The following is a 52,175-nucleotide window of genomic DNA, read 5'->3' on the forward strand; positions in this document are numbered from 1 at the left end:
GAAAAAGAGAAAGAAAGAGAGAGAAAGACTGGAGGAAGATCGAGAGAAAAGAGACAGAAGGAGAAAGAAAGCAAGAAAGAGAAAGAGAGAAAGAGTGGAGGAAGAGAGAGAAAAGAGACGGAGAAAGAGAGACAAAGAAAGAAAGAGAGAGAGAGAAAGAGTGGAGGAAGAGAGAGAGATCAGACCTTCCCAATGAATATTTATGATCTCGGCCGCACTGATTTCTCGCCACATTTTTTGCGGTTTTGCGGACGGGGCTTGGTGACCCACACTCATATACATAAGCACTTTTGTAAATTTGCACAAGCTTTCAACTGCCTCTAAGTGGAAAGGAATACATTTTGGAGACCATTAAAACGGAAAGTGTTTAGATGTGGCAAAATGTAAAAGAAGTATATTAAGGGAGATTTAGGGACCAGACTGTGCGTTCACACTGAGGGCCCCATGCTGGAAAATAGCGTTGTTGCTCTTTGAAGCAGAGTGGTAATGAGGCTCCATTGAAAGCCAATGAAGCCGGCTTTGGCAGCTTTTGAAAGCGGGATCGGTAAGCCCCCCGCACTTGCCCGGCCCTGTGTGCTGTGAGGAAAGAAGAAGGACAATAGACAGTATCAGGGATTATATGGGATGCTTTTTCCAGTGCGTTAAGCCCTAGTTGTCACCAAAACCAATCCTGTGCTTTCCTGAAAACACCAAAGTGGGTCAAAATGCAATAGTAAAGTGGATCCTTAAACTTTTGTGTTGCCATAAGGAATTCAAGAATGAGTTAAAGTTGCACTATGTAACTTTAATGGATGGTCTACCACCTGATTGTGTCAAGTTAGTTAGTCAAGTTAGGAGTTATTATATTATATTATTTTGTGCAATAGTAACAAAAATGCAACATATACTAAATAGTCAAAGCAAAGCATCTCCATGGAAACAAGCAGGTGGCGGACCCTCCATCAGAAATGTTACATAGCACACCTTTAATTTGTCCTGAGTCCTGACACGGTTTAGTCCAGATTTACTCCCAGAATCAAAACGTGGTCAAAATGCAGTTTATCAAAGTGATCCAACTTGAAATTCACATTTGATCAGTTGTCCAAAATATTATCCAGTTGAAAATTTAGATAAATGAATAGAATTATTATTATTATTATTATTATTATTATTATTAGGGGTTTTTTGTATATTTTTTTTATTATTTGTATTTTTGTTTTTTGTATTTTTTTTTTTGTATTATATATTTTTTTAAGACCATAATTTGAAAGCGATATAAATATGCCATTTTTATTACCCCATCGAAATCAACTGATGGACAGGCATCTTTAGAGAAATAAGCGTTGAATAAAACCAAAACATTTATCTAACATATGAAACAGGCTTGTACCAGTTGGACTATTTTGATTGCAACACTATCAGTCTGGCACAGTAGCTCTCTGGACCTCAACTTTGAACACCTCTTTTTTCCTTCTTCCTGTCTGAGGGTTCATCAGTTATCGTCTGGTGAGGAGCGCTGCCAAAACAAGCTCTACCAGAGGTTTTGTCAACAGCAGCTGAGGTGGGAGAAGTCTTTTAGCTCCACTGTCCACTCTTAATCTGGGCCTGAGGTCACTTGTCCCGCGCAGTCTCCAAAAGTACAAAAGGACAGAAAGCGCTGGAGTGTGTCTGAAAACAGAACAGAGTGCCACTGCTGAGGATTAGAGCAGGGAGACTGTTACAAAAACACAGACTGAGAGGGCTGCGGACAAAAGTTGGGTTTAATTAATGTTTTAATTAACTCTGAGGTATTGGTTCCATTGTACTTTGTTTTTAAAAGTTCTGTAATTTGTAACATAATATAAATGACAGCAGTGATCAACCCGTTTGGTATTTACACATGTAGTAGTAAAAATTATAACCATAGAACTATGCTAGTAATTGCATTTGGGGCAGCCTTTGTTTGTAAAACAAAAAAAATAAAATAAAAAAAATCATTTGGGTGAGTATGAAACTGTTTCAACTTTCTGTTACATGCAACATTTTGAGGACTTTTTGCAGATATACCTTTCATTAAATGACTCAAAATGATGTCTTCCTGCTTACAGTAGGTCTGAAGTAAATATTTATCTATTAAATGGATACTGCACTCAATACTTTTACAAACGCCACTGCAGTTTTTCCCGTCATACAGTCTCACCACACCAGCTCATTTCTCACTGTTGACTGGTCGGGTTTCTGTATATTTTCTGTCTCTTGTCTGGGACCCATTCAACATATTTTCCATGACAATTTATCTTGATCAAAACCCAACTGCATAACACCCAAAAATGCTGGCCTTGGTGTGGTGCTGTCACCCAGACTGAGAGCGATGACGGTCACCCACTTCCACAAAACTCTTTCATCATTTTGTATTCTGAGGTTAAACACCACCGTTAGAAGCCATATTGTGTGTAAAAATGATAGTAAGTCCTATGGGCTCTATACAGTGGGACATATGTGATCACTGTTCCCTCCAAGCTGCGCGCGTGCGCAATTGCGCACTGCTGCCACGGTCTCCGCGCACAGAAAATCTGCGCTGCGCACAAAAACCGGAACCGGAATTGAAAATGAAATAAACACACAAAATGCATTCTGCGCTATTTTTCAATGTGAGTCAGTGAGTGTGACCGGGGACGAGCTGCTCCAGACAATTATGTGATTCACACACGTATTTGTTATCAACGTCATTGACAGACTCCTCATGGGCCGCTCCCAGAGTTTCAGCCGATGTGGAGTGAAGACTCGCTAATGATGCTAATGATGCTAATGATGCTAATGATGCTAATGATGCTAATGATGCTAATGATGCTAATGATGCTAAGTGTTTATCCCCTTAACGTTCCGACGGCCCGCCCTCAGGCGCACTGTTTTGTAGCAGTTTTGCGTTTTAAACATGACGAAACGGACAAAACAAAGGACGTACGTGACCGAGGACACTGTGGATGTTTGTACAAGTTAAACTAGAGGCATCTCGGACCCGGAGCGGTTCGTGGAACCGAGTGAAGATCTCATGGTGGACTCAGGAGCAGAGGACCTGATGTGCTGATGGACTGGATGCTGTTCCTGATCGGTAAGCGTGGTTTATTCTGCTATTGACTTGACTGCTATATTTATTTTGACCCATACCACTTGTTTTGACTATATTTTATATATAAATACACATTATATATTGTGTTTTGATATGATATGTAAATATACAGTAATAGAGCAGCTGTGCAGATACAGATTCCTCTCAGTGTGTGTTGGTCATTGATACTGTCACTTGTTTATGAGTTGTAAAAATCAAATGATCGTGTCATATACTGAAAAAGAGTTAACAGACTGTCTCCCAGACACAGTAGGACAATCTCACTCAGTCACAGCAAAAGCTTCACACAATGACTTATACTCATAATACAAGTCAGAGCTTTATAATAAAAATGTTAAGTGTGTTTTCAACATTGGAGTTTACAGTTGGGTTGGTTTGGTTGGAAGCTCATGTTTTGCCATAGTTAAAATTAAATATTTATACTTCCAATAGCATTAACATACTACACAGGTCATGAGCAAGATTTTTGTCATTTTCATTGTATAAGTGGCTAAAGCACTTAATTAAAAGTCTTATAACAGAAATGTAAATGCGGTAATTTGATTCTTTTAATAAACCATTTAACTTGGATGGATGTGATGCAGCATGACCACAGTGCACACGTCTGATGTCGCTCACAGTGGCCCATGGGACGCTCAGGGAGTTTGTGTGTTTGCTCAGACTCGTGAAAAATTAGAGGGAACATTGTATGTGATACATTTGTGGCCGTACCTGGTTGTCAGTACCTAATCTTGTCATGTGTTGGGATCTAGGCAAGACCAGGCCTGGTTAGTACTTTTCCAGGTGCCACAGTGGAGTGGCACTTGTTCTAGAGAAGAGTGTTGTTGTGTCCTTAGGCAAGACACATCACCCTTATTGCCTAGTATGGATGTGTTGTGTGTGAGTGTTGGTGGTAGTCAGAGATGCCAATGGCACAGCTTACCAGCCTTGCTTCCATAAGTTTACTCCAAGGCAGGTGCGACTATAATAATACCAAGGAATTTCATCTGTTTAGTCACAAAACTAGTTGAAATTGTGCCTCATAGTGAGATATTCATGTTGGATAATGACTCAGAAAGACACGATTCATTAGCTAATAATTTATTTTATAGATTAAAAAGTCAGTGGTTTGTTGCCTTAAAGGGAAAATGTACAAGGAAGACATCAGTGTAACAAGATCAGTGCTGTAGGTGCACTGCTATTTCAATGAATAATGTAATGCAAAGTCGTGGTTAAAACGATTGGCCACTGTCACAATTTAATCCCAACAGGAAGTATAATCTGCAAACAAGCAAAAAAATTACATTCGGTCTGAATACTTGAAGCACATCTTCAGGCTGATCACAAAAGCATATGTTCCTGTTTCCACATCCATGTAACACAGTCTGCTTTTACATCCCAACATCAAGTGGTACAAATATGTATTTACAACTACAGACATGGTGGTATGAGGGAATTCTTCATCTACACAGTGAACACTGTCGTCTGAGAGGGGAACTTCATAAGTGAGTCTTTTGTTTCTGTGGATAGCTTCATTAAACACACACACACCTGTATGCCTCGTAAAATTTGGTATGGAGGGAAGCAAAGAGTTCCACAGCCGAGCTGTGCAGCTTGTTAACGTAAAACAACAGGATGACGCTCCCTATGTGGCGAACTAAACAGCTTTCACAAACATCTGTCTCGCTCTTATCTCTCTGCAGCGTTGAGGGTGGGAAACAGGACTACAGCTCAGATTTACAGGGATGTCACACTTCCTCTATGATGTTGTGACGAGCAAACAGGCTGGGCATGCACATAACTGGACCATAGCTAATCATGATCAGCCTCACTCTCACATAACAGAGCCAGGAGGCTGTGGCTGCTGCAGATGCACCTGTCTGTCACAGCACATATGAGCTACAGTCTGGTGAAATCCTGCTAAAGGAAAGGAGCTGTGGAGAGAGGAGCGCTCCAGACGGACATTCTATGAGTTGGGCCTCTAGTTCTACTCTATGTGTCAGTCCAAGCCCAGGTCATCAGCTTCAGATCAGGCCTGACATACAGCTGAATATCAAATCTGACTAAAAGTGAACTGAAGGTCTGACTGAAGTAAGTAGAAGGAGCAGGTCATATCACTGTGAGTATGGGCTGAGGTTTTTTCATTAAATGGATCAGAATACAAATCAGCATCTGCACCGTCAGTTGGACATGATTATATTATGTGAGAGCTGAGTCATAAGTCTTCTATAGAAGAGATGAATAAAGTAAATCATGCCCTCTCAAACCAAAGGCTTGAGGTCAAGTCAATAATGAAGTCTTAATGATGATGACTAAGTCATAGAGACCAGAGCTCTCCATCTTTGTTCCTCAAACACATCATATGGTTCATTATGGTTGTTGAATTATTGAAAATATGCAGATTAACAGCTCAGAGTAGCTTTATATAATTGTCATTAGTTAGCATGGAGCTAATCGCTTAAGACTCCTGTTTGAGTGAGCTCTTCACAGTTTCACATACATTCAGATAAATGCTATAGTGCAGTACAGTAAACATGAGCTGTCACAAGCTGTCACTTGTCTTAGACACTGGACACAGAGTGTGGGTAAGACACAGGGCGCAGTCCCAGGAAACATGTCAGCATGCTCACTGCTGCACTGGCATGACATGCTTCTGTTTATCTTCCACTCTCTTTAAATCTATTATAATATGCTTTACAACATGAAGTAACAGCAGTGGGCAGATAAAAGCCTGCTCTCTGTGGTTTGGGTTGCTCCTGGTTCACATAGCTCTGAATGAAATTGAATTGAAATGTGACTATGCCTCTTTGGCAGTGGATGACAGGGACAGTTCAGGGAGGCATAAGGGGAGATGACTTGGGAGGTTTTCCTTTGGATCTGAATGTTCAGATTGGGTTAACTGTTCTATGCACAATGCATGGTTTTGATGGACCAGCACAAACCACAAACATGCAAACATAACAAAGTTCATGAGGAATGAAATCGGATACTCTCATGTCATAATACAATCAGTGAGCACTAAAAGTTTCCAGCCTCATTCATTTTGTCAAAGTACACTAGAGACAAACATGCTTGTTTATCCCACTTTGTTTTCTCTTTGACTGCATGAAAAGGAACTCTCGTTTCAATCTCTTCTTTTGGCAAACAAATGTCCGCCAGTCACTAAACACACAGAATCCATATATTTAAAGAGAGACTACAGTGGCCACACACATTTGAGGCCACACTGCCCTTTAAGCACAAAGTCTCCTGGAATATTGGCTATTGTTCTGAGAATCCAGCCGTTTGTCCACAATGCTTTTCCTTCCAAAAGTCATGATGGTTGTTCATGATTCTGATAGCTGCTTCAGAGACACTGTGGGCTCTTACACAGATACACAGAGACAGTATAATCCAGGTGGTAGGACTAAGGTTTGTGCTGTCGAATGAAAGCCTTTGGTTCCTCCCGGCAAAAGACTACTGCAATGATCAGTTGGAGTTTCCTTTGAAATGGCCCCAGCAGCAGCCTGACTTCAGAGCAGAGTGCACAGAGTGGATAGAGGGAGGGCACAGGGTCAGTGGGTCTGCCAACAGTAGACTTGTGCTGTCGTCGTGAAGGGAATGGACTTTGTGTCGACACTTCATACCCTTTTTAATGGTCCCTTTTTAAGGCAAACCAACGCAAACCAAAACACATGGACAATACAATAACAAACATGAACATAAAAATAGCATAATAATTATACAATATACACAGGTGAGGTCCTTAGAAAAAATCGGTACATGCAGTCTGTAGTGTGCAGTGTTCCAGTGACAGGCCAGGGCTCAGGGCTGTCCTGCCAGGGTTCACATGGGGAGAGGTTTTCCCATCATGCTTTGCCACACTTCCCTTTCTTCTCTTTGCGTTGGAACTTCCTCAGACGCCGCGCCCAAACGTCCCTCCACTGGATCACCAAGCTGTTCTTATCCGCCACCAGGCCTACGCGCTCCGCTCCCGTCACCTGGTTGGTCGATCCGCTGCCAGGCCCCGCCCCTGGACCGACTCCTGCCGTGACCCCGCCCTCGCTGCCGCCCATAACCAGGAAGCGCTTGCCTATCTGGATCTTGGGGCATTTGCAGGCCAGGTCCTTCATGTTCACCCACAGCACATTGTCCCCGCGTTTTAGGGGCTCCCCACGGCTCTTGTACACCGACACGATGTTGACCGAAAACTTGGCCCAGTCTCCCACCGTGTCCATGTCCAGAACATTCACCTGCACCGCTGTGGACAAGCGAACAACATCCAGTTAGTATTAAACCTTTCATTCAAACATGGATTACATTTGATTTCAGATGCATGAAATAATCCAATTTGAAATGATTCTGAATTTGATCACATTTGTCACAATTGTGTAATGTTAAAATATTCAAATGTGTTCTTCAAAGTCCGAACTCGTCTCCAAACCACATGCTTTTACTAACAGAGGATTGACTTTGGACCTCTTGATTAAAAAGACCCACTGACCCAACAATGACAATTAGAAATGACTGAATCTTGATTTTGATTCAAATTATTTTAGTTGCACAGCCCTAAATGACAAGATGCAGCCCTGTCGAGTATCTGCTAAACGTTGCCTTACCATAATCCTTTTTACAATATTTCTTCATGTTGATTTTCAGGTTTCCCTTGACAGGTTTGCAGTAGGATTCACAGTCTGTAAGAGAAGACAGGGGGACGTAAACATACAGAAGGATAATGCACAGGTGTAATGTGGACCACAGCTGTACTCTGGTCCTGTAGCCTGTAAAGGGAGCTGGGGTGACACAACACTGTAAACTCTTTTATACTGTGAAAATCCCGCTGTGCAAAATGTTACTGTAAATGTGTAGCTGTTCTTATGGTGCCTATAGGACCAAACTTGCTACCAGAGGGAACCATGTTTTCTCGATTCATACCACATGCCCTATCTGTGGAATTCATTACCTCCTATTAAGCTCAGAAAAATCAAATGTCTTGGCACTTTTAAAAATGTTTTTTTTTCATACAAGCATTTGGGTAAACTTTGATCATATTTTAAGTGTTTCATTGTGTGGTTGTTGCTGTTTACTTCCTTGTTTTATTGCGGGGGTCTGTATTTGACTTACACTGTGAAGCACTTCGTAACAGATGTTTATAAAAGTACTAGACAAAATAAATGAAGTATTATCTCACAAAAAGGTAAAGATTAGGGTTTACAGTAATTGAAATTATGTTGAATTGCAGTTGAGAGATCAGGTCAGTGCCTTGGTGAGGGTCTACAATCACTATTCAACTTTTCTAACGCTTTAAAAAAAATAAAACACATACATCCCACAGATATTAAACAGAAAACAGCCACTAAACTATAAATAAAAAAGCTTCATTTTATAACTTTTCTGGCGGAGGACATTTTCCTTTGTTCATATTATCTAATACCGAACACTGAAGTTTGGTCCTGCACAAGTTTATTCCCACAGAAGGCACAGCTGGGAGGCCATGAGGCATACCAGAGGAGCACAAGTGTAGGGCCTGACATGTTTTGGGAGATTTTGAGAAAAGACAGAGCGTGGTGGAGCAGCTCATGCTTGGATGGATGTGAATAGGGCTTGGCTGCCAGCGTGAAGATCCAGACCACACACTGCACAGTTGACCTTCTCCCACCATTTGTCCTCAGAACTGCCAGGGAAGGTGCTACAACCGCTCAACCGTATCACCCAAAATACATGTGATATTTTCAAATGAACTGGCTCTGAACGGGAGTTGTCACGGTACTGTAATTGCAAGTTTGATTTTTTAATTGTGCTTTTTCAAAGATTAACAAACACAAAAGAACACACAATCTGCGGTTTTCTACAAAAATTAGCAGAATATACATTGGAGCGAGCTTTGTAAATAATCAATTTTGACCATCACTTCTCAAATTGACCAGCTTTCAATCTCAAATAATAGGTCAGTTTTCCATCACATACATTTCCTCTGTTATGTCCAACAATTGTTTCAGTCTCAAAGGGTCATTCTTCAACCAATTCCTTGTTAAAAATTTCAGCATCACTTTAAACAAATAGAAGTCCTCAGTTTCAATGTTGTTTTCAAGCAACAAGCTTCAGTACACAACACATGGGTCATTAGGAATGTCATAGCCAAATGCCTCTTCCATTACTGTTGCAATATTTACCCAAAAGATCTAATTGTAATACACTTCCAAAACAAATGAGAATGATTGGTCTCCAGCACCGTTTAGGAGTTTTCAATTGCTTATTTCTGATGTGATGAAATACCTCATCAGGTTTTTCCAATCAAATTCTCTCCATTGTGTTGGGCAGGTGGAAGTACACTGTGAGAGACATACAAAGTGCCAATCATCCTGTGACATTTCTGTTAACATTTTGGAAGCATTTATACAATTTAGTTACAATTGTGGAAGGTAGTTGTCTATGAGCTCCTTTCTATTAATTCACTGCCCTCCTGTGTAAAATGATTCCTAATTTTTGTATTATAAAAGTCTTAATTAGAAAGACCTAAACAAGAGTCAGAGTTAAAGACTTTTCCATCTGTTGGCTGTAATTCCCTTGTCAACAAATTTTATAAATGTACTATCCAACTGACCACCTCTCCCATTTGAGTTTATATTTCTGTCTGATTGAGTCTATAGGGCCATAGCAGACTGAGAGGACTTAAGTCTTTGAAATATTTATTTTGTATCCAGATTTTTCTTCAAAATGTTTTAGATATGAGCCAAAGGCTCAATAAACAAAAATAGGGTGGGACTTAAGCAACAACCCTGACTAGCTCCTCTAAATAGCTCAAAACTATCTGTCTATTACTGTTTATTTAGATTCTGGCCACTGGCTCGTGGTACAAAGGCTGTATACACTCAACAATGGTATTATTACAACCCATTCTTTTCAAAACAGCAAAGAGGAATTTCCAGGAGACTATCAAAAACCTTTTCAGCGTTTAAGGTTACTAAGGCTGTTGGAATATTTTGTTTATTCATTATGTGTGATGTGCACTATATGTTGTCATGTGTTTGATGCACCTTTATAAATCCTGTCTGTTCTTCATCTGTCAGATCTGAAAGAAAGAGCTTCAATTGTTTAGTGATTATAAAGATAATAGTTAGTAGTCAGTGTTTAAAATGGAGATAGGATGGTAGGACTCTCAGAAGTCCTTTTTTTCTTTTTTTAGTTTGACTCATATAATGGGCTCTTTTCAAGATGACAGAATTTTTGTATGTTTAAATGTCCAACTGAAAGAATCCAACAATAAAGGCGCTAGGTCTTTGAAAACCTTGTAACATTCATTAGGATAACCATAACTCCCTGGACTTTTATTGTTTTTGATCTCTTAATCACCTGATTCAGTTCTTCTTAGTAATTGGTTTAATTAAGGACTCATTTTGAATGGTTCCTATGGAGAGAAGGTCCAAATTAGCCAAATAATCTTATATTTATTTTTCTTTTACCAGTCCTGACTAGCCATATAGGGTTTTTTAAATTATTTTGTAAAATATTTTGGTTCATAATTTATTTTCTTATTTACTGGATTTCTAATCTTATTAACTGCACTCCATATTTGCAGTGTTTTTAAACATTTTGCTAACATTTTAGTAGCTTTGGAGCCAAATTGATAAAATCTTTGTTTTGTAAATCTTTGTTCTTTTCAATCTCCTTAGTTGCCAGATCAGTTTTTGGCTAAATCTTTTATACATTCTGCCAAGTTATCACTTGAATCTGTATGCTGTTGTGTTAAATTCCTCTGTTGTTGCTCTAATTAAGATCGTACTAGCCTTTTCATTTTGTTGATATGGGCTGTCCTTGATAATAAGTTCCCTCGCATGACTGTTTTGATAGTATCCCAGAGAATTGTTAGTTCTATCTGTTCATCTTTATTATTAGCAATACAGTCTTGTATTTCTGCTTTAATTTCTTGCACAACTTCACCATTATGGAGAATACCAATATTCATTTTTCAGTTTTCTTGATTTGATTATGCAGGTGAATAGTTAAGTGTATGGCGCTGTGATCAGACACATCCACTATTCCTATTTCACAGACTATTACCTTAAGCCTGTCAGTAGTATTCATCAGAAAAAATCAAGCACTGAGGGAACCTTATGAGCTGCTGAGAAATGTGTATAATCCTTCTCCAGAGAATGCAGTTCTCTCTGCACATCACAAAGGCCAGTCTCCTTCATGAGCAAATAAAGAGCTTTTGATTTATTGTTATCGCTTCTTTTAAAACTTGTTGTGACTTTAGTATAATTTAAAAATTTTCCAGTTGTCTCCTCAAATCAGAATTCCCTCACTTAAACTGGCAATTTTATCAAATAACAATGGAAAGATTTTTTTACCCTCTGGAGGTACTTGTATATTGATTAAGGAGACCACAGTATTATCGATCCTGCCTTTTACAATCACATATCTGCCCTATTTATCGCAATCCTCTTCCAACATGTCAAAATTTACCATATTTGCTATTCGCTCCTCTTCTACTATTTTTATATGAACTAAAAAATGGGTTTGTGTTGCCAAACTTTTAGAATTTTCCGTGCGTTTGACATGAGTTTCTTGTATAAATATATCCAGTGCTTTATCTCTCTTCAGTTTCGTTAACAAACTGCTCCTCTTAATTGTCAGTGGATTTAAATGGTCTGGGTAACCACACCATTTATATCCTTTGACACAATTTTCAGTCATTCTGCTGTGTATATAATGGCAGCAGACGCCACAGATGAACAAGAACTATGAACGTTATATTGAACAAACAAAAAATATACAGTAAAAGACCCCGCTGTCAGCCTGGGGTAATGACCTCTGTGTAGCAAAGGCCCTCTACAAGGTTTGGAAACTGGTGAAGCTGTTTCCATTCTACGTCTTCACACCGTCTTCAGCTGCCGCTCCTCCTATCCAATGAATTGAAGAAGCCATTATACTGTATGTGTTAAACTAAGAGGACGAGGAAAACAACAGCGGTTATTTGCCTGCAGTTCTTTGAAACACCCTCAGTCTTTCCTTAGCCCTCTGTGCAGTAGACAAGCACTCCTCTGCCATTCCAAGAACATTAAGAGCCAAGTCACTGTGTCTTCTTCAATACTGTCACCACCACCTATATCTCCAATTCTGCAACTCGAGTCCCACGTCATAAGTGCTGCCATAAACACCAACGCCGTACTGACAATAGATCCACACACTCTTGGACGGTGTTTGGAAGCATACGCCTCTCTCCTTCAGTGCTTTTTTACTCACTTGATACTTGTGTTTTGAACGATCTCTGTTACATAAGAGAAGTCAGAAGTCCTGCGAATGTGATTTTGTTACCAACGCAAAATCTTGACACTCATTTTAATAACATTCATAAGATACATTGAGATACTAGTCCTATCTATAGTACGAGATATAAAAAAAAAAAAAAGTTTCCATAGCAATAATAATTCAAATAAAAAAAGAAAATCACTGAATATCGATTGAAAGTTTGGATACACTTTTTCATTCAGTTGTCTTCTTTATTTCCATGACAGTAGATTCTCAATTATGGCATCAACTATAATTGACACATTTGGAATATAGCAAACAAAAAATAAACTCAAAATAACTCAAAACTTGTTCAAGATTAAGCAAAATGAAACAAATAAAAATAGCCACCCTTTGCTTTGAACCCTGGTTTGCACTTTTGACATTTCTTGACCCTGATGCAACACATCTGCGAAGTGAAAATCATTTCAGGAGATTTCATCAAGAAGCTCACTGAGAAAAGGCCAATGGTTTACAGCGCTGTCCACAAAGCAAAAGGTGGATACTGGGAGGATTTGAATATAAATATAAAAAAATATTTAGTTGAGTTATTTTAACTTTTTTTTCCTTTACTACATAATTGTATGTATCTTGTTGTGTATATTTGATGCCTTCTGTATGCATATAAAATGTACAAAGTAGTAAACATAAAGAAAACAAACATTAAATGAAATGGTGTGTCCAGACTTTTGACTGGTATGAGTATATTTTGAATGAATAATAGTCTTAAAGTCTCTTAGAATTGATATAAATGCTGAAATTGTTCTTCTAAACAGGTGGTGTTCATTACCATCTCCATATTAAAATCTTCATAATTGTATACAATATAACGCTATTACATTTCCTGGTATGTTCCACATATGGTACAAACTTATCTGGCATTTATTCATTCAATTACAGGCTTTTTTTTTTTTGCCAAAAAATACTTTGGCTGGAGATTGATAAGTTTGGTGCCATTCTGTGGAACATGCCAGGCGTCAGTATCTCCATGAAGAAGATAAGTACCCTCCACACAGTGTGATTACACTACTTCTGACAAAAAACAAGACTGCTCATAGTACTGATACCATCCTGCTACAACTTTATAACAAAAGTTATATGTCAAATATATCAGCACTAAAATGTTGGCATTGCCCTTTTCATGGTTCCAGCTTTTAGACGTTGACTTTAGCCATAAAGAAAAGTATGATATTCAAGCCTCTGTTTTGGAGTACAAGGGGCACATGCATGTAATTATTTGTCATTGTTTGCCTTTTAGAGTTCATGAAATATTTATTCTGCCATGCCAACATTAAGACTGTAGATTCTCTGTGATCACGAAAGATGTTTTGCATGAAGTGGAACAAAATGTCATGAACCATTCAAAACAGATGAAAGGCGTGTCCTGTCAGCTTTATAATTGAAATCACTGGACTCTGAGATGCTTATTACGAGAGCTGCACTGAAACAAGATACAAAGATAACTGCACTTCATGAAACATTCAATTTTACATGCAATTAGTTTAATTACCTTTGAGGACCCTGGGTTAAAGGTGCACTATGTAACTTTTCTGATAGAAGGAATGCGTCTTGCTCGTCTCTGTGGAGATGTTACTGCTTTGATTAGAAAGTTCCACAGTATAGAACTGTTAAGTGTGATGTCATTTCTGGGTCCAACATAGGCAGACTTGAGGCAAAAAACAAAAAAAAAAAACAAATTCAGAAATCAGCTGTGAAGTGACATCAACACTTAACAATTCTGCGGTGTTAAACTCATCCATCCCCAAGGAGACAAGTTACAAGTCAAATCTGCAATTAGCAATTAAAAAACCTTTAATAAAAACATACTACAAAGATAAGTTTAATACGTTGAAAAGTTACCTAGTGCACCTTTAGAATAAGAGAAAAATGATGGATGAAGAGCTTGAGCAGAGACACCAGACATTGTCACAGCTGGACTCTGGGGGCACTCAACTCAAAAACCACATGCGCTAACTCCCCCTGCATCTCCAGAAGCAGAATCCAAATAAAATGAGCACGAAATATCTCAATTAGGAAAAACTTGCCATGGGAGAGAGAAATCAAAGGTTCAAGGTTCGCATGAGAGCAGTTGGAGCAATGGGAGGACGGAACAGGGAATCGGGGAGCCCATAAAAATGTCCAGGAGGCTTGGCTATATATCAGAGAACTGGAAATTTTATAGGAACAAAAGGAGGAGAGAGACACAAAGAGGGAAAAGATGGCTTCCAACATGGATGATACGTTGTGTAGGTGTTGACGACTCTGGAGAAATGCGTGTGATGGGTTAATGGAAGCACGTCATTCACAAACCTCAATCACATGATCCAATATTCAACCCACAGAGATCTGTCATGGTTTTGTCTGTAAAACATTATCTTGGCATGCAAAAATGGTAAAGTATATATAGCATAAGTATACGCAGTAAAAGTAGTGGGACCAAATAATGTGTCTATAGTCAGTGATGGAAAGAGAAAAGTGACATGGGTAAAATGTTCTCAGTGTGTACAAATAAGCAAATTGTACATAGGTGATATATGCTTATGGATATAGAAAATAGCAGAGGCAGAAGTGAGACAACTGTGCTTTGGGATGATTGGGATTGGGACTCATCAACTGCACAGATTTTTTATGTAACAAAGGTCAATTATATGGCTGGAATTATACTCAAATACATAAGTATGTTTAAAAGTCTACTCCAAAATGTTCAGTCACCCATAAAATCTACTCAATCACCATAACGTGAGTATTAATTAGTTACTTTCTTCTGCTGTCGCTAGTGTTGTTGGCTGTTTGAAAAATATCAGACAGGGACAGTGTGGACAGTTCCCATGAGGAGTCCCTTTCTGCCAGTTGACCCAGAAGATAGTTGCACCCAAAACAGCCTTTACACCCATTCAGTGCGTGGCGACAAGGACAGATTGCACCCACCGCCCCTTCCACAAAAGCCCGGGATGTGACAGAGGGAGATGGGGCACTGCTCCGGTGTGACTGGTGTAAAGCCTGAGGTGAATGTGCGATCAGTTACTGCTTTAGTAAGACTTTCCCAGGAAGGCAGCACACAAGTGAGATAGGTTCTCTGGGCCAAATAAGACTCAGGTTTGTGTAGATGCAAGCCAACTCCGAGTAAGGATGTGTGTTTTGTGTGTTTTTCAGTGCAATAAAAACATCCAAAAAGTGTTCTGTTTTTTTTTTGTTTTTGGGCAAAAAGTGATGATGGGGCTATAATTTTAGCCTTTTCTTATTTCACTTATTCTCTAAGGTTGATTTTAGATTACAGGTTTTCAAGTAATATATGCACATGCATTTCAGCTTAAGCTAGCATATGGTCCATTTAACCTTCACACTGTGAAGACCACTGACAACATCTTTTAAAACCTTCCAAATCTATGTCCTTTGAATATGTATAACAGTGCCGAATGAGAAATAAAAGGATGTAATTGAGCAGAGTCTGAAAAGTCAAAAGCAGTCACACGCCAGCGCTCCTTTCACGCCTCACAGCCCTCTCTCTCGCTAAATCTCCACAAGCTCAAGTGTAACTAATTACCCAAGCCTCGGCCTATCTGCTGGCCTTGGCATTAAGCTGCACATACACTCACTCCAGGCTCCAGTAAGTCAGGCTAAGAAACTGTGCCAAGGATAAAGGAATTCACGACAATGGAAAAGGTCTGTGATCATTCAGACCCGCCCTGTATTAATATTTATAATGCACCTTAAAGAAATAAGAGAATATGTTTTTGTTCTCTTAAGTGAGCAGTGGTGAATGGGTGAGGTACAAACCTGCTGGCTCCTCGGTGCTGCTCACGGCTGTTGTTGGGTTGACCACGGGGATTTCTGAAACACAAATGGACAGATAGCAAGGCTTTAGAATCACCTTTAGTGGACACTCTTTTATAATGGTAGAAAAAAAGGAAAAAAAATATCTTGACTCCCGCCTTGACTCCCCTACATTTTTATATCATACACATCCAAACTATAATAGTAATAGTTCAATATTTTAAGCTTCAATATAACTGTCCTTGTTATTGTGTTCCCTGGAATATTCCACAGAATGACATTAAACTTGAATTTATTAATGCAATTGCTTAATAACTAAAATATTAACTCTCATGTCCACAGATATGACTAGTAACTTTGCCTGGCTTTTCTCCCTTGATATGTTTAATGCAAACTATGAAATATTCCATAAAATAAATAACATTTTCATGAAAATAAGTTGGTAGCAGGCTCTCTACCAGAAAAGTTAGAGGGAGTACCTTTAAAATGCACATTTTAGGTGTAAGCAATTTATATTAAGAAAAAAATAGAATTATTACATTTCTGTATGGTGATCAGTAAATTCAAACATTTGTCACACATCATCATTGGTGCAAAGTAGCTGACAATACATTTCATTATGCTATGCCGCACTAATTAGGCTCCCCCCTTACACCGTTGTGTAATCTCCATGTTGTATGCATGTGCACATGGACAGATGGTGCTGAGGGAGTTGTTGGGGATGATCTTGACAGTTGTAGCCTCCCTTGTGATGCCCGCTGGCTACACTAAAAAGTGATGCAGAGTGGATCTCCTCCAGGACTTCTGCTAATTCATGACTTTCCAATACAAATGCTAATGCTACCGATGGCTTCAAACTCCTAGCATAAACAGATTTAGGAATCCTGGCTTAGCATCCATCTGAGGATCTGATTGGATTTGGGAGTTCAGGGCTTGTACCTCTGCAGCGGAGACTAAGGGGTGAAGTTGTTGGCGAGATTTTGACAGTTTGCTATCAGCATGTTGTCTTTGAATTCATAGACACCCAACCAAGATAAACAAACATGAACACTTTGCTTTTGTGGCAGTACAGCTGCCCAATCTCCTCTCATCTGCGTGCCCAAGACAGAAGAGCATGGATCATTCAAATTAGCGCTGTAGCCATCATACTAATTGGCTGCTTAATAGCTTTGTCTTCCTCAGCTGTCTCAATGGGAGGTGAGGCACACACATCTCATTACCATTACTGTTCCGTGCGGTCACTTGGTTTTCAGTGTCACTCAAACACATTCACAGCTCCTGTAGCCCGTGCCAGCCTGCCATCTGCTCTGAATCTACAGTCTGCACCAACACGGCACCACAGGGCAGGGTGTTACTGCTGGAGACTGTTATTTGCCCACTTTGAGGTTTATTTGGCATATTAGCACAATGAGCTAATATTGCCTGACAAGCTAGTGAGGGTTACTTTTAAAACAAAGTACTAGCATACAGTTTGCTTACTACATAACTAGATAAACACAGCAATCTGTCAATTAAAAGAATAAAACACTAGCACGTACTAATGTTAATAATAGTTTCAGTATCTCATATCCATATACATGTATCTTAGATGCCCATTAAAATTCATGATATTATACACAGCTGTGGCAGTGATTAGAATGACAATATGTCTAGTATCTTTCATTGAATACCACCATTGTACTGTTTTTACTTTTTGCTAAAGCATTATTATTCATTTTAGCACGGTAAATTACACATAGAGGAGGGTACTGAAGGGTCATTAGGCGTGGTTAATTGGAGTTTTTGATCGGTAGACATGGTGGCCTCTCTTAATTTGAATTTTTGAATGAAAACAATATTAATGCTAAAAAACTCCACCCTTTAATATTGAGAATGGGGGAACTGTACCTTATTGTATTGTCTGTCTATCCACTATAGTTTTTACATATGGTAAACGGTCACCTTTTTGTATAGCGCTTTTTCACACACACATACACCAGTGTACACAGAGACTGGGTGCAAAGTGGGTTAAGTGTCTTGTCCAAGGACACAAGAAAAGCATTCATTTGTGTTAGCTGGAATCACACCGCCAACCTGTGGGTCAGTGGATCTGACCACTCATCCAATGATGTTTATGTAGAGAGTGGGATTCGAACAGCCACATTTCAGCTCAGTGGATCTAACAAACTACCAATCTACTATGGCCCATACATGTACTGTCGCCCATACAGATATATACAGTATACATATTTGTACAGATTTTGTACTAATAGATGTCTTTACTCACTGATGCAAGGTGCCACGGGCGAGCGACTCTGCTGGTACCCTTTGGCACAGCGGTTGCAGGTGATGCCGGTCACTCCGTCCTTACAGGGGCACTGGCCGGTGGTCTGGTTACACGTCTTCCCCGCTGCTCCAACCGGGTGGCAGTCACATGCTGGAGGGCAAAGAGAGAGCATACATTTGATTGTTAGTCATGAAGAGCGGTTGAGGCAGTTAGTGTGTGGGAGCTGGAATTACACAGTATCAGTAGTACGGTGTCAATGCATGCTTAGTGTAATGTAGTGTAATCAGGTAATGACTGGCCTCTACTTGTTCCTTAGCTCATAACTGCTGTGTGGAGTCTGCTGACACATGCTCCGCTATTTCATCACTTCCCGAAATAAAAGTTTAGTAGATGCCACACAAACGCCAACAGCAACAAGAAATACTCCGGTCACACTGCTGCGCCAAGACGTTTGAGTTTTTACTGGTTGGAGGCAATTTATTTAAAAGTGTTGGTCTTAACCCCTTAGAGAGAGATCTTAACTTGACATTCAAATCTTTATTGCAAACGACAACAGTGTAGTTAGACATTACGGACCTTCTAGAAAATGAATATGTGTTCCCAATTTTTTCATTTTAAGAAAAAAAAGTGATGGCAGATTTTGAGTGATTGTGCTGTTATTCGATAGCTGTAATTGTCCATGTCTATCAAGAAAAAAACATGAACAAAATTACACTTTAGGGGGGAAAAACCCAGTAACTTGACAGACTTCTCCAGAGCATGCCAGAGTATAGCAGCTGCTAACACACCATAGCGCCGAATGTGTTTATTAGCCCCAACATATCAGAGGAACACAGGCTGAATGCTATACCACCTGTTGACCATGCAAAAGGTCAAAGGTCAAATGGCTGAAAGTGACCCTGTCTGATGGTGTCTAAAAGGATTAACTTGGGCTCAGAACTTTGGTGTTTTTTTCCGGCGACAGGTCCACAGGTGTCCGGAGAGCTGCGGTGCGTTTGATGCTCTACGTAAATCTGACGCTCCGACATAGACAGGGTCAGTGCGCTTTGATGGGACTTGACTGAGATGTTCCAGATGAGATTGTTGAGACAAATGTATGTACTTTAAAGCAGTGCTATATAAGTATGTTAAAATATATAGTATTTCCGTTGAACCATAACTTTCCTCAAGCTGAGTCTTTGATAGTCTACATTACATTGGACCAAGTCATTTAACTCCTGCTAATGTTTTTCTGTAAGTCTATAAGGGATCAAAGTTATGGAATATAATACAAAAATACACCACATAGATACAGCTATCAATATGACAAATACATGTATTTAGATCCTGATATTATCTCAAGTTAACAAAAAAATAAATAAATAAAAAAGTATATACATATTATCATTGCGAGATAGGTCCAACGAGTCCTAGCATCCATCAAATTCAGTCAAACTCACTTGCTAATGGTTGTCTGTAAGTCCATAAGGTTTCAAAGTTACAGAATATAAAAATATATTACATATACATCAATATGACAAAAATGTACGTAGTTAAATCCTGATATTATTTAAGTAAACATCAGTAATACAACAGATCTACTTGAAAATAAAGTATTTTTTTTAGCATTGCAGGATAGGACCAAAAATCCATGCAATGTAGTCAACCTCCAACTGTGTCGGTTTTATCTACATTACACTGGACTGTGTCACTGAACTCCTGCTAATGTTTTTCTGTAAGTCAATAAGAGTTCAAAGTGGCTGAACATAATGCCAAAAATAGACCACAAATATGCAACTATTAAAATAACAAAAATCTAATTAAATTCTGTTATCATGGAATAACAAAAAACAACAACAACAATATAAGTATAGTAAAAAAGAAAAAAAAAAAGACATGATAGATCCCATACGTCCACGAGAGCTAGCGTCATATACAGTCAAACTCCAGCTGTGTTGGTACTATCTACATTACACTGAACAGGGTTATTTCATACTCTCTCAAATCCACTGTAAGTATATAAAGGTTGAAAGTTGCAGTAATAAGTACCACAGTGGGCACAGACGATATCACCTTCAGTATTGCGTCTTTCTCTTCCTGCTGTTCTCCAGATGCAGTGGCAGCCATGTTAGAGCATTCCTGGGATTTGTCCAGTTAAACGTGCTAATGAAATCCAGCTGATTACGGCTCAAATCCACTTCTAACGGCAGACGAATAAACCGCTTATATCATTATCTCACTTTGCCTTAGCACATGAAGTCATTCAGTAAGTCAACGTAAACACACGAGGACAGATGTGTAGCCGTCTGCGAGATGGTGTGTCTAATGACAAAAGACACGTAGGATAAACTTATTGAGTATCGGCGCTGAGCTGATCTGTCAGGGCACTCAGTGTAAACAAGATGGAGGCCATGTTGGATGTTCTCACTTCCCCTTTAAACAATGGCAGACTTTAAACATGGGAGTTTACAGAGGACGTCCAGAGCTCCGTAAACAACAGGCACCTCCACCCACACCTCCGCTCAATCTGTTTGTCTGAACTTTTACGGCCAGGGGCTTGGGCCAGTTAAGAAGCAGTAAAAACGTCCTCAGATGTTGATGACTTTTCAAGCCAGAGCGGCTGCAGACGTGACAGAGGCCTGATGGGATTTGTAGTCCTTTGACAGGTCCAATTTAACTGATTAGACTTGCTATGCTAAATGTCCATATGGCTGGTTGAAAACAAACGCCTGATGTCTATTACAAAATTGAAATTTCAGTGACTGTACAACGACGATAAACAAGGAAATTAAAAAGAGATGCAACAGGATCTGGGTTAGGCCATGGAATTGGTACTAGTGTCTGTTTCATGTCAAAGTTTGAACATTTATTTATCCAGTGCAGTTCTATATTTGTAGGGGAAAATACAGTTTCATCATATCATTCCATGGAGACAAACAAGTCAATTTACTGGCCTGATCTGTGAAGTGGCATGCCCGTGCAGCTAGAATGAATGTTAAATATGTTACTTGCAATACCGGGAGAGTCAAAGCAATAACATCTTGACGAAGACTCCACCAGAAAAGTTACACTGTGCCTCTTTAACCTATAAAATGTCCACTGCTACTATCAAGTGTGGTTCTTTCAGCCTTTACTGGAAACAAACTCGGAATACAATCCACTTAATACACACAGGTATATGCTTTAACAGTTGAGGGACCAAGGCTGCTCTAACAACGTCTTATTACACAGCCATTACTTACGTAGATACTGTAAAACGACTCCTATAATATCTGTTCGAATTCCCACATCTTCAATTAGCTCGAGCCTTTTCCTCCCTTTGATAACAGATCCTAGCTTGAGCGTCACGTCTCATGTTATTCCGCTGAACGTGACTGAGGAGCAGACCTAGCCTTGGGAGCGTTGTGTTATTTTAGACAGCCAGTCCACCCAGCATGGTTTACATTGGCTTCTGTTGCCTCATTTTTGTGCTTTATATCAGCTCTCCCTCGGGTCAACAGATACCAGCTGTATGAAAATCGCCTTAAAAACACCATTTTGAAGGCTCGTATAGTGTAGCCACATTTTGATGGCCTGGGATGGTTGGTTTTACAGAGCATTTTAGTACTTGTGACAGTGTAAAGGCTTTAAAGGGGAGGTTGCTGTCTTGTACAAAGTGAAGTTGGCCGGGCGTCGGAACATGTGGGAGGTATGGGAGACAGTGGAGTGCTTTGGAGGTGAGTGTACAAGTTCTTTCTCCACACAGCAAGTCTGATTGGAACCAGAAGCTTGCACTGAAGCTTGCCTGGCTTACCCCCCTCGCCCCCTCCCTCCCCGCACGGATCTGTGCTATGGAAACACCTGTATTTTATTGTCCGTTTCAGACGTCACACCGCACTCGCCCCTTTGGCCACGCCGACCTCTGACCCCCGTCCTCACCTCCAGATGAAACGCAGAGCCTGGCAAATCAGGGTTTAGAGGAGCGTAGACAACAGAGGAGGAAGGAGTCTGGAGGGAGGCCTGCTACGTATAAACACTTATGATAGAAAGTAGGAGCGGAGGGCCAAGGAAACAGGCCTGCGCTTATCTGGACTTACTCTAGTACCAGCATGAGCAAAGTATGAGCAAAAAATGATGAATTAATCAAGTTTAAATTGCGCTTCTGATATGTGTTCACTGCTTTTACGTTCTTGAGCAAATGACATCACCTACCACTCTTTTTTTTGTTTTTTTTTCCCCATTTTTTCGTTTTTTCCCCATTCAAAAGACCAGACCAACATCAATTTCTATGGCAACGGCCCTAATTTTTCATCATTGTGACACCTATGGATATGTTGTTAGTGGTCAGAGTCCAAAGGCATAGTACGGTCGCCATGTCTTTGTCAAATCACTGCAGGACACCTATGGATTTATCAATTCAACCTGTAAGTCAAGACTTTTAGAAGCTTAGAATAAACAGTTTAAGTTGTTATTAAAGACCAGGAACAGGTATCCGAACCCAAGCTTATATATTTCTTAACCACGGTAGTCTTCTCATACATACAAATTTATATTCAACAAGACCAGAAATGACTAAGTAAGCATTAAATAATAAATAGGACCTGTGTTAGATTGTAAAAGGCTGAACACATAAGGAGCTCAGCCATACCTCCATGACAGTTGTAGAATTACACTGATCCATCATAAGTCCAGCAGTAGTACCCGGCGATTCATAACTTCCAATTCCGCCTCTGCAGTGATAAAGCATTCACCAGGCTTTGATATGGACAGACTGTAAAACTAAAATCATCTCGGCTCCAGGTATTACAGGAAATGAACTGTACGGGAATACTTTGGCGTCAGGAAAAACAGACTTCTCCATCAGGGACTGCGCAGCGATGACTTCAGATCGGAAAAATGTGACCAAGTGGAGGTGATTAATGTCTCCGTGTTACAGTGGGACCGAGCCGGGCCACTGCACTGGGCTATCACGCTATGTTGAATCTGTGGAGTTTGGTTTCAGCATGTGGAGGTGACAGAACAGAATGTGGCCACGAGGTACTAGAGGAATCACACAAATGCTGATGTATTTGGGTCGGTTGTCTTCATATTGTTTCAGGAAATGATTAAATTGCGCTTAGAATGATGAAAAATTAGGATGTTTGCCAAAGCGGTTAACAATTTAAAACAACTTATATCATTTCTACATAGATACAGTGAGTACATGGTGACATTTTATTATATTAACCTTCCATAGATGTGTATTTTCAGAGCTTGATTATCAGTTCTCTAGCTGTTTCTCAGAAATGCCGTGATTACTGTATTAGTGGGGTTAGAACATCTCAATCTGGACGTGTTTGAAATTCGTATAAACACTTTTTGCTGCTTATTGCCAAGAGAAAAGTCCAGTTGAGCTTCAAGTAATAATCCATGACATTTTCACATAAATAAATATTCATGAAGCCAGCAGATTTACGATGTGTGTGTGGGATTAGTTCTGCGTTGTTCAGACCGTACATTTGTCAAAGTCTTTAACATGCAGGACTCCATCACACATAAAAAGATAAGACGATGTTTACAATATGCCACAAAAAAAAAAACCAAAAAACTAATCGCAATAGTTTTCCTCATAGTTATCGACTTCAGTAAAACACAAAACAAACAAATTAATAATACTGATAATAATAATGGCTTTCAATATACATTTTGTTAACGCTAACCCTAATTCTAAACACGACCAAGGCTTAATAATTGTAGTTTTAAACAACAATGTCTGAACACTGCTCCAAACCACATGCTCTCACTGATAGAAGATTGTCTGTGTGAATAACTACGTGTAAAATGTTACATAGTGCAGGCTTAAGTGTGAGTACCTTTGCATGCTCTCCGGTGGGTGATGGGTCGGGCCATGTCTCTGTAGTACCCCTCTTTGCAGTAGTGACAGTGTCGCCCTGCCGTGTTGTGGCGACAGTTCATACATACTCCTCCGCTCTTTCTTCCTGATAACTTGTACAGCTCCATGTTGAATCGGCAGCGGCGGGCGTGCAGGTTGCAGTTACAAGCTACAAAAACACAACAGAAAGAGAAAAGGTAAGCTTATAATGAGAACCGGTTCACTAAACATACACAACACTGCAAGGAATAAAAGGAAATAAAAGGAAATTGTGTAAAGATATAGATTTAAACTTGAAAGTGGAAGAGTTTGGGGGTAAAAACTCATTCCATTCTAAGCAAAGCCTTCAACGACCTGAGTCTGTACCACCTGTTTGTCTCCATGGAGATGTAATTCCTTTGCGTATAATGTTCAACAGTGTAGCATTAAGCATCTCCATGGAGACAAGTCGGTAACAACACCAGGCCAAGCTCAATGTCATTTTTCCGTCAATAAAAGCATAAAACATAAATGCAAAACAAGTAAGTTTAATGCCATACTGTGGAACACTCTAGGCAAAGCAATAACAAGCAGTCCTCTACCAGAAAAGTTACAACGTGCACCTTTAATCCAGCTGTAACTGCCAAATGTTTAACTTTTAATAACACACTTTGAATTCGGGAATAAACAGATGAAGGAATAAATAAATAAATATGCTGATTTATCTCTCGTTCGCAACACGCTCTGGTTCAACTATATACAAGGCATGTATATTTAGAGATTTGCGAGGTGGAGTAAAACGTGCTGGTGCTTCTTGGCTGCTATTTCAGATCTCATCAATCAAAGGCCATATTTGCAGAACTCATTTTCCCCATCTCAGGTCTAATGAATTCAGCCTCTCTCAGTCCACTGGTTATTAATCACTGGAAACGCAAGTCTCATCCATCACTTGCATGCAAAGGCCCCTATAAGCTCTATTAAAGGCAAAAGTCATTCCGATAAAGAAATGGCCCCGATCAAGGCGTTTGCTAAATGAGCCGAGGCAGAATGTATGACATGTATCTCTCTATGACCTCTCCAAGTTCTCCATTTTAATACTATTTTCAGAGAGTTTCAGTGGTCTCATGTGAAGCGCTCGTTGGATAGACTAATGAGAAACCTGCCCATGTTGTTTGTGTACTCCAGCTTGATCCACACACTCTGCTGGCAAATCAAAGTCAGACTCCGGACCTGAAGATTTGGCCATGGCTTCAAAGGCCACTGCAGAAGAGCTTAGTTCCAGTTCAAAGATGGCCGCACATAGTTTAGTGAGCAGTAAACAGCGGCAGGGCTGTCTAACCCTGTGTGTCAACAGCTCAGGCCAAAGAGGAGCACACATCAGGAGGCAGCACAGGATATTCATGAACATACACACTGAAGGAAAGAGGCTGCCATCACACATGGGGGGCTTGGATCTGACTTTAAACGTCATGATACTTTACTACTCTGAAATGTATCTTTGCAGTACGCTTACTTTAAAAAAAAACATATTCATTTAGGAGTAGAAAAGACACACAAAACATCAAGAGCCTAATAAGAGGTAAAATATTGTAGAATCTATTGTATGTGCTTAGATTTATGTTTCCATATTACCCAAGTATTGTATAGTAGTTAAAACACTGTATTACTAGTATCAATTACAAGTTATTGTAAAGTTATTCATACATACACGCATCAGCACATAGGCAAGCAGATTGGTCAATTTAGTCAATAACTATTAATAACACCACTTTTTATACAAACTACATTGCAAAGTAGTACATTTATTTTTACTGACATTAAATACATACATACTGAGTCATTCTGGAGTCAAATTAGAGAAGCCCAGACCTACATAATGTATTAATATTTGTATATATTGGACTGTGTTTAACATGCCGCTTGTACAAATAGGGATTTTGTGTCTTAACAGATTTGTCCAACTCCTACACTTTATTTATGCAGCCAAGTCTTCAGTCCTATTGTATCTATGTGATTACATTATACATCTAGAAATCATGTACTACACAGATACATTCATGAAGACATCCTAACAATGACTCGTCAAGCACTGGTCAGGCAGATGCCCTGGTCAGACAGATGCACTGGTCAGACGGATGCACTGGTCAGACAGATGCCCTGGTCAGACAGATGCACTGGTCAGACAGCGGCAAGTTAAACACAGGCCTGTGTTCACATTCACCTCTCACAGATGCAAATCAAAATCATGTCTTTCCTGAACAAACATCCCATATTTCACTGAAGCGGGGTAGGTCCAGAACAACCACATGTTCCTCCACCCCATGTCTTATCATCCCATTATTCCACTGACGCTGTCGCTTCATAAACAGACAGGCTCCTCTCCGGCCACTGTCACTCCACTGCTCTGTCCAGATCTTCCAATTCACACAAACTTGCCCTGCTCACTGTTAAATATCTGTATTACTAACTAACATCTAATCACTAACGTGAAGCTAAAAGCGAGTTATTAGTCACTTGTGTTGAAAGTTGACACTGCTGCTCTTGTCTCCTGCTGCACATGCACATTTACTACAATCAGATGTCTGATTCCTCTATGGGTGTATCATGGGGTTTATTCTGCGGTGTTTGAGCCTGTTGTATGCATGCACAAGCCTCTAAGGGATTATTTGGATATATTTGGAAACTATTTAATTAAACTTGTGACACCAGCTGATTTTATTGGACAATATGAGAGGTCTGTTGGCCTTGTCTCTACATCTTGACCAGGCACTGAAATTTTGCTCTGCAGCTTAAACTGGCACATTCACAGAAATGTTTATTAATGTGCACAGTCCCTGTTTAAATAAGTACATAAATAAACAAACAGCTACTTCTTTTGGCTCTACTTAGTTCAGTAAGTTCACAGCACAACAGCTTTTGAATATTACATAATTTAAGGTAAAAGTGGAGACCTCTGTGTCACGTGGTCACTTATGCACCAATATGGCACCTGAAATCAAAACAATAATAATGCTCCTTCTCATATGCACCTGATCAGAGAAGACATGCATCCTATCGAACACAGGACTATGAAGAAACAGTTCCACGCTCCCAGGTCCAGGGCTGGAAAAAGAACACGTTCCCAAACTGGCTCCCAATTCCATCTGGTTTAGCAGTGGAATTCTACAGCTAATAAAAATACAAATTTGGATTGAGCCAATTCCTTTTGATGATGGACATATTTGGATGTATATCTATGCCAAACTGTATTGTACTGCAATCTTTACAAGCAAAAACGCTTCACAGAAATATTCCATGAGAAACTGAAAAGAAAAAAAAACTTGATAAAGAAAAACACTTGATAAGCAATTAAACATTCTGGAGCACAAATACATTTTTCATCAGATTTTATACCAGTGTCTCCCAAACAGCCATACGGGAATCATTTACCCGGTGGTACTATATTTGAGTATTAAAATGTTCTTTGTAGTACATTTTGCATGCTTAAAGGTGCACTGTGCAACTCTTTTCAGTGGGAAGTCCACCGCCTTTTGCCTGGGATCCAGAATACAGACTTCTTCAATACTCTACAAAGGTGTGAGTCTGGTCCCTGGTGAAATATTACAGGCAAAGCAATGACAAGCAGCTGGTGACCTTCCACCAAAAAGTCACATAGTCGAGATGGGCTCAAGACCAGAGGTAACAGAGCCTTTTCTGTGGCAGCGCCCAGACAGATCCTCTCAGCCTTTAACTCAGTTTAAGACTCGTCTGAAAACCCACCACTTCTCCCTGGGATTTAATACTAGCTAAACAGGATGTCTTGGTATTTTATTGTTCCAATGTATCGTGTTATACTGTATCTATATTCATTTCTTTTTGTAGATTTTTATGTGAAGCACTTTCATCAGCTGAAGTAGTTTTATAGCAGACTTATTCTGCAAAATCAACTTTTCAGAACTTTAAATTCATGCTATAGTTGTTTCCCTCAACATTTACTCAATGTTGTATTGCTGTTGTATCATTACCCAAAGTTGTGTTTGGGATGATTTGTGCATGTTTGAGCAGTTTTTAATCGCTTATATTCAAGACGCCATACTGCTGAACAATCTGTGTTTTCACCGCCACTGACCAGTGGGTCTCCACTGCTCTGGATTTACTTTATTTTCCAATTTTATTTTCTTAGTTGGTGATGTGCATAAGATTTGGAGGTGTTGCGTATTTATTTTGGTACAAATGAAAAAAAATCCACAGTTTGTTAGCATGATCCACAGCTATCCATCAGAGGTGCCAACAGCTGCACGCCTCTTTGTTGTGATAGTGTTCACAGTGACGTCAGCTCCCATTGGGCACTGCAGTATTCTAACATAGAAGTCAGCGGACTTGTTTCTTTTATTAAGTCATTTTAGATCAATATTGTGATTTAAAATGTCCAAATTATAACATAAAGTTCCACGGGTGTCATAGATTATAACTACAGAGCAGTAGTTATAATCTATTGTATTGTGTATTGTAGTCAATACAGGTTATACTTCTACTGCTTCTGCCACCACATGAAAAAATACATTTCCAAACTGTATTGAGAAAGTACATATTAATACAAACTATACTGCATAAATGTCTACAGTTTACTCCATGTCTTAATATAACCCAAACTGTGTCTGTGCCTGAGGCTGCCTGCCCCTTTGCCCACCATGACAAACGTCTCACTCGGGTCTGTACTACCACAGCTGGGAGTACTTGTGTCCATTAACACCTCCAGCTCCACATGAAAGCCCTGCATCTCCTCCAGTCACTCGCACTGCAACAGGATCAGCCAACAAAGTCCCCGCTCCCAAACGGTGTGTTCAAGTGTGGAGAATGTCAAGGAAATCCCGCCGCCCTCCGCTGAGCGCTTTAACATGTGTAACAGCAGTCCGTGGATTTAACAACAGCCAGGCCTTTCGTGAAGGGAAAAAAAGAATTAATGTTTGGCATGAGCAGATTTGGATGTGAGATCTGAGGAGAGGAGTGAAAAGGAGGAGGAGGACAAATTTGGAAAAGGAAAATCAAATGTCTCTAAGTAGGTGTTTTGTGTTTTACCTGCTCATGCCACATCTGCAGTTAGGATCATGTGAGAGGCAGCTGCCCAAGGAGTGATCCTGGAATGTTTATGGGTTTGTTTTGAAGTGTGCACCAGCCACTGCAGCCATGACATCCACTTTAACTATTAGCCAAATTAGCATCAACTAAATAAGACTTTAAGGATCCCGTTTAGACACTTTGGGTATTTTTAGTAGTAGCAGTTGTAGTAGTAACAGTATTATTAGTAGCAGTAGTAGTATTTAAACCCTTTTAAATTCTCAAACTGCAGCATAAGGTGAAGTATCAGAGGTTGTACGGCAGTAGCTGTTAAACTGAAAGTAGATTTTTCGTAGTAAAAATAACAAAAGAAACTTAATGGTAAAATGTGTACCTTTTCTGGTGGAACATCAGCCACCTGCTTGTCTCCACGGTTACGTTATTGCTTTTCCCGGAATGATCAGTATGGCATTAAACTCATGTCTTACAGGTCAGATCTGCGGAGAGGCGGTTATGCTCACAGTAAGAACGCATGTTTTTCAAGCTATTATTGAGTAAGAAAGCACATGTAATTTAATAAATACAAGATCAGTTTAATGGCATATTGTGGGACATTCCAGACGAAGCAATAACATCTCCATGGAGACAGGCAGGTAATTAGAAAAGTTACACAGCGCATCTTTAAAAGTAACACTCCTGCATTCCTTAAAGAACCCATTTTATCAGTAGTTTGTGGCTAAATCTTGTGCAAATCGTCTTTTCTTTTGTAAGATTTATGAATTTGTACATGGTTCTTGACAAATATATATAATAATCTATCCCTAACTAACAGTAACTAACACTCTTATCGCTGAAAGAAAACAGGACGATCTGTGTGTGGTGAAAAGTCAGCGGAGACCCTGCACCTCCCTGCTACTCCGAGTCCAGCGGCCAACACGCAGTTCATCAGGTTGTCCGGGAAATCAAACAAACAAAAACTAAAGACTTGGCATAAGATGGACTAAAAGGGAGAGAAAAATAACACACGGAGGAGGAGCGTGCACAACCTGCGGAAACTATTACCACAAAATTATTACCACAATCGCTGCTACGATAAATCTCATGTTTCATTGCTGGGGAACTTTCGATATAAAAAAGATGAATAATAAAACAACATATATAACTTCTGCATTTGTAAAGCACGGACTAACAGCCAGCGCTATGACAAATTGCCCCACACTCTTGCCACACGCACAAGTGGAAGTGTGTGCTGGGGCTGTAGTTCTGTAGCATTGTTTCAAACTAATTATTTTTGTTTGATTTTAAGAGTTTATATGGGACAACAGCTGCCAGATATGTAGTGAGTTAGCTGAAGATTTGGAAGTGAATGTGACTTTAATCTGCGTTTTCTCATGTAGGAGTAGGACTTTTCTGTGTATATAGCAGGGACGGGACAATAAACCAGAATATCGTTTATCGTGATACAAAGGGTAGTCCGTAATCATTCATGGGACATTTTTATAATCAGGATAATCGTCATTGTATCACCAGAATGTTCCAAAAAAAATGTACTTATTCATAATGTTCTCATAGTTGTTTTCACTGATAACAGTAAAGTACAATTATATAAAAGTTGTTTAAACATGGAACTTATTCATAACATTAAAATTATAATTATTCATATCCGTAACATTTTTTTACTCTCAGCAACTTTAATAATTATCGTGATATTATCGTTAATCACAATTATTTTGACCATGATACTCCTGATACAAAAGTTTCAGGTGATTTTTGTACATAACCTTTGCGTTGAAACACTGTAATTTCCCCATTGCAGGATAAATAAAGCTTCATTTTAATCGTAATCAGATTTTACAGTTCAGATCCATGTTCAGATCATAGAGACATTTGCCACATCCCCTTTTTAGTCAATCAATCTATTAAAAGAGAGCAGCACTGTATGAAATGTATCTATAAGGGACTACTTGAAAAACTCCCAGAATATCTCACCTGTTTGTTAATCACTGATACCAGAACATTTAATACCAGATCACATGACTGCATAAAGCTGAGACTAGCTGCACCAAAACTGAAACGGAAAAGAGGCTTTTAGCTGTTTTGCTTCACAAAAATAGAGAACACTCCAAGGAAAAGCAAAACTGGATGCATTGGTGACACATTCGCAATTTAACAATCTGGTAACAAACTTTTATACACACACCTGCTCTTGTGTTATATTTTGAACAGGACGCTCTCATTAGGTTCCCCTGTAAACATAAAGATAACGAAAGAAAGAATGAAAGAAAGAAGGGACATTTGTACCTCCTCCGCTCTATCCCTATAGCAGGGATAAATCTAAGCTCATTTCCCTCATCTCGACCAGGCTGGCGCTGTATGCACGGTCAGTTGATGTTGAATGGTTGTACAGGAGCCAGAGCCCTGGTCTGTGATGGCACTGTGGACATTTGGAGGAGCAGAGTGGAGCACGGCCCTGCTGGGGGGACCGGCTGCCCCGCTCTGTGCCCTCTGCTCAGGGTGTGAAAGGCTGAGTGCTCCTGCAGGTGTTCAGAGAGGTGTTTAGTGTTTATGTGCACTATTGTCTACATGCTAATGTAGACAATAGTCATTTTAATAATGTATTTTTTATTTTATTTTGAGAACAATCAAACAAAACAAAACAAAAAAACAAACAAAAAAAATAAACCTGAAATTAATAGAAGCAGACTGGATAAGTAGTATTGTCATGATACAAAGATTCAAATTACATTTTGGTTCAATACTATTTCAATACCATATAGACATTTAGACAATACAATGTCATCTTATATTTGTCCTGATAGGTAAAGATGATTCCATAAAAATATGCAGGTAAAGTAAAGGTTGCCCTAACTATGTACTTTTAAAAGTGTTGATACTTATTTAATTCATTACCTAGTTTGGATACTAGTTTTAGTATTTATTCATATCTGAGCATTGACATATATATTATATATTTAAATTTTTTTTGTGTTTATGGGTAGCAAAAACAAGAAGCAATATTAGTAGTATTACAACTAGTAGCAGCAGTTATTGTGAAGTTATGCATGGTCTGATTTATAAGTACTACTTTTTGTGTCTACTAAATAACAACTTTGTGCATGCACTGTACATTTATTTATTATATCTATTTGACTGGAAATTCAAGTATTGTTACTTGAGCACTAGAGTTAAATACAAATATAACATAATTTCACGTGCTAGGTCATATGTTAGACCTCTGTGTCACAAAACTTACACAAAACTTTTTCAGAACCCAAACATGTGACATCAAACCAATCAAAATACTGACATGGTTAACCTAAATCTGTACAGATTCAAAAGCATAAGAGAGGTCAGTGTGTGTGCGTGTGTGTGTGTGTGTGGATATACTTTTTTATAGTGTAACCAGCTAAGGTACTACTAAAGAAGCTGTGTGCATACTTTTATGTGGATCAATGAAGTAGAGCTTAGTGCACGTCTTAAGAATGTGGATGCCATTCTGTCATCAAATCTCTCTTACAGTCAATATCACAATAGAACATTTTTACAAACTTAAAACTTTTCATACTCAGTGGTGGAAGGTAACAAATAAAAGTAGTAACTTGTAGTAGTACTTGAGTAAAAAATGTAGGTGTCTGTACCTTACTTGAGTAGATTTTATAGTGGGTACTTTTTACTTTTACTTGACTTCATTTCAGAGTAATTATGTGTATTTTCTAATCCACTACATTTTTGAAGAGGGCTGAAAAGTAAATGTAGTTTTAAATCTGCTGAAATGCCTGTGGCGTTTACTTTTAACACGTTCATACTTTGAACAAACTAAAGTATACAAATAAAAACAGCTAGGAAAAAAACAAGCAATTCAATTGTTTCTGTTGAAGAAAATTCAGCACAAACCTGTATCAAAATCAAAACATTTGAAGCTTTATAAGAACTAAAAATCTTTAATCTTTAAGTAATCTTTAATCTTTAATACTTTTATTTAAGCAGATTTTTTCATGTGACACTTTTATTTTTTTGAGTATTTTTATTGCTCTAGTATCTGTACTTTTACATAAGTAACACATTTGAGTACTTCCTCCACCACTGGTTATACCTAGTCTTATTGTGTGTATTTTTAAAAATCATTAACATATAAATGACAACCGTGTTCATAAGAATGACTCTAAACATTCTGTAATGACGATCAGCGTCAAGGGAGTGTCTGTAATAGTCTGGTGCTTTGTTTTAGTTTTAAGTGCACCATACAGTGTGCTTTTGCCTTTGGGGATAAATCAAATATCATTGAACTGAATATGCACTGAATATATGACATGGTAGTACATTACCCTGTGCACTGTGTAAGTTAACAGTGTGTCAAAATTAGATCTGGACTTCAAATCCCGGCACAGAAACACACTTATTTGTATTGTCGATTTAAAGGACTGCACCATTTTGGACAATAATCTACGTGCAAGTGCGTATAGATTTCTGTATATTTGTAAGAGTAGAATTCTGTTAATTGTAAACAAAGACCGAAATATGAAATGATAAAACAATATTATGAATCCCACACATTTCAGAACATGTTTGTAGAAGTCTAAACTACAGACACAGGCACAGGTAGATTTCTATAAAAAGACGGTGTTTTGTTCTTTGCTAGAGACAGTCGATTATCTGAGTAACTGCAGCATTTGCGATTTGATATTTGCACCAACTCAGCTCACTTGTTTAGACTGCGATATATGGTGCAGTCCTATAACAAATTATGATTTTCCACCCACCCCATTAACCAAAAACAGCCTACTTAGGAGCCCTTCAAACTATCGTGTCTTCTGGAAGCTACTCCCTCACCACCTTCAGACCCTGTACGTAGTCTCCACCAGCCTCAGCCTATGTGAGCGCATGGCATCAGGCACACAGCGACGTTAATGGGATTACGCTGGAGGGTTGCCAGGTTGGGGGGCTCTGTTCCCTCTCCGGTCCACTTCACTTGGCCATATCTAAACATTGTTATCTGCGTCCCGCCTTTCACTCTCTGTATTTTCCCCTCCTACGGGCAGTAACCTAATGTCCCCATAAATACACGGTGCGATCGCATTATCCTGAGAACATGCAGAATACAGTTGGCAGAGCTGGTCCACTGTGGAGAGTCTATTTGAGTCTTTTAGTCTCTTTTTGGGCATCGCATACTTGACCCGATCTGAAGATGTCAGAGTGTGTGTCCCGTTCAAATGAGTAGGGATGGAAAGTAACGAATCACACATCCTAACGTTACTCTACTTTCTGGGTACATTTTTAAACCTGTAGCTGTAATTAAGTATGTAATTAGTTATATTTAAAATCATAGATGTTAGTGAGTACAGCCCAGTGGATTTTTTCTTGTGTACTTAAATATTTTGGCAGCAGCACTATTTTATCCATGTAACTGCACCACAAAGAGGTGACAAATATAAGAGAAAGTTGGAACGTTAGAAACCCCGCTCTGTACGTGAGTCCCATTGGGCTGTGTGGAGCATATGGAGATGATAATGGAGGTAAGGGCAGCCCGCTCACTGGAACATTTGATTAAAGCGGTGGATTTGTTCATACACAACATATGACATTGGTTCCAAACTAATAGTGCTGGGGTACATGTCGTCCTATAGTACTCACGGCTACTGTGGGATGCAAGACGAAAAAGTAAAACAAGGCACAAGAGAAGCAGAGGTGGCTCCTGACTGTCAAAATAAGCAGAGTGTAATATGACTAGTGTGTGAGAACCAAAAATGTGATCGTCTAAGGAACAGTTTGTTGAGCTAAAAGAAAAGATGGACAATATGGACAATGTCTCTGTGCCAATATCAGTATCGGAATATAAGATGAAAGATAAGATTGAATATAATGCAGTATCGCCACAGTGCTGTTTCTGCTGTTTGTCCTCAAGTGTTTTTTGAAACAAGAGCTATAGCCACATATTAAGCAGCAGATTGCCCCAGTAGCTCTAAAGGATGGGTCAAATGCAGAGAACACATTTCCCTAATGGGGCGATGAAACGTGCTTTATCCTAAACACAAGAACAAGCCATTTGTAACGTATAACAAATGAGTAAGTTAAGTACACTGATCTACTTCACTTGAGTGTGTTTTGTTGAATGCTTTATGTCAATCATTTTTCCATATTCCTCTTGTGTAATTTTCCCATAAACAGAAGAGCTAACTGGAAACCTGGATAGTACTGGGAGCGAGGAGCAGAGAGTAAATGGTTTGGGATGGTTCCAGCGGACAGTCAGCGGGAGGTGATCACTACCATCTGTGTGAGCGGGTGGCACAGAGTTGCCCCTCCTCCACCTCACCTCGGGTTCAAACACCGCACTGCAGAAACACTAGATTTCATGCGGCTCTCATAGACATACACACACTCCTGGCCTGTGGCAACCACAGGCTTTTCCAAAGGATTTAACCCAGCTGACACGAACACAGTCACCCGACACTCGGCTGTCCTCAGAGCGCACCTCCCTGACGTTATGGGTGGCTTCTTTATATGACAAGTCAGGATGGCATGAAACTAATTTACTTAAGTTGACTTTTGAAGGAAAATTGTATACTTAATAAAAAAAAGAAAAGAAAAATACAAAACAAAAGAACACTTGGGTTGCCAGTGCCTTAACCTGCAGATATGACACTTTTTTCATTCTCACTATATGGACAGGCTGCAGGAGTAATGATTGGCTGCAAGTGCTGAGGTTTAGGTAGTGAGGATTCAGATCAGAGAGAAACACTGATTTACAGCATTAAAACTGGCAACCCAAATGAGAGACTCAGGTGAGGCTTGTTCTGCTTCCTAACTGGACAATTGTCTTGAAAACCAACACAGCAAACCAAAGAACTCATTGTGTAATTAAGAATAAATCAGCATAACAACTGTTATCAGTAAAAGCTATAATTTATTTGAACACGTCTACTTTGTATCTAGGGACAGATTTAGTACTTTCTACATTTTATATACATACAGAACATCAAATATATGAAGTACGCTATATGGAATTATGTAGCGAAGAAAAAAAGTTAGATAATTCGACAAAGCAAAGGGAGGATTTTTAACATTTTTGCTACATAATTCCATATATCTTACTTCATATATTTGATGTCAAATGTATGTATATAAAATGTAGAATGTAGTAAAACGTCCAAACGTTTGACTGGTCGTGTATATATCTTGTTGGATGACATACTTACTGTTCTAAGTTTTTTTTTTTGCTGTTTCTACTCAAGCTAGAGACCTTTGACTCGATATATCTAATTGCATTGCTTCATCCATCTCTGCCTATACTTACATAGTCAGAGTGCGAGTAAGCCCCAGTCCCACACATGTAGGCCAGTGCTGCGGCCCTGCATCTCACGCCAGCACCCCAGAGGCATCATTTCATAGGGCTGTTGATTTTAGAACAACATTCCTCCGCTGTGTAATTATTTGAAAGCACAGGAGGTTCTTTTTTCAAACCCACCTTCTTTCAGCGCCCCCTCCTCTCTCACTCACACACACACAGCTCTGTCTCATTTGGACGCTGCAGTGTAACTAATTGAAGTATTGGGTCCCCATTAGCTGCCCTCCAGCGACAGGCGCAGGCAGGTGGGGTGCAGGGCATTAAAGTCAATTAGCAAAAGTTGGAATACATGTAGTCATATTAGGCATATTAACTCCAGCTCCAGCCTTTATCCTTCACACACCTCTAAATATAGACTCTCACTGAGCTCCATGTTATGACGCCCGCTAGGTAACACAAACAAGAAGAAATTGTACTGCTGTCCGTCACTTATAAAACTTTTCTCTCAAGTCTAAAAATGATCTTGACCTATGCGCACCCTTGGTAAGAGAGAGAGAGCGGGGAAAGTTGTGAAAGGACTGAACCCTATTTTGAAATTCTAATCAGTCTCCAATAACCATCTGAGCTGTGTCAGTGTGTGTAAGACATGGTTTACTATGGATCTGTCCCAGTCCTCTGAGTTTCCACTCACTTGTATTTAAGCCCTGCTCGGAGCACCCCTGGATCACAGCGCTCTTCCATCTGTCAGTGTCCTGCTAATTCCAGCTAATAGTTTCCAAAAGACACAAGCTGAGCCTGTGGAAGCACAGCCCCACACCAGTCTGTAAGCGCTCGCACAGGGTTACACTTTAAAGCTGTCACTTTCACTCGGGCCTGCTCTGCTCTGATACACGGCTCTAATGCACAGCTTCATCTGGGTGGCACACATCATCTACATATACACTGTAGTGTACCAGCTAATGCCATCTTCTCATGCAACTCAGTCCAGGCGATGACATCTGTGTATAATGGTATGTTTATTCATTTGGCATATTGGTTTGATTTGACAGGAAATTCCCTTAAACATGAGCTCTGATTGGTTCCACACTATTAATAAAGTAGCATTTTGCATAAAACTACTCCAAACCACACCCAGAGACATGTAACTGCAAACTGTGCCACATATACCTGCCTTTATAAGCGGTCGACCACATGGTTGTGTAGCCTTCCTCTGACCCCTGTCCTACCACAGCAGCCCATCGCTGTGAGCAGTCTGAGTGGTGCATTCTGGGAGGGATGAGGCTTGGCACAGCACTGCACACCTCCCAAAGCTCTACTCAGGACTTCCTCTCTGAATCCTAATGAGAAAGAGGCAGGGCAAAGAACAGCCTGGTGCTGTTTGCAAACAGAGCCAAGATGGCCACCAACATGAGTCTGTAGTCACTCCGCCTTAAATGATCAACTACACTCTGTCACATTGTCATTGAATCCACAAGAGAGTGCGAGAGTGTTTCACATCTTAAAATCAACACAGAATATTTAGATTATTACAGTGTGCCAACAGAAATGCTAATACTTTCACCTCCATCTGTTTCATCTTTTTGTCCCAAGGCTTCAGCTGGAGGCAAATCCATCACATTTTTCTCCATTGTGTCGTCTTCAACACAAACTGACTTTTACAAGGCACTGCGTCGCCTCTGCACAGCGGTTTGTAAAGCTGTCATAGAGAAGAGCCACAGTGAAGGGGCTCATGTGTGTGTGCTCAGACTATGGAGCGAGCCAGGACATCATCATATATGCAGACTGTCGGGCGTACTGTGTCTGTGAGATCATGGTTACTACCTCAAACCAGCAGCAGTAACAGCTTCTCTACATCACACATCATTTCTCAGAGCGTAAAACCACTGAACTGGCTCTGCATCTGCCCCTCGCAGTTCCTTATTAGCCACAAACATTCTCCAGACAACTTAACCTTGTCACCACTGTGCTCAGGATCATGACCTCTGCTTGGCCTCTCTGCCCCTCCTCCCCCCAACACACATATACACACACAAACACCCCAAGGCCCACGTTGAAGGCTCTGGTGACAGCTATGGGACGTCTCTGGCCAGTAGTGCTCAGTCGCTCCTCCAGTTAAAACAATGACACCTACAAGGTCCACTCAGCGTACTGCCTCTCACAACAAAACAGCTCAGAAAAACATTGGAAAGGTTAGTCAAAGGCCCTGCTACTACTTTGAAATTTTTTGGAGAAAAAATTTACAAGAATTTACTGTGAAAAACTCCTAAATTGTGGGCATCTGGGACTGAATATTTGGCGTGTCAGTCCGGATGAGTGATCAGGTATAGCGTGCAATAGGCAATAGTTTTTTACTGCCCAATATCAACACTTGGATTAGGTCATCCCAGTTGGCTGTAGAAGCGTGGCTGTTTAGTCCAGGAATGGTGGATGGAAGTGACATATCAACTCCACAGAGAGGAGCAGAGCGCGGAGCGGGTGTAACGTTTCGGAAACAAAAAGCTACAGTCAAAAGAGGCGTGTCCGACATTACCGGAGAAAACACTAAGGGATTCACAGGATATTGTTTAGACGAGTGTGTGCGCATGGCTTTAGTCAAGAAATGTGTCAATGATGGACAAGGAGCCAAAGAAAGGTAATGTTGGCAAGCAGGAAAGGTGGAATTTATTTGCCATACTGATGCTATTATTGCTTCCCTTCTCCGCTTCTGCCCCCCTCTGTCCTGCTTAAACACATCTGGCACTGTCCAATTCTAAATAGGATTTGAGGCCAACGCATTGGGCAATTACAACATGTTACAAAAATATCAAGTGGAGTGTTTTTTTTTGGATGTGGTTATATTTCATTATAGAAAAGGTTAAAAAGAGGCCAGTGGTTTTTTCCTGCACTTACATATTTTCATGACAAGCGCACCGGGCCTAAATAGAGTCCTACCAAAGTCTATTTATACTAAAAGCAATACTGTCAAATTTACCACATGTAGTGGAAAAGTTGTGCAGAAAACATATGACTTACATAGGCAGTCTCAGAAGGAGTAATATGAAGTCAATAAAGAGTGAAGGCTAAACAACGTCCATAACATGATATCACAGACTACTGCAATGCAAGATAATCACGTAGTTACACACAGTGACACCCAAATTGCTTTCATTCTCGCTGCTCAGAACAATTTTGGAAACCAATGCTGAGCTTGTTTTGAGCTAAAGGCAAATGATGCCAGATAACACATTTACTAGTGGTGGTTGTGTGCCAAAAACATGAGCAGTAATTCATTTTTTTGGTGTGCTCGCTGTAAAGATACAGACAGGACAGGAGCAGTGTCATCTACATCTCTATGAACCAGATCCTCACATGTTAGACCATAAGGTGCATAGCTAGAGAGAACAGCAGACTTACGCAGACACTCGTTGGCCTCCCTGGCGCTGGCCCTCTGCCACGGCCGGTCGTAGTGGAAGGGTTTACAACGGTCACACTCTGGGCCCTCTGTGTTATGCTTACAGTCACACACCAGTTTGCCTTCTTTATCTTTTAGACAGCGAGAGGCATGTCCATTACATTTACACCTCCCTCCCACCTGGAAGTCTCCCACTGCGTAAAAGTAAGTGGCCATAGTGGATGGTACGGCCACAGGCTCCTCCTCTCTCCCCGCACTGTGGTCCCTGGGCAGTGGGGGCATCTGTGGGCGGCTGAAGACCACTCGTATGTCAGTCACTGTGACCCAATCCTGCAGGACCGGGCTGCTGTCGAAGTCCTTCCCTGAGGGTCGCCCGTCCAGAGTGCTGAAAGCGATGAGACCCCCTGAGGCAGAGTGCAACTCCGTGTGGCTGTCTGTGCACACGGCCTCCTGCTCATTTAGTTTGGTGATGGTGGCTCTGTTGGGTCGGTTGTACATGCGGCGACACTGAGACGAGTAGAACTGGTAGGGCATCCAGGTCTTTCCATAGTCCATGCTTTTGTAAATGGCCAGAGATTCTGGGCGTGGAGAGCAGAACTGCAGACTCACGTAGGTGATCTCAAACTTCTTTCCCAGAGACAAAGTGAGTGTGACGTTGTGTGGGGATGTGTTAAAGTTTTGCGATTGCCAACAGGTGAGGTTCAGAGCAGAGTTTAGGTCTGTGAGGTAGGAGGGTGGGTGGGCACGGCGAGGATCGGCCGCATCACAGATCTGACATGTACGAACAGACGGCCGGTCATCTCCTCGCTCCACCACACTGCAGGAGCGAGAGGGGGGGCGGCCGCACACACTGGACACGCTCACCTCTTTGCCAAATGCCGCATTGATGAACTCGGGGATGCAGCGGCGTGCTGCTCCTGTGTCGTCATAGCACGGGTCCAGAGGGGCCTGCTGTCCAGCAAAGGGATTTACAGCACCGAGGCTCAGAGCAGAGCAGGCCAGAAGGCCCAGGGCCAAGAGGCCTCTCCACGGCTCCCTCATCCTGCTCCAACGGAACGGTCCCAGAGCCTGTATCCAAATGTCTGTGTGAAGGCAGAGGGGGTCGCTGGTGGTCGGGCCCTACTCCCCAGAATTGTGTTAGCCTGTGGAGAAAAACACACAGGTCAGAGCGTGCATCATAGAGCAGGACATAACTGTCTTCAAAACATACGCACACAAATTACACAAATGCTTATTTTGTTATAGTAAATCCACATGCAAATGCAAGCATGTGATAAAATAATAAGTTATAACAAATTATAAGTTAAATGGAAGTAGAGCACAGAGTCTATTTACATAAAGTTGTCTGCGCATTGCAGTACCCTCTTCTCATTTACTGTCTCTTGTCAAGTTTTAAGTGGAAAAAACCCACAGAAGGGCATAAGTTGGCAGAGACAGAGGCAACAGGATAAAGTCAATCATGATACATCAGTGTATGTGGAGTGTACAGTCATATTATATTTCCCAAATGGAAATAGACTCTTCTTTGCTGTTGATGCATGTTAGTTGATCTCGGTACCTTTCAAACTGGAATTTAAATACATAAACATATTGTTCATTCGCCAGTCCAGAAATAACATGAGAGAAATAAAGGCAGAAATCACTGGTAAAATAAATACAGTTGGGGCTGAGAGGCAGGAAGTGACGGTCGATGTAAAAACTACTTTTGATTGACACGCTGTTGAGGTACAAAAGTTTGATGAGTTCAAAGAGGAAAAGGAAACACACTTTTGACAAGCACAAGAGAGAAAGACAAGCAGCCCCAGAAGTCCAACAGTGATGGAGGTGAAGGAGAGGAGCAGGAACACAGAATGGAGAAAGGGATCAGAGCGTGCACTGTACTGGTTTATATGTGACTAAATATGGTGTGCTCCGTGTGCCGCCGGGCCTGCTGGGAGATTAAGCTTAAACAGACACAGAGCAGTGACATGCTGTTTAATACTGAAATATTCAACTGGAAATCTGGAATGTATAAAAACCGGAATCATGTATCACAAAGCTAAATGTTTGGAAAGTGAGGCAGGAGGTCAGAGGTGGATGTGAATAGCCTTAAACACACTGATGCCCTGATTAAGCAGAAAACTCTGACTGCGCGTTTAACAGGCCACAAGGGTCCTCTGAGGGGTGCACAATGTCTTTCATTAGCTGTAGCTTCAGGCCTTTATGAACAAGAAGGACTCAATGCAAAATGCTATTGGTAATATAACAGATTTTACAAACTGGAAGCACTCTTCTAAATTAATAACTGTTAAAATAGAATCTTTTTTTAGGATGTCTCCATGGCTCAATCATCTGTGAGAGATTACGGTCTCAAAACTAAAACAACAATGCATTTGAAGTCAGGATTACCTCATTCAATTATATGTAAAAGTCTATTAGAGCATTAGATTTTTGTAGGGTGATATGGCAAAAAAATGGATTTATATTTATTTTCCTCATATTGATCAATCTCTTTCGTTTCAAAACCAAATAAAATTGGCTTTCCATATTGTTTTAATGAATACTAAAAAAGACAGGCACAAAATATTTAATTTAACACATAAAAAAAAGCTTCAACTCTGCTCGTTTAAAAGGACTTTAGCTGATCATCGATAATCAGACGAGACTAAACCTCCTGAAATCCAATTAAATACCCAGCCCTAAATTTTTGGGTTCCAATATAACACATTTGTTCACATTTTTTACACATTTTATAGCGATCTGCAAGAAAAGCACAAGTTCAGTGGTGTTACCCAGATGTACCACAGCTCTCAATGGAAAGTCTAGTACCATATCCACACATGTGAATGGGGAGAGAAGGGAAACATCCTGCTTTAGACGTTGTTCTTGGCTGAAAAGAATATTTAGGTAATCAACCAATGACAACCCAACGAGGAAGGCCTGACTGACCGTATGGGGAAAATGGAAATAAAACTTGATTCTAACAACGCCGGAGGAGTCATAGACAGACAGGAGGAGTCCCAGATCTGAGGCGGCAGGGTGGTCCGCACTTTCAGCAGCCACATTCCGGGGAGCGTTTTTTCAGCTTCTCCCTGTCACCAGGAGATCGTCCCATGTTGAGTTGTCTCCCTTTCAAGCGTGGGCGCCTCTGTCAGAGTTCACAGATTAGGAAAACACAAGTGGCCAGGAGGCTTTATTTGGCTTGGGAGGAGAAGAAGAACCAGCACTCTGGGGGAGAGGGGAGAGACAGCTGAGCCACTTTGTATCCCACGTGGGGGCCCTGGATTCGGGTTAGGGTCTGCTGGGTCGCGCTCTCCATCTCTCCATACTCCGGTACAGTGATCTCTGGGGGGTTATTAGCGGCCGCGTAGGGGCATTGAGGCCATTTTAATAGGCTAACAACAGGGACACTTCCAGGCTCATTATCATCACACAAAGATGAATGGGATGAATATAATTGGATACTCGCAATTAGTGACAATCTCTTTCGGCTGTGCGTTATACAGTGTGTCATTGCAATGGACACATGCAAGTTTGATGAGAAGTGTTTCTAGTTGTGGAGTTACTGTTCACACATCAACTTGGAATAAACACAGCACTAATCCTGGACCAGGACTAAACGGGACAAGAACATGAACAAACCAAGTCTACATCAGGGCTAAATTGGGCAGAAAGCAGGACGAGGACTGCACAATATATCGCAATCAAATCAAAGCCACGATTTGAGTTGGCGCAACTATCAAAACGCAAATGCAGTTACTTAGATAATAGAATGTCCTCTGTCTTTTTATAGAGAAATCTTGTTGTAACTGTTGTCTGGACCACTACAAACATGTTCAGAAATGCATGGGATTCTTGTATTAGTTTAGTAGCTCGCATGTCATTCTTCAAGTCTTCTACCAAGTATTCATTTTATTTTTACATTCTGTCCGTTAGTAAAACTGTCCAATACCAGACAACATATTTTAAAAGTAAAGTGTACACTGTGTAGGGTAAATAAACATATGAATGAATGGGTGACAGGCTGACAGCTGGGGTCACACAGTGTGGACCTTAGGGACTCTCTAACTCTCCCATCTCTGTATATTAAATCAATAACAAGCCCACGTTATGGAGGAGTGGTGAGGAGGAAACGCTGTGTCTTGAGACTGAGATTCAGTCTTTTCTAATTGTTGATTGGCAGATTAAACTTCTGTCTAGTTAAAGGGGCACTATGTAACTTGAGAGTCAAATTACCATCTGTTTTCCCCCATGTTCTTTCTTTGCCTGGAATATTACACATCTATCCACTTGGAGATGAGCAGGAGCAACACTAGGTCAAATTACAGGTCAGGCACAGGTTTTCAATGTATTTTTGAGCAATAAAAATACCCATAGCAAAACAAATGCAAGATCAATAACTTCAAAGCCTTATTGTGGAATACAGGTACAGAGTGCACCTTTAATGTTCAAGGAGCCGATATATAAAGCCATTTGTATTTGTTTAAAAAAAAGACAATGCAAAAATGAAATTGAAAGTCAGGCTCGAGCTATATAAGGAAAAATCATATCACGCAGCCCTGTAAGGACGGGGTCAAACCTCACATCCCGGGATCACCGCCTAATTTCTTAACCCCGCTTGAGTCCAAGACCTTGTGGGTGTGACATGTCCACATCCAAAAGACGTGAGTCCAATAATCTGTGCCTTTATTTTTCCATTTTTGCGCCTGACAGGAACGAGGGGAGCGAGGGGCTGAGGGAGAGGGAAAAGCACGAACGCCCCGGAGAGGAATGCGCCTGCTTCTGTTGCCCTGCCCACACGCCGCTGGCCCGGGACCCTGACTTCTTTAAATCAACATAAACCTGATCCACAGGCCAACGGGAGGAGCAGAGACAGACAGCCCCGAGGTGGACTGCGAGGTCAGAGAGATTCTCACACACTCGGCTGCGTGCTCGGATAAGCTCTATAACACTAATATAACACTGTAACTATAACACTCGTGCAGGGATCGCAGCCTATTTGATTTTAAAGGTGCACTATGCTGCTTTTGTTATGGAAGGTCACCTGCGTTTCTTCATGAACGTCCCACAGTATGACATTACACTTATTTATCTTGAATTCTTTAGATTATTACGTAGAAATGCCTTGTAAAACATATATTTGGAGTCACTTCCAGAGAAAATTGTTACCCAGATACTAATCGTTTCTAAAATGATCAACACTATATACTCATTTAAGTATGGAATTGAAAATGAACAATAGAAATCGGACAATGCTGGACATTTCTTGAATAGTTTTGGACTGCTTTTGATCTATATCTGAACTACATCCATAATATTAAAGGACCCATTATTTTGCGTTGAAAATGATTGTTTAAAAGAGTTGTTTTTATTCAACAAAACTTCAACGTATCAAGCCTTTCCTTAGGATTAAAGTCAAGTTTAGTGATGATACATGCCGGTATGCGCTCTATGACTGTATTACTAACCTGAGGGTCAAATCTGTGGGCTCACAAAATCATATAAATTGCCAAAGCAGACAATGCCAAAAAATCTTGCTCTGTAGTCCTGTTATGATAATTACTATATAGACTCACCGTTCAACACATGACAGATGGAACAATAATTTTCAGAGACCAACAAGGGCTGAATAAATCTGCTATATGACTTAAGTGTTTCTGTTGATATAATTATGTGGCATTCAGGATTATCACCAATATTGTCCCTTCGTTCACATAGGCCCATACTTTGCCTTGAATGCCTCCTTATAAGAAGATGTGGGAGTGAGAGGACACAAGTTCACAGATTTATGTTCTCCCATGTCAGCCTCTGATCCACTCTCAAATACAAGAAATACTTGTGCTCCATGTGTTGTCAAGATGCGCCTGGGAAAAGAAGATGACACCCACAGCCAGATTCCTCCTCACTGGGTGTCACGGAGCAGGAACTGTGCGCTCTTAAAACGCCCCGTTTAAAGTCTACGTGGGTGGACTCTGGCTCTTTAGATTGAACAATTTCCATGATCCTTAGAGTGATGAAGACAAGATATAGTGGTCTGCAGCAGGTGAGAATTCGGAGTCAGCGAGGAAGTCAATGGTCCAGGAGGTTTACAGAGAAGAGAGGTGCGCAATGGAGCCCTTTGAAGGCCTTTGCGGTAGGCAGTGCTGCGGTTTTCCCCAAAAGCCCCCCTGACAGGAAAACAAGTCTCTTTTTTCCATTGCACAAGAGAAAACCTCTAGCCCACAGCCCAGAGCAACAACCTGCTTTGAACTCACAGGGGGAAAAACCACTAATTATTTTATTAAGTGCTTGTAATACTCACACTGTGGCATACATGACACTTAAACACACCACGCTGATGGACAAACACATGGGCTCTGTCGGAGTCAGTCAATAAGGCAAACTGTAGAGGCCACGGGCTGACTCACACTATTTAACCCTGCCTCTCAGCGTCAGGACAGCACTGGTTTATGGGCCTTCAAACTAGGGCCAAATATATATATATATCACAGTTTTCTTGGAGCTAGATTACAGTTCTGATTTTATCACGATTCATGTGAACTTAGTACATTTATATTGCCTTTAAGAGCCATCTGCTTCTTCGGAAAGTTCACGCTTCATTGCAATGAGTTAAATCCACCTGTCACTCATTCAGTATTGCTGAGCCTGACTAATAGAAGGTGAGGGTGGGCAAATGTGTATTTATCTGAGCACAGAGCTGCATTTAACAGAGAATTTGTGAATCATGACATGTTGATTTTATCAAAAAAGGAGATCGTCACAGAAACACAGTCCCATTTGGATTTTTATCTCTCTGCCCTACATGTTTTGACATTTTCAGATCAAAATGTGATTTTTTTTATCCCTGTAGGAAAAAAAAAAGAATGTCTCATCAGCAAGCTACCATGGAATAATTATAAATCAACAATTTGGAATGCAAATGTAAATGTAAATACACAAATATCTATGCAATCAATTTTCTGTAAAACTTGTCTTGCCTTGTTTCGTCAGTGTCGCCCTCGGTGCACTGTCACATATCAAAAACTCCTCAAACAATCATTCCTTTAGAGAAATGCAGTGTGAGAAAGTGCCCTCCCTATCAATACTGTCTAAGGTGTATCTGTGCTCCTGAGACAGGCCTGATGGGCGCTCAGTGTGCAGAGGCCACAGGCAGAGCATCTGGTCTATAATGTGGTAGACACATGCAGACCTGGCAGGGTGCTCACTGCCACACAGCCTGGTCCTGACAGACAGGATCAAGTGCTGAGCTGATGACTGAAGGCTGTTTTAACACTGGGGGGGCCCTCAGAGTAAACACTGTAGTCCCTCGACAAAGAAATGTGTCTCACACCACTCCACATGGACCTCTTCTCACAAGAGCAAAACAATGGCATCTTTAAGTCAGTGATGGAGAGAAGCGTTCAGAAAGACTGTCACTTAAGAGGGAAACATTTGCCCCATTGCTGTGCTGAGGTGATGACTTGTGTATTGACTTAAATGCTTCAGGAAAACAGAAACTGGATCCAGAGGAAGCCTGCATTTCAAAGCACAGGTTATCCCCATTCAAAAGACTCTCATCCACCCATTCTACAGCTACAGTCTACGCCTGGTCACCCTACATCTCTCTTTGATGGAGTCAAAGAGAGATGCAAATAAATAATAGGGGGTTTGGAAGTCCCTTTAGTCCTCCAGTTTCCATTCAGCCCTTAGTCACTTGTGTTCGCACAGAGACAGTGGCCAGTGGGGACTCTGCAGAGAGGGTAGAGGTTTAACGGATATGCAAAGGAAAAAGGCTTCCAAGCAATTATAATTAAAAGTGACAAACATTCAATATCCAAACTCACCTAAAGTATCATCAAAACATTAATCTGACTGGATAATACCTGCCCCAGAGCAGGAGCTAAGAACATCTCAAAACCACGGTCCCTCAAGTGCAAAAGAGAAACTAAAAAGAATCACAGACGGTTCCTACAGTGCAGAAGCTCCTGAAAACATAACCAGCACCCCAGTGCACAAAGGTCTAAGCAAACTTGTTCAGTTTAGATCAAAGTGAGAAGTAGGTCAGGAGACAATGCTGCAGAGTAGTGACGAAGACCCCTGTTTCAAATGTAAAGCATTTCATCTTTGGGAAATCCCAAATTGGGCCATCTAACCAATCTCCTATATATCCCTGTTTCAGTACATACAGTTAAACCACTTAAACACAACAAGTACAGTGTAGAAAGTACAGGTAGATGATAATTAAACGTGTTAGTTAATGGCATGTTGGTCAATGTGCATATGGTGCTGTTGAAACTTGAGAAAAAAAATGGAAGTGACAAACGCACTGGGAGACTTGGCAGAGGTTGATCTGTGGAAGACGGGAACCGAGATGCGTGCTGCTTGCTTTGGCATCTTCAGCTGGCATTGAATGTAGCCTACCCCCTTATTAAAACTCGTGCTCAAAGCTCCCTCTCCACACCAAGCACTCAGTGCGCAACGGACTGTGCGCTGCGGCTACAGGGTCAAGTGAAGCGGAGAACTGACACCTGTCCAGCCCGTGCACCGTGCTCCATGACCAGGACCCGAAACACACCTTCAACCACGTAGGGCATGTGAAATAAACTCACTGTGAAATTGGCGAAACACAACTACGTAAAATACAACGGCTTCAAAATCTACAATAGTTGGCTTCTTTAGTAAGACATTGAACTCACCTAAAGTCAAATCTTGGATGTCACCGTTGTAAATAATGTATTACGATCCAAACTGAGACTATCCTGCGACTTAAAACACCCCGTGTCTCCAGACTGACAGAAAAAGAGCAGGCAGGTAAAAGCGCAGTCAACGATGTTAAGAGGCAGAGCAATGCGCCTGTCCGAGTCCAGAGCTCACACCAACTGAGGAGCGGCCACTCCAGCCATAGGTTGTAAAGCCCAGCCCGGGGTAGGCTGTTCCTTCAAATCAAACCCACATTTCCCTCGGCGCGCCTGAGTGTGGGAGAGAAGGAAAGAGAGAGACAGAGCGAGAAACAGCGAGAGTGAGAAAGAGAGAGAGTCAGAAAGCAATTGGTCGCCGTGTGTGTTGTCTTAACTTCACCTGTAATTTGGCGACAGGTATAATTTAGCCGTGTGGCCAAAACAAGCCATAAACCAAAATAACCACTTTGTCAAAGTAGCACTCTCACTGTGTTTAAATCTCCAACAACACAACTGGTCTCACTTTTACCACAAACCCTTGACGCACAGGCGCTGCACAGACGCGCTTTACTGCCACACGGCTTTGTTTTCTTATTAAAACAGGACAGCACGAGCACCTTCTCTTTGTTTTCAAATAAAGGATTGGACATGGCATACGTTATGGTTAACTATGAACGCGTCCCGCGTGTGCGTAAAAGCGCATCATGTCCATTTACAGAGAGAAAAGTAATTCACAGTATTTTACGTTGAGAGATGTTTCCAGCCTTCCTTTTCAGTATTTAGACTATAGTTACATATTACTGTAGCCAATATAAGGGGACGCAAAACTTTAATTTTCCAGACAACAGGGTGTAGTGTTTTGCAGGTGCAAACCAGCAACGAACCATAACTGCGGCATCACGGCACCTCCTGGCTCAATAAGCTGATCAACATTCCTCCTGTGTTTACTGTACCATCCTCCGGGGGGAACCACCCAGGCCAACTTTAGTCTATTCAAATATTTCAATCATGTAGCCATTGACACAAAATAAAATGAACACAATACAATACAATTTCCAGTCTGCTGCTGCAGTATGGATTGAATCTTAATTTTTGCATTCAAAGTGAAAGTAGCCAAAAAACAAACAAAAAAAACAAAATAAAAACGGGCCAAATAATCAAATCAAATGTGAAATGAAATAGGTCTGAGGTGGAATGTGTGTTTTCATCATTGGTTAAAGTGAGATTATGCAACCGATTTTTGTGTGTACATATTAATTCAATATTTGTTTTTATTATGATTATTATTATTTATTTTTGAGGGGGCTACAAAACAAAATTGCTTACACCCTAATAAAATTCATGCTTGGACAACAGTGAAAATGCATAAGAAATAGCCCATAATCTTGCGTTAAAAGCAGCGTAATGCTTAAAACTCTGTCAAGGCAGTAACTGACTTTTTTTTTTTTAATGGTAAGAAAATATAAAGTAGATGTAGCTTAGTATAACAGCAGGAACACACCTACTTGTGCAGCTCTATGGGGGCCCTTTATCCGTCGCAGGCTTCTTGGAGCACATGTGGACAGGCCCAGTGTGCAGTCTGGTGTCAGGCGGGTTCCCTGCGGCGCACAGCCCGCAGAGGATGTCAGCCTCCTGAGCTCCCCTCGCTCTTTTTGGCACTATTTTACTGAATTGGGTACTGAAAGAGTACTTTTTTTCAAAGAGAAAACCCGCCGGTTTTTCAGGTAAAGGACGCCCTCTTGTGAGCACAGGGAAAACCACTCCACAAGGCGCATGTCCCCTGCCCATGGTCCCTTTGCGCAGCTGCAGGTGAGAAGGCAAAGTCCTGCAGCCAGGAGGGCTCAGTGCTGCGGGACCAGTGTCCAGGGAGGCAGAAGAGGACTTAACTGTAGGTCTGTTTTAATTGCTAAATAATAAATAATGACAATATCTTAATTAATCCATAATGTCTATGATTTATAAATCACAGGTGTAGTTTAGGAAAGATTAGCCTAAATGATGCTAATGTTATTGCTTACAGACTAAGGTGAGTTACCAGAGTATAGTGGATTTTCATTTAGTAGATGAGTAGCTCAGTGAGGCCAAGGCCAGTTAAAGTGATGCCATGAGACCACATTTGATTTGTCACTGGTTGGGAAAGAGCCCTAGATCTTTTAGGTTTTTCAAACATAAAAAGGTAAGTTTGTTGCGTAGTGCTAAGTAGGCTATGTATTATGTAGAATTGTGAATAAAGTGCCATATTACTTGATGCTGACTTAATTTATAATGTTTGTTTTCTGTACTTATAATACAATTGTCTTGTATTTTTCCAGTGCAAAGCTGAGAAGTGGGCCAAGCGCAGGGGCCGCGGTGGAACCCAGTCACAGATAATTAGCTTCGGCTGGCTGTGACCCCAGAGGATTGAACATGGGTAGGTTTTTGGAGGAGGGACGAGTTTGGTAAAGTGATGAGTTTTTGGAAGAGTGCAAAAAGCAGGTCAAGTGAAGATCTAGAGTGCAATGAGGGCACTCTCAAACTGGTCTAGTGTAAAAATAAACAGCTTTAGCCCCTCTTTAGAATGCACTTGAGGGTCCTAGAGTGTTTACTTTCCCTCGAGTTGTCCGCAGTCAAGATAGCGTTATTGTATACATGTTCTCACACACTCTCTCACTCAAGGCTCAGCTGCCACTCCACTTCAAAGCCCTAGTCCTGAGAGGCACCGGACGCTAGCAATATTAATGGACACTATAGGGTGGGTACATAAGTGTCCTCCTTTGTTGCTTGGGTTGGGCATGTCAAAACGGAGAAAAGCTATCAATATTTTTCTGTGCCAGTATTATTGTCTCATCCATCATTTTGACACTGCTTCTCTGAAGGTGGTCTATTGCCAGCTTGGTTGGATTTTTTTTTAAATCAGGATACCTCAGGGCTGAAGTAAGGGATTTGTAGTAACTCAATCTGCTCGCCTCAACATTAGGAAATTATGCGTACGTGGGAAGGGTCTATGTAAAGTCATCAGTAAAGATTATTTTTAGTTTACTAGCTTCTTTGGCAGTATAAATGATGGCAATGGGAACTATGGCTTCCTGACTTGTCCTGCGTTCAGTATATGCATGATTAGCCCAGAGCTTCAAAGTACGTGCGTGTTTTTACATACATGTAGCTATGCATGAATTAAGGGAGGGGGTCCAGGTACCTCACTGGTGGTATTTAGACCGTTCATTTGTGAGGAATCCAGGATCATTATCCCAAAGTGTTGCCAGCTGGAAGTGCTTGGAAGTTCCCATTTGAACTCGATGTGTGTTCTGAGCGACTGGGAATGCCGCGCACATTCTGGTTTTCATTCCGCCTTGATATTCATGAGCTGGGGAATCTGGCACTGTCTTGACAATTAGCTAATAAATTGTACGGTCGCAGCAATGCCACCCAAGGCTATGGAGCCACTGAATTAGTTTTAATCTGGGGAGTTGGAAGCGGATGGCGAGGAGGGATTTCAGTTCTGATACGCTGGTTGTAAATAATGACAAAATAAATGTGCAATAAGTTAGGGAAGACATGGGCTGTTCTTATATTTCCCTCCTGTCTGTCCAACTTCATAAGCATCAGTATCTGCGGTTGTTTTCAAACGATGCTCCAATAGTAAATGGAAAGAATGATCTGTTTC

General features: G+C 40.7%; 1 protein-coding gene across 2 annotated transcripts; it reads right to left on the reverse strand.

Annotated features, from left to right (window-relative positions):
• Positions 1-4,152: 4,152 nt before the first annotated feature.
• On the reverse strand, positions 4,153-50,121 carry ntn2 (netrin 2). Of its 2 annotated transcripts, none has more exons than XM_055229633.1 (7): positions 50,034-50,121; positions 39,899-41,038; positions 24,188-24,376; positions 18,378-18,527; positions 16,115-16,168; positions 7,666-7,740; positions 4,153-7,307 (listed from the first exon to the last, which is right to left on the reverse strand). In XM_055229633.1, the coding sequence occupies exons 2-7, from the start codon at positions 40,935-40,937 to the stop codon at positions 6,916-6,918; spliced, it is 1,899 nt and encodes a 632-aa protein (XP_055085608.1). In that variant the 5' UTR covers positions 40,938-41,038; positions 50,034-50,121; the 3' UTR covers positions 4,153-6,915. The 2 variants fall into 2 exon arrangements, with proteins under 2 accessions (XP_055085608.1, XP_033841129.1); XM_033985238.2 differs by lacking the exon at positions 50,034-50,121 and adding an exon at positions 48,551-48,792.
• Positions 50,122-52,175: the final 2,054 nt, after the last annotated feature.

The sequence above is a fragment of the Periophthalmus magnuspinnatus genome, chromosome 19, assembly GCF_009829125.3.
Source record: "Periophthalmus magnuspinnatus isolate fPerMag1 chromosome 19, fPerMag1.2.pri, whole genome shotgun sequence".
Lineage (NCBI taxonomy): Eukaryota > Metazoa > Chordata > Actinopteri > Gobiiformes > Gobiidae > Periophthalmus > Periophthalmus magnuspinnatus.

Bases quoted from the DNA above. Each gene is read 5' to 3' on its own strand.
- ntn2 (XM_055229633.1), bottom strand. From the start codon at position 40,937: ATGAGGGAGCCGTGGAGAGGCCTCTTGGCCCTGGGCCTTCTGGCCTGC. The intron at 16,169-18,377 runs GTGAGTAAAGAC...TTTGTGTTTCAG, and splicing joins GCCCGTGGCACCTTGCATCA to AAATCCCCGTGGTCAACCCA. The intron at 7,741-16,114 runs GTTTGTACCTCA...CTTCTCTTACAG, and splicing joins CAGCACCGAGGAGCCAGCAG to ACTGTGAATCCTACTGCAAA.